This window comes from Cydia fagiglandana, chromosome 4, assembly GCF_963556715.1.
Source record: "Cydia fagiglandana chromosome 4, ilCydFagi1.1, whole genome shotgun sequence".
Taxonomy (NCBI): Eukaryota; Metazoa; Arthropoda; class Insecta; order Lepidoptera; family Tortricidae; genus Cydia; species Cydia fagiglandana.
This window is the reverse complement of record NC_085935.1, coordinates 4,231,667-4,303,755: the sequence shown is the minus strand read 5'-3', so window position 1 is coordinate 4,303,755 and position 72,089 is coordinate 4,231,667.

Genomic DNA, 72,089 nt, shown 5'->3' with positions numbered 1-72,089 from the left:
CTGTTTTTAGTATTTGTTGTTATAGCGGCAACAGAAATACATCATCTGTGAAAATTTTAACTGTCTAGCTATCACGGTTCGTGAGATACAGCCTGGTGACAGACAGACAGACAGACAGACAGAGGAACAGACAGACGGACAGTGAAGTTTTAGTAATAAGGTCCCGTTTTTACCCTACGGTTACAGTACAGAACTCTAAAAGCACCGCCATTTCAACTCGTACAAGCACAAACAATGTATGCAGTTTACGTTCCCTTTCACGCACAATTTCAGTCGAATGTCACTCTAAAATCCGTTGAACGTAATAAGTACAAGTTTATTTTAACACCCGTAACATGCTTCATTTTGACCTTTTACTTCTCCAAGCTCCTATCTTAACAAATAACGTAATAACAAAACAAACCGTAAAATGAACGTAATAAGTTTTAAATTCGCATGAGTGTTGAGCCGGCTTACGCCATTTCTCGCAGAGTTATGCCGCGAGCTTCAATTGAATGAATACGTTCCTTTTTACGTACATGGCATTCTTTGATGTACGGAATGTTACATGCCAGTATTTTGGAGTTTATTTTTACTTTCGCGGCATGTATGTGCGCTTTTGTAGGAATGGACCAATAAAAGTTGGGAAACAAATTCGTAAATGGAATAGAAATGACGCGGGGGAATGTAATGAGAATAATAAACGGATTTACGAGTCGTGCGTGAAACGTAATGGACATTACGATTTAACCCTTTTAAGCGAAAAATATTGCCACGTATATATTTCTTGCTGTCGGAACTTGAACAGATTAGTAGACTAATTCGGTTAAAAAAAAACGATTATCAGCCATCGGCTCAATGGGTGATATTCGGAAGATAGTGGGTCACTACTGGTGATTAACTCAGGACTAGCATGAGCGAATTGAGCGACTAAGAATTTGGATTAAAAATTAATACTTTTATTTCAAAATAAGACTCCTATTACCTCCTCTCCTCTCCCGCGAGCTGCGAAATTGCATGGACATCTTATGAATGGAATTGATTAATAAAGTCACCATACACTTTTACGTGGCTATCTCGCTGGTCTAGCGCTGGGCCATCGTGTACAGGAACCATAACAAATTTATTTTAGAATTTTATAGGTACAATTCTCAACGCGCTGACAACTTCGTCTCTCTGCATTGCTTTCGCTTTCTAATAACTAAGTATGCAATTAGTAGTATTCGTACATATTACGGGGCCCAAGTGATTAACAGTCCGCCGGACGGTATAGGCCTGTCAGTTGTCCGGAACTGTCCAAATTTTGTTCTAAAGGACAGGCCGATACCGTCCGGCGGACATATTATACCCAGTACAAGTAAAACATTTTACTGATTGGAATCGACGCAGCAAATGCGAGTGCGCCGTTTTTACGCCACGGCCGTAAACCGTTCGGGGCGTAAAAGGGGAACACGGGTCGTTAATCTACCTTCGGCTCTTCCACTGTCCAGCTGGTTTGTTGTATTACATATGACACGGTGGCCAAAAAGTAAATGCATTCCCGTTGCTAGGGAGGTTCTGGGATTATACTGAGCAACTTTTACAATGGAAAGAACCCCAAAATCGCAAAAAAATACCCTCCCATAGAAAATGGACCGGACAAAATGTATGAAACCAATTTTTTCGAGATTTCGGAGTTTGTCCCATAGTAAAAATTGCTCAGTAGTGATGAAAAATTGCCGTAACGTTACCATGGAGATCTGTACACAACGTTACCATGGGGATCTGTCCACAACGTGACACATTTCGTGCATGCTACCGGTGTCCATCGATTTATAAGACGTTATCACGTCAAAAAGTAGTGTATTCACAAGTTAAAATAATAAGGCCCTCCTATGCCTACAGTTTACAATGCCAACCGAACAGTTAAAATATAATCAGCAACGTAGCCCGTTCTCGGAAGATTGTTTTAGTTCGCAACTCGGAGCCCGTCGCACCGGGCCTTAATTAACTGAGCTGCTATTGTTTACGAACGTATTTGTTAGTTATTGTAGTTTTGTTTATTGATTAACTTATTACATGAAATAACAAAGAAAGGCTAAAAGTGGGCCTCAATGCGAGGCTTAGACATTTTGGGCCCGATTCGGATTTTGAAATAGATATCTATTAGATATCTTTTAGACATCACCAAGATACGATAACCATAATTATATTTAAGATCTAACCTGTCAAATTTGACATTTGCACGATTCTGGAGATACTCTTGAATGATTTCCATAGGATATGGCTTAGAGATCCAATTCACATCTAATAGATATCTTACTCTATCTAAAGTAAAAGTCACATTGGTTGCCCGAATTGCGCTGCAAAAGAGATCTAGTTGATATCTAAACTATAACGTATCTAGAATGGATCTAGCGCGTGTCCTCTCTTGTGAATATCTTGAAGTTCGAATACGGCAGTTAGACATTTTGCTTAGGCTTTTTACTTCGTGTATTTTTGATAATATGAGAGACGACGCAGGCTTTAGTGCTACACGATTATGAAATAAATTTCAAATTTACTATTAACCACCAGATCATAATCACAGAATAAGTAATAGTACTAACGTACAGAAAGGAAACTTCCTACAAAACCGAAGTTTGGCAGCGGTTCAGGGTCGAATCATGCTGTCCCTTTCAAATGTATGGCACTATACTTAGGGTTGTCAAAATTCAAGCTATTATCTTATCTGTGGTCGTGCACGCGAAGGGACGTAAAGTTGTGTCAACTCTAATAATTGCTCGGAGCAATGCTGAGCCGAACGGAGCCGAGTTTGCCGAGTCAGGAGTTTCGATCGCATCCCTGGCATAATTAATTGTAATTTTTTTTCCAGCGGCAATAATATATATCGTGTACACTCGTGAAAGTTGAGACGTCACGTCACTCGCGTCACTGAATGCGACGTTTTTAGTTAAAAGTTAAAACAAAGTAGTGATCATGCTGTATTATGTACATTTTTTTATAAAACATATGAAAGTGTGTTTTATTAGGATTGCGATATTCGGTTGTACCAAAAATACACCCTGTATAAAACCGGGCAAGTGCGAGTCGGACTCGCGCACGAATGGTTCCGTACCATAATGCAAAAAAAGGCAAAAAAAAAAAACGGTCACCCATCCAAGTACTGACCCCGCCCGACGTTGCTTAACTTCGGTCAAAAATACGTTTGTTGTATGGGAGCCCCACTTAATTCTTTATTTATTCTGTTTTTAGTATTTGTTGTTATAGCGGCAACAGAAATACATCATCTGTGAAAATTTCAACTGTCTGCTATCACGGTTCGTGAGATACAGCCTGGTGACAGACGGACGGACGGACGGACGGACGGACAGCAGAGTCTTAGTAATAGGGTCCCGTTTTACCCTTTGGGTACGGAACCCTAAAAACGGTTGATATCAGTATCATCGCGCACGAAAACCCGTATAATTCCGGTCCAAACATATACATATTATACACGTATAATATATTAATAACCCAGCGTAGCGATAAATTATTATTATACTCCAGACGTTTCATAAACGTGCCGAGATTTACGTCCGTAAACATTTACTTTGAGACGCCCTACAGGGCAATTCGAACGTACACCGATATCAGAATGATATTTGAATCATGTAATGGCTCTACACGATGGGCCAACGCCGGCCACTCCAAAGGACGCATTTATGCGTTAGAGGGAACAAGTGATATTGTTATCTCATTCTACCGTATGGCTGCGTCCCTTGGAGTGGCCGGCGTTGGCCCATCGTGTAGAGGAGCCATAATTATCGTGCGTCTCTCCCACGCCATGTACAGACTAGGTGTTATTTTGTTACTGTGTGTATGCACAGTAACAAAATGAAATGATTCAAATATCATTGTGATGTACCTAATTGTACGTATGTTCGAATTGGCCTGCTATTTATTACCCATATTTGTACCTGAAACATTCGCAAGTGATGTTAATTAGATGTTTGTTGGTGTGTGACGAAATATTGTTAATTACATTTACTTATTCGTCCAAACGAGTTGCTTTTGTGAGAGTTTTATGAGAACTTGCACAATTTTTTACTTATTTTTCAGCCATCAAGAAATTTTGGGTTTTATCTAGGTACTCAAATATTGCATAGGTACATTCAGCAGCAGAAGTTGCAAAGCGGGCAAGGTGTTCAAAATTACCTATATCAATAAACATACATTTTGCATAGGTCCTAATATGCAAAAACTTTTACATACGTTAAAAATTTGCTAAAGATACAACTTGGATCGGATATGTGAGTGTCAAAAGTTTTAACATTGACATACCCGATCCATATCGTATCTTTAGCAAATTTTTGACTTATCTTAAAGTTCGAATCAGGCCATAAGATTCTATAAGATCGTGAAATTACAAGAATCCCGTCGGCTTTTCTCCGTCTCCATAAAAAGGATAGTTAAGCGGACTCTTATAAATTTAATTCGTCCTTACCTTGTTTGGGCATTCCCGGCGGCTCGTTAATATTTGAATTCAAGACAATTATTATAATTGCCTACTGTTTTGTTCCGCTTAATTATGTTTTACATACGCAGATTCTTGAAATGTTTGAGTTGTGATAAAATAATCCGTTTAAATTACGATGTTACTTTCTTATGCTTTAATTGTTTATTTTTAATGTTTTTTTGTTTACATAACATAAATATGTACCTACATTTGTAAGTTGTAAGTATCGTTAAATCCTTACAGCTCAAATAGCTTGAGAAGCTTAACGCATGTGAATGAAGTCAATTTTTGACCGAGGGAAGCGAAATTATTTGGTTCAGCTAAGGCAAAAAATACTTTAGATTTTTACTCACAAAATTGTTGTGACATAGTGAGCAGGTTCGACAATTTTGTATATTTTTTGTCATTCCGTTTATCTTAAAGAAAAGTTTAGTAAATTGTCATTACCGTAAAACCACCCAGATAGCGTAGGTACTTCTATTTAATTACGTTTGACGTAAACTTTTTCGAGGAGAATTTGAAAGATAGTTCAATTAAGTTCAGTCGCAAACAAAGTGCTCTAAAATGCATTATTTCTAAAATTTTGGTTCGTGTATTCTTAACTCCCAAATCACTACTAGTCTCTCCGGCGTTAAACTGAATGCCAGCAGCGTTATTAACTCGATGCTCCGTAACGTCGTAAACGAAACATTGTCTGTAAGTAACAGCTAACAAACGTGCTAAATCTGACTGCAACCACATGCATTAACTGCAACAGTTAAGAGAGGGCTAAGCAAATTTATAGTTTTCCTAGCTTTTGCCCGCGACTTAGTCAGCGTGGAATTATTAATTTAAGTTAGCTATTATTTTATTCAATCTGCGTTTTGTTGATTCCCCATACAAACCTTCAACCCCCTTTTCAGCCCTTTAAAGGGTGATTTCTTTAATGAAAACCACCCTTTGTCCTTCCCCGGGACTCAAACTATCTCTAACCCTTTCAACTAAATCGTTCACACACGCGGGCGGTGACAACAAAATGACTTAGAAATAGGTAGCTAACATTACAAGAGGTCCCAATTAAGTCCTTAAAAAGCAGATTTGATTTAACCAGGAATATTCAATTCAAACATTACAAAGTGCGAAAACTTCCCTAGTAAACACTTAACAGTGATAAGGAGGCAGAAGACCCAAATCTCGACACAACACATTATAATTTTACACGCCACGTAACACCTTAAGGAAAAGGTGAAAGCGTCCACTAAAAACTGACCCTCCTCTGTTTACCTTCATTCTTCAATTCGGGTTAACCCCAAACTTTCCCGCGGCTCTCGTTACACTGGTCGATGTATTTTGTTGAATTTAGGTAATGAACTAATTTGTCTTGGCTATAATGGCTACCTAAATCTGGCGTCTACTGCCAAATGGGTCTGATGTTTGTGCGCCGCGAAGTATGGATTCTTGGATTAAAACGAGGCTATTTATAAGGTTTCTTTGCGACATAATAACTCTGTAACATCTTTGCTGTTTATAAAACTAGTAACATATACTAATGAAAGAACTATTTATGACTAAAATAGACTAAGCTAAGAGAACGTCATTCTAAGTATTCCATTGAAAACGCCTAGAATTTTTTTTTTCCTAGCCTATTTCAGTGTCCCACTGCTGGGCAAAGGCCTCTCCCCTTAATTTCCACGACTCCCGATTTGGTGCTTCCTCCGGCCAGTTGTTCAGGAAGCTGTCCAGGTCATCTCGCCATCTCCGTTTGGGCCTGCCGCGGCCACGTCCCTCTACCGGCATCCACTTGGTGGCTAAGCTAGCCCACCTCTCCGGATGCATGCGGTAGACGTGACCGGCCCAGTCCCATTTGAGCCTAGCGGTTTTCTCGCCTACGTCAGCAATGCGGGTTTTGAAGCGCAGCGTGGTGTTTCTTATGTGATCAGTTAGTATTAATAAATGAATAATAATAAATAATATTAATATTAATAAATGTTTGAATAGATTGTAATGAATACGACGTCGTAGTGAATAGAGTGCCTATACCTAAGAGGTATTAGAATTGCAAAGATTAGACATTTTGGGCCACTAGTATTTAAGAAATTCCCTTAAATGAAAGAAAAGAAAGATAAAGAAAGTAAGCCCATAATCTAGTTAAACAAGTTAGACGTTAATCTCAAAGCCATCAAAATTTCTTGAGCGTATTCTTATAGTTGGACTGTCTGGGACGTGTCCCGACTTAGTTTGCTTCCAGACAGAGTCATTAATTTCGGTAAATATATCTCAAGACGGCTTTATTGTCAAGGTCGTAAGGTTGTGTTGATATTTGCGACCTTAATTTGGCTTGAGATATGTTGGCGCTTTTAATAAAGTAAATACAACCGTATGGTTATGAAAGAAAGTACTTACCTAAAGTATAAAACAAGGCCGTACTGACAGTGATAATCAATAGAAGAATCTAACATACCTAACTCAAGACACCGGCGGGTGAGCACAATTCATAAATCTTATTTTTCTTAAACTTGCGCGGAGCATGCATGGGTCATAAGATCATAAGATGACAAACATCATTTTGTGGAAGCTTTGATGACACGGGCCAGCAAAGAATTCTCATACAACATTGCTTGCCTTGGCCGGCAAAATAGCAATTCACCGCAATAACGTGCCTTGCTATAAGCTGTCTGCTAAGCTTGGTCGTCTAAAAGTTCTTGGTCGGCAATCCTTTACTTCCCGGTATCTGTATAATATTGCTAAAAAGGCACTGATATTAAATTTGCGTTCATTAGAAAGACACAAAACATATCATCAGGGGCTAACTTTTATGAAGAAAGAGGTAGGTTTGTATAAAAAACATTTTATTTGCCTGCAACTCGACTGGGATGGCGCAGCGCCCTCATTAACCCGAGCAAGTGGCTCTAGAGATATTACGCAGACCTTTATTGTGGGCACTTTTTATTTTAAACGTAACCGAGAGCTACTAACATTCATGATTTCACTGTAAAATTATGAAAGACTTTTTATAGAAGTTAACAAGACTAGACTAGAACTATCTGTATGACATGTTTTTTTGCTTGTCCGGGCAAGTAACTCGTCGTAACACAAGATGTATTTTCCTTCCTCCTTCTCCTTCCTTCCTTTTATAGATGATATCGTTACTAGAATAATCAAGCAACCACTACTTAGGTCTATAAGTCGGCGGCCGATTCTGAGATCAGGCATATCATGAAACGTGACTGAAATCTTTGACTCGTTCTCTGAGTCGACGGAGACTCCTATTTCTGGGCAGTTTGCCCTTTCGGGCATCTGAAGTAAACTAACGAACCTATCACGCCTATATATTGGTTTAATGTGATTATCGTCAAAACATTACACAGGAACATTACGATCTGCCTGATCTAACGATCGGCCGCCGACATATATAAAAAAAAACATTTTATTCGCCTGCAAATCGACTGGGACGGCGCAGCGTCCTCATTAACCCGGGCAAGTGGCTCTTGAGATTAACGCAGACCTTTATTGTGGTAGTTTTCATTTTAGATGAAACTGCGAGAATTATGTTGCGAAGAGTAATGGTAACATTCCATTTCTAACCGCAGCTGCACTACCGGTACTGAACGCGTCGCTGTCATTGTCAATTTCCATAGTAAAATTGACAGTAGTGCAGCTGTCGTTCGAAATGGGATGTTACCCTAATTCATGATTTTTAGGTCTGAGCCTAAAGTGACGTTCGTTAGTCAATTGCACGTGCATTAGTGACTTTCGGATGTCATTGCAGCTGCATTAGGTACGGTTGCGGCGTCGGAGTCGTTATAGGCTATAGGTTCTCGCGGGCTTGGTTTCCGAAACACGACGTCATATTATTGCGCCTATTTTGCGTGGTGGGTTGTCGGCAATTTTCTTGCCAACCCAACTGTATCAAGAAGCCTAGCAGACCCTTGACGTTGCCGACGACTTCTGGGAGAGACTTCAGTGAGCCGAGGTGTTGTGCTCGGTATTCTGCCACCCCTGGGCATTCCACAATGACGTGGGCGGCGGCGTCGTTGTTGCCGCCGCTGTATCACAATTTCCCTGATAGAATGAGTGATGGAATGAACGTCATAATCGCGGCAGTAATGCGAACGTCACTCTTTTTGTCAAGTAAGTTGATAGATACAGCGGCAAGTTGACATCCGAACGTCACCTTTATAATAGTTAAGTACCACTTTTATAAATCCTCTGTTAATGTTTGTCTCTTTTAGCTCAATAGTGGGACCGGATTTTTGCACTATAAGTTTTGATAATTCTAAAGTTGAAAAAGTGATACTTATCTGATATGGGACATATTTTTAAGCATATTTGCAATATATGATGAAAAGTTAGAACGAGCGTTAGATATAAATTAGGTATTTATATATTTTTAGTAATGATTTTTTAATATTGAATTAAAGTGCAATGTTTAAGTTCCATTGTTTATAATATGTATGACGCTTTATAATGTAAAATTATTAGAAATTTTTTTAACGTGCTTCTTTGTCAAACTACAAATTAGCTTATTATTTTGTCGATATTGAATTAAAGTTTAATAAATCCACAACAACATATCTCATTTTTTAAGTTAATAGGCACGCTAAAAAGCTAGAAGAATAAGATATATGCTCTAGAATTAATATGCGTTTTTTGTCCTATAAGATCCAATATTGAATTAGAGTCTGTAAAAATAAGTCTATTACTATAAAATAATATACGCAGCCATATTATGGAAAGTAAGAAATTTCTGCGTGTAGCTTGCATTGTAATAGTAAAATCTAGTTATAAAGGCGCGAAATTCATACATACGCCGCGCTGGTTCGTCAGTCGCCGGCGCGGCGCTCGAGAGCCTATCATAGCCTACCTATACTTCGCCCCTCGCCCCACCTCCCGCTCAGTAACACTGTCTGTCTTTTCTTATCATTCATTTGTTTGTTTACCGTGCACATATATAAATTAAATGCGGACATTACGTGAAATTAAAATATCTTATTACGTAAAAATACCTACAGCTGGTCAATCAGATCTTGGCAGTAGAAAGAGGCGGCAAATTTGAAAAATGTAGGCGCGAAGGGATATCGTCCCATAGAAAATTTGTGTTTCGCGCCTTTTTTTTGTGACAAGATTTGCTTGACCAGCTATATTTCATTATCTTGACTAATATTGTAATAAAAATGTACAAAATATTCACAACTATTTTTTACTATACATAGTTTGTCAAAGGAATGTCTCATTTCAAACATAGACAGAGAGAATCATCATACTATCTTTGACTTACACTAGTACTAGCACCCAAAAGAAAAGGATGAATATAGTTTTTTTGTTTTTATTTACTGACAAATGGTTTCTTCTGGTTCCTATTGTCATGTCCTGTCCTATTCAAGGTCAATATCATAATATGTATATTATAAACCAACTGCTCAATATTACACGGTATACATCCTGAATATACAATAAGGTAAGTGAGGCCACTTACCTTATTGTATATTCCGTGTGGGCCGTATATGCCTATATAGATAGAGCCCACCTTAAATTAAAATGGTTTTTTTTAATAAACAGGATATGAAGTATGAAAAACTCACTCAAATAGGTTTCTCATTTATTTAAGTTTCTTCATTATACCAAAATAGTTATAAAAATATTACGATACTCTTGGAAAATATACCTTAAAAGTCCTATTATGGGCCTTATTGAACACTAGCAGTGTATTACTTAATCACGCAAAAAATAATCATTTCGACAGTAGGTAATAACAGATTTTATTGTTTTTAACTTAAGAGTTATACATATACAAATAACAATATTTGATACTTCATAACAGGAGGATTTATTTATAATAAGTGAAAATAATTATTTTGGGCCTTAATAACTAAAGATATAAAAATTGTCTAGTTTACGCGAAAATAGTAGGTAACTAAACATAAATCTTTATTACTTACAGTAGTATCATCTTTTAACATCTGGGGGCACGGCAGTGCCCCTGCCAAGACGAGCAAAGCATAAGGGCACTATCTACCTTTTCTCGAAGCGCTTCGTCGTGTTTTGGAACCCTCATAACTTGGGGTTGGATTATACCAGATAAACAAAGTTCTCGGACTTATTAAGCATATCAATTGCATAGCTCTTATACTTTAGATTTTATTCATATCTAAAAACTTCGATTTCGTCACTGACTCACTCACTTGATGATCATCAATACCGGGTACTTCCTGAAGTCCTCTAAGAAGCTGAAATTTGGTATGTAAGATAGTTTTAGTACACAAACAACAAATAAATTCAAAATCTTGAAATTAATTTTTTATCCCTAAGGGGATGAAGAGGGGGTTTAATTTTGTATGGGGAATCAATAATCGCTGAACCGATTTTGTTGAAATTTGGTATGTAGATAGGTATTGTTATGGGGAAGGATATAGAATAGATTTCAACCTCAAAGTTTACCCTTACGGGGTGAAGGCAGATTTCAACCCCAAAGTTTACCCTTATGGGGTGAAGGGTTTATATAGGGAATCAGTAAGAAGTACATTGTGTAACAGATGCCCCCAGATACTTATTTCAGGATTTTTAATAGTAAATCACCCCCAACCCTTTAAATTAGGGCATGGAAGATTGTCATAAGCATCTTACAAAAAGAAGTGAAATCCCACTAAAAACATTTTGATGTAAAATGTTGCCCAAACGAAACCACTGTCAAAAAGTTATCAGATCTCTTGCCAAGCTTCTAACTCTACAAGCCCTCTAACTTTACTAGCTCTACACCAAAAGTATGTGGCTTGGTCGTTTCGTTTCTACAAGAACTATTGTAAGTATAATACAAAAACCGCCCAAATGCGAGTCGGACTCGCGTTCCAAGGGTTCCGTACATTACACAATTTTAACAATATATTTTTTTTTAGAGAAAAGTGAGTAAAATGTCTTTAAAAAACCCGTAGGGATCGGAAAACTAGGTACTTAAGTCCGACTCACGCTTGACTGCACATTTCTAATAGGTTTTTCTGGCATCTATAGGAAAAGAGCTAATATGTGTATTTTTTTCATAATTTTAGACCCAGTAGTTTCGGAGATAAGGGGGGGGAATGGTCATTTTTTGCGTATTTTCTTAAATAACTTCTAAACTATTTATTTTAAAATTATTAAAAAACATATCTGAGGTTCTCACAATGAGCCCCTTAATTTGATATATAACAAGATATAGTGTTTTTTTCTTCTATTTATCATTCATCTCAAAAGTGACCCCTTTATTTGAATTTCTATTATTTACTTTACATGTATGTTCTTGGGTTATAGACTTACATGTGTATACCAAATTTCAACTTATTGGTGCAGTAGTTACGGAGCAAATAGGCTGTGACAGACGGACAGCCAGACACACGAGTGATCCTATAAGGGTTCAGTATTTTTCCTTTTGAGGTACGGAACCCTAAAAATAATGAATTTAATAAATTTTTCACCTTATGCCCATGTGGCGGTAGCGAAACAGCCAAGCCACATATTTTGACTAAGGTGTAGAGTTAGTGAAGTTAGGGCTTGTAGAGTTTGAAGCTTGGCTCGACAAGAGATCTGACAACTTTTTGACAGTGCGAGTCTTATGGTTTCGTCTTAGCAACAATTTACATGAAAATGTGTTTGGTGGGATAATTTTTTACAGTATAAATATTTATTCGTAACAAATAAGTATTATCTTTTAACATAATTTTGACAGTACATCTGGTGCTACATTACGACACCGGTGCTATAATAAGCACATTAAAACACTCCCTTTGGCCGTGTGTTAAAATTTGTCACTCGTTGCAAAATATCTATTTTTCGCACTTCTATCGTAAATACCTACCTATGTATTAACAAAAAAAGTCACTTGTAAATAGTTACTGCCTTTAAAAAGTATAAGTGCCTCAATGTTATTAGACTTTTTGATTCTATAAACGTCTTTAGGTCAATAAAGCAAGTGATAAATTATTAGAGTTAGACCAAGAAAAGTCTGCAGCAATTTTGACAGCCCACGCAGTGCAAGTGTTATTTATAAGTCATAATTTTATAGAAGTTTCTTCAAATCGACCTTATTAATAAGAGATTAAAAATATTCAAAATTATCTTAAAATATTTTAATCTAATATTTCATCTCATACGTTCAATAAGGCCCGGGACTGGACCTTTTTACCTGCACTGACAGTGGGCCTTCTTAGCAACAAGTACAAATTCAGAATAATTGGGAATAATAGGGAGCAACTGTTATTTTTGAATGCTGGGCCTTGTTACCCGCCGGGCCTCATATGCCTGCACTTCACCTACCTTATTTGTTTTACAAGGGGAAAAGTTGTTGATTAACCGCTCGTGCTAATATTGATACCCAAACAAGCGAAACATTTTTTTTTATTAAATAGAAGGCAAACGAGCAGACGGATCACCTGGTGGTTAGCGATTACCGCCGCCCATGGACACCCCCAACACCAGAAGGGTTGCAAGCGCGTTGCCGACGCGCGTTTAAGATGGGGGTCTTTTAAGGTTTGAAGGTCGTATCGGACAGTTCATTCCACTGTTTGGCTGTGCGAGGCAGGAAGTACATTCACAAATTCAAACATTCTAAAATTGAAGCACGAGCGTAGCGAGTGGTTCGTAAAATTGAACCTTGAGCGTAGTGAAGGTTTCGAGGGACGAAGGTTAAATAAAATTTTCATCACATCAGCTCGTAAAGGCCCTCTTGATTGTTCCAAACGGATAAGAAAAGTGGCATTTAATTTGATGCAAATTTTGAGTTGTTTCCGTAGGTAAATTGGATCAGTTGGTTGGTAATATTGACTTTAAAATGATAAATATCGTTAGTTTGAAATTGATTTTATGATAAAGTAAATATTATCGGAGATGATCGCTCTTAAAAAATATATGTCGCTAGTCATTTATAACCTAAAAGCGCCAAATTACGCAAAATTATATTGAAATGACACCTGTGTATTGAATTTGAAGAATACTTTAACAAGGGTAGTTATCTGTATGACAATGCACCTAAAATAATTTTCAAATGTATCTATTATTTCTATACTTAACACGATAACGAATTCTACGTAAACGAAACCGCGGGCAATCCCTAGTACATATAGAAATAAATAAGGAAAGGTAAGTTTCCATTAGTGTACTGTGTAAAATAACTGTTTACCATTGATAATAATTTTATAAACGCTTTGCGTATTTTTAAGGTCACCGCGCTAACCGCTAGCCCGCGACCGTCGATCGCTGCCTCCTGCCCCGGCGCACAGCGCGGCGCGCGAAAACGCCGCGCGTTTGAAATGTAACTTAATATAAGCTCGGAATGCATACTTACGTATCAGTATTTAGTGTCGCCGTGATTTTATATTTCTAATCTTTTGTGTGAGAAGTAAGATCTTTATTATGACCGTGTAGTATTAACTCTACAAACTTTAATTCAATATTGGCTATACTGCTTAACCAGAAATCAATATCTAGACAAGCACATTGTCTACATTTCTAACTTTTTACATGTATACTAAGTTGATAGGTAATATCGTAATTTTGCAATATCAGCTACTCTAATTCTGTATTTACATAATAATTCGTGTTTTTACGTTCACCAGAAAGCAGCTGTTCCAGATTTCTAAAAACCGAATATTGTGAATAAATTAAAGTGTTATTGAATATGTTAAAGTTTTTTGTAACTTTAATTTTATATTTACATAGTTATTTAGCAAAAATTGAAATATTTAAATATGGCCGAACGCTCCACCTAGAATTTTCTAACTTTTTACATGAATGTTATTTAACATGCTTACAATAACATATCAAAAAAGAAAAAACTTTAATGTTATCAAAACCCATTTTTGTTCCACCGCTGGTCTATTTATAAGTAACCAAATGTCTGACTGATTGACGGAGAGAAACGGTATACACCAGTTAGAGGATAACAGCAGGACACTTACACTTGGACAGCCATATTATTATGAAAGTATTATTGTCCAAGCTGAAACGGAAACCTTCGCTTCGCTTGGTCTGTAGAAGGTAAACAGGCAATAGAGAGTAGGTAGTCTCTCCAGGTGGGTGTTATACCTGAGGACCGAAGTCCACTGAGAGTTGGTCGAAAGTTATATATATAGCAACTGACATTTAAAACTCCGTAAGCGCGATGTAGGTTCCATACTAATTGCGTTCTAGCTCCCTAACGCCATCTGTTAGATTTTTATGGCACTACGTTGGCAGTGACAGCTAGAGGAGACGCCACAGGTCAATAATGTATCTAACGGCACCCGGGATGCGTGTGCGTAAACGTGCATGGGCGCTTTGTAATAATATAGATCCTTATGAGACACGGCACACCGTTTGCGTATGTGTACGGCTCCACCATTTTAACGCACGTACGTGTACTCTGGCCTTAAGGTACCCTGGGTTCCGTAAAAATAAGGGTTCCTTGGTCGACAAATTATATGTGAGAGGTGTCGGGAAAAACAGCCTCGTTAACTACAAGCGTTGAAGCGTGCTGGTTGGATGGGCACTAAAGAGGCGGTTTAAGGGACGAGCGGAAGCGAAGACGTTTATTACGAAGACTATTCAAATGTTCTCAATATATTTTGTAATTTTATTGTAACATTATTCGATGCATTTTGTCAGTGGCCAGAACAAAACCTTAAGAAAATCCAGTTTATACGTAAGATATCCGCAACGCAGGCTTCGCAAGGTGGCTACAAATGCAATTCAGCAATATGATTCACCCCAAACAAACCATTAACCAACGATGAAATCTGCAACAGGCTTTGTCATGTTTAAGTAATCTTATATTACAATATACTATAGGTTAGAAGAGCATTGCATTTAATAGGGTATATCTTAAATTTGCAAACATTGAAGTGTCATACCTAGTTTTAATTTATTTGCAAAATTAATTATGTTTGATTTTTCTTCAAAATTTAGCAACTATGAAACTTATAACTTACACCACAAACTAAAGGACCATTAGAAAAGGCCGAGTACAAAGGATATATGTTTTAATGAATCAAACGTGTTGGATGTGCTTTTCGTATGTTAAGGTTAGATTTAGTGGGTCCTCTATTCCTCTTGTTTACAAAATGACGAATCTTATACGAAAAGTGCGGTCGCATACGACGTTTTACATAAAAATCTCTTTAATGAGATTTTATTTTTGCATTACGTTGGTTTTTTACGCTGTATAAGACGGTTTGAGTAGGTAAAGGTATGTACTTACATAAGAAATGGTGCAGATTATTTACTTATCGTAAAATCACACAACTAAGATAGTCTAACTAAAGTGTCATTCTATAGAACTTGCTAACTATCTATGTAAACAAACCGCCATATTGAAACTGTCACTGAATAATGATTTCAGTATGGTGGTTTGTTTACATTCTTAGTTCCATGGAATAACACTTTACTACAAGTATGGGTCACAAGTTCAATATGTTACGAGTATAAATGATCAATACCAAAGTATTTTTTGGTATCGTATCAACATATAATCTATATATATAAATGCAAGTGTCCTGACTGACTGACTGACTGACTGACTGACTGATTCATCAACGCAGAGCCGAAACTACAAAAGCCAGAAAGTTGAAATTTGCACACCAGATTGCATTTATAAAGTGTACAAGAGATAAGAAGCGATTTTGAGAACTTCAACCCCTAAGGGGGTTAAAAAGGGGATGAAAGTTTGTATGGGGTTAAAGTTTTCTTTTAAGCTAGGAATTTGAAACTTCGTAAAAAGATATATTATTAAAATACAAGAAAACTAATTTCAGCGTTTTTGAAAATTCATCCCCTAAGGTGATGAAAAAGGGGTTGAAAGTTTGTATGGATATCAAAAAAATTTTCAAGTGGTGGACTTGAATCTTTGTATTTAGGGATATTATTAGAAGACAGGAAAAGTAATTTCAGCGTTTTGTAAAATTCATCCCCTAACAGGGTTAAAAAGGGGTTGAAAATTTTAATCCATTACAAATGCTTTGAAACTTCGTAGAAAGGCATAATAGCCGTTTACAAAAAAAGTGATTGCAACGTTTTTGGAAATTCAACCCCTAAGGGGGTTAAAAAGGGGATGATAGTTCGTCTTCGGGTGCAAATTTTATTTTAAGTTAGGAACTTGAAACTTTGTAAAAAAGTATCAAATTCAAATACAAGAAAACTAACTTCAGCGTTTTAGAAAATTCATCCCCCCAAGGTGGTGAAAAAGGGGTTGAAAGTTTGTATGGATATCAAAACATTTTTCGAGCGCGGGACTTGAATCTGTGTATTTGGGGATATTATTAGAAGACAGGAAAAGTAATTTCAGCGATTTGTAAAATTCATCCCCTAACAGGGTTAAAATGGGGTTCAAAGTTTGAATCCATTACAAATGCTTTGAAACTTCTTAGAAAGACATAATAGCCGATAACAAAAAAATGTAATTGCAACGTTTTTGGAAATTCAATCCCTAAGGGGGCTAAAAAGGGGATGTAAATTCGTCTTGGGATGTAAATTTAATTTTAAGTTAGGAACTTTAACTTTTTGGAAAAAAAGGTAATAAATTAAAAAACATGAAAACTAATTCAAGCATTTTTGAAAATCATCCCCCAAGGTGGTGAGAAAGGGGTTGAAAGTTTGTATGGAGATCAGATATTTTGTGAGTGCGGAATGCGGAACTTGAATCTATGTATAAGGGCATAGATGCATAGGTACCTATTATGAGAATACAAGAAAAGTAATTTCAGCAACCAACATCAAAATCCACTTGACTTAAAACTTCATACAACTTGCTAAAAAAGAAAAGTACTTAGGTACTTAATTTCAACATTGCTTGGATATGAAAATTATAGGTACTAAAGATGTAAAATGTTGAAGATAAGATTCCACGCGGACGAAGTCGCGGGCAACAGCTAGTACCTACATATATTCGACCGTAGAACTATACAACATTCGAAAAATAGTCGCACCTTAACGAGGATAATAAATAGGTATTTTCAACTTCTAAACCATAGCTGGAAGCTTTTGAACTTTGGGATATTTTAATGATTTATTCTAAAGACACACATTATCTTAAATTTACTTATTCTTTACCGAATTAACCCACTAACCTGAAGAGAACCTGAGAATTTGAAATAGACAGTTATACTGGAGTCAGTTATGTAACGCTGCCATACATGACCCAAAAATTTTTTATTAAGCTATGAGCTTCATCACATCTGATATTTGAGTTATTCTAAGCATTTCTAGCCTGAAGTGGGGGGGAGGGTGGGGTACAAAGACGGCCGCCATCCGTCATCTTTAAAAAAAATCTACTCTGATCCTGGTGGGTACTAGGGCAAGTTTGGTATCATTTTCGTATAAACCAAAGACGTAGAATTCATTGCTGATATTTGTTTTTTCAATTTCATAGTAATTTTACAAGAAAAACGTAAAAAGGTGAAAAATTTGGTTGGAGATTTTTGCTACGCGGAGCCGAAACTACAAAAGATAGAAAGTTGGAATTTGCACACTAGATTACATTTATAAAGTGTACAAGAGATAAGAAGCGATTTTGAGAAATTCAACCCCTAAGGGGGTTAAAAAGGGGATGAAAGTTTGTATGGGGTTCAAGTTTTATTTTAAGCTAGGAATTTGAAACTTCGTAAAACGATATATTATTAAAATACAAGAAAACTAATTTCAGCGTTTTTGAAAATTCATCCCCTAAGGTGGTGAAAAAGGAGTTGAAAGTTTGTATGGATATCAAAAAAATTTTCGAACGCGGGACTTGAATCTTTGTATTTGGGGATATTATTAAAAGACAGGAAAAGTAATTTCAGCGTTTTGTAAAATTCATCCCCTAACAGGGTTAAAAAGGGGTTGAAAGTTTGAATCCATTACAAATCCGAGTAGACACACATTTCTTATTGCCTCCCAGGCTTGAAATGCTTAGAATTACTCAAGGAACATATGTGATGAAGCTCATAGCTTAATAAAAAAATTTTGGGTCAACTTTATAACTGCTTCCGCTATTACTGTCATAGATAACTAAAACTGTTAGAACGCTATCTGACTTTGATAATCATTCTTTCACTGATATGTGTTAACGTGTAAAATATTAATATTAACGCCATCTACTCGAGAGTAGGCTGAAGGTTATGGCGCCATCGCTCGAAAAGATTGCACCATAGGTACCTTTTCGAGCGATGGCCTATTTATAGTGGAGTGGACGGCGTTAATATTAATATTTAATAAGTTAACACATATCAGTGAAAGAATAAGGATCAAAGTCAAATGGCGTTATAACAGTTTCATCATCTGTCGAAAGAAGGTAGTAAATTTACAGTGGCTACATAATTTACTTTGACAATCCGTCTTTATACACTCTCTTCTCTTTGCCACTAATATAACAAAACCAATTATCCCAAAGCATACCCATACCCAACCCTACCTAAGCAGATCGTTCAAGTATTGCTTTACAAAACCTAGAAGCAACCCTATTACCTCTTCAATGTGTCCACGTATCAAAAAGACGTTTACACGCTAAGTTTTGATGAGACATAAGACCTTTTGACGCCAGGGAGTAACAGGCGTATCGAGTACCATCGAATATAATATCGGGATCCGAACTTATACATACTTACATATCAATTACGATCATCCTTTCTTGGGTGAATAGCTTTTGAAGCATGAATATACGTTTTTAGGTCAGACATATTTTGTATAGATATGTATTTATGTACTATGGAAATTGACAATAACACCGCCGCATTCGTACTAGTACTGCAGCTGCGGTCAGAAATGGAATGTTACCCTAAACGATATAAAAAAACTACTACAACTTGTTTTATATTATCTATTATGCTCCGTATAGATAAGTACAAAAACTAAACTTCGATACCTTTTACAAGGGATTCCCCGCAAAAATTACAAATTCACTGACATGAATACAGATAACCATCTTCACCATGGCAGTCCTCAACTGTCCATTTCTCCAGAAGCTTCCTATCTCGCACAGCCAAACTGTGGAATGAACTGTCCTACGGTATTTCCGGGCCGATACGACCTTCAAACCTTCAAGAAAAGAGCGATCTCACGTCTTAAATGCCGGCAACGCACTTGCAACTCTTCTAGTGTTGGGTGTCCATGGGCGGCGGTAATCGCATACCATAAGGTGATCCGTCTGCTCGTTTGCCACCTATATCATAAAAAAAGTATTTCAAATGTGTTCCAATATACGTCAAAGGCTCTGAGAATTGAGTTCAGGAATGTTCGCATATAAAACATTACCCGGCACTCAACAATGAACAAGATCAAAAGGCGAAAAAAACCGGGCAAGTGCGAGTCGGACTCGCGCACGAAGGGTTCCGTACCACAATGCAAAAAAAAAAACAAAAAAAAAGCAAAAAAAACGGTCACCCATCCAAGTACTGACCACTCCCGACGTTGCTTGACTTTGGTCAAAAATCACGTTTGTTGTATGGGAGCCCCATTCAAATCTTTATTTTATTCTGTTTTTAGTATTTGTTGTTATAGCGGCAACAGAAATACATAATTTGTGAAAATTTCAACTATCTAGCTATCACGGTTCGTGAGATACAGCCTGGTGACAGATGGACGGACGGACGGACGGACAGACGGACGGACGGACAGCGAAGTCTTAGTAATAGGGTCCCGTTTTACCCTTTGGGTACGGAACCCTAAAAAGTAATTTCAAAATGCACCCATCTTTGAAAGGTATGCCAATATTGGCTTCGTGTTCTACAGGATGGAATGAATGAACGGAATCTGGATATAGAAGTGAATGGTTGGTGGTAAGTGAATGGGATTTGAAAGTACGATATTCGGTGTCTAATAAATTGTTATGTTTTGTAACGTGATAATCACGATTTATCAATAAATAAAAAGTTATGGCACTCTAGTTAATAATGTAAGTAATTTTCCTCCACTGTTATATTTGAATAGTTAGCTTATAATTGTGAAATTGAGAAAACCAATCTAATACTTACAAATATACACCGTGTTTTTTTTTATTTCCGTTAATTTCAAGGGTGCATTCCTGAGCTTAAATCATGTAACTTTCTCAAAGACACCGATGTTCTATTTAACTCCATTTCGGAGATAATCAATAATTTATTTTTTTCCTATAAGGCCTCTACAAGTATGTACACTTGCCTTAGGGCTGGTTTACATATTGATTAGTGTTTAGAATGAGTTCATACATTTGCTACTAAACTTCAGTACAACCTCGGTCGATCGCTGTTCGAAATGACATTGATATGTCACAGAATTCAATTGTTTGACTTAAATGTAATACCCGTGTTACAACAACGCTATGTGCTACATTTAATTACATTTTAAACTTAATTTTTTTTAAGAAAAAGCAAAATATATATTTTTTTTTAAATTAACTATGCCATTTAGTTACCTTAAACGTACTTAACCATACCCTGAAGTTAACGGAATTCAATAAAAACACGGTGTAGATATCAAGTATTTCAGAAGATTATCCCAGACAAACTATTATCGGGCTTACCTCCATAAACATTTGATGTAAATATATCCCTTAGAAATATATTGTAAATCTTAGAATGGCTCTATAAATATTTCACCTTCTGGCACTAATAACGTTATTAACTCCGATGGCATATTACATTACCTAGGACCAGATGGGAATACTAAAAATAATCTAGGAAATATCGGCAAACATGTCGGTTCTAATAATATTGGACTAGAAATCGTTCATGAAGATATGTTTTGACACGGATAGGACTTTTATTAGTTACTTGCGTAAGATAGGTATAGATTATTGAGAATGAGATATGACATAATATTGATTTCTTTTATCTTCATTGCAGAGGAAATATAGTACTAATAAAAAAACCGGGCAAGTGCGAGTCGGACTCGCGCACGAAGGGTTCCGTACCATAAAGCAAAAAAAAACGGAAAAAAATGCAAAAAGAAAACGGTCACCCAGTGACCCATCCAAGTACTGACCACGCCCGACGTTGCTTAACTTTGGTCAAAAATCACGTTTGCTGTATGGGAGCCCCACTTAAATCTTTATTTTATTCTGTTTTTAATAGTCGTTCGTCACGGTTCGTGAGATACAGCCTGGTGACAGACAGACGGACAGACGGACGGACGGACAGCGAAGTCTTAGTAATAGGGTCCCGTTTTACCCTTTGGGTACGGAACCCTAAAAAGAGGACTTAATGCCTTGTCATTAAGCATTGGCATTGCCTCTTAAATAAATCGCCACCCCCCTTAGTTTTACATAATAGTACATTACTACAGAGGCCGGGACGAAAGGGGTTGCCGGCCGAAGACATATAGACGGCCGAGCGAAGCGAGGCCGGATAGGTCTGAGCGCGGGCAACCCCATTTCCCGCCGAGGTATGTATAGTGCTTTTCTCAAACATGCAATGAAATAAATAAAATAAAAAATCCACGAAACCCAAGTTTTATTTAAAGAAAAAACTAAAAGTAAACTACACCCAAAATATAACCAACACGTACCTATATCATTATCACGCGTATGTTTTACACGAGTCGTGTATTTTTACTACCCGTATATTTTCATGTATCTTTGATTTTTTCGCCTTGAATTCGTCTGACTGTCGTTTGCGTCACATAAGTTTACATAGTCTTTCATATATCATGTTTCACATACATCGTTGCTTTATGCATGGAGTAAATAAGTATAATTTCCACAGTGTTGACGAATTTGTAGTTACTTTCATTTAAAATATGCCACAAAACTGTTTCTAATAAACTGAAGGCCATTTTTCTTAGTTTCTCAAATAATAAAATTGCCATAAGTAACCATATACATACTTCGTCTTTGACTTAGCGGCAGAGGCAGCAAGTTATTTAAAATCAATTCTGCTTACGCTGCCAATTCCAACACCTACGATTACAATTAATATTAATTTAATTATTTCGTCGGAACTCATATTAAAGTCAAAAAATCAACAACGCACCATAAATCCAATAAAACAGAATGAATATTTTTCAACTTTACCTCCATAACAATTTAAAAAATATAACTACGCGTGTTTGAGTAGACCTTTTTACCGCTAACGTTTAGATGAAATATTTTAAATGTTTTTATTTATGTAGTTAAATTTATAATTTAAAATTATAAAATTATAGAATGTATTATTTATTAAGTTCATGTTGATTTTATACAAATAAAACTGCAAATTATAGCAAACATTGTTTTTTGTTTTTTTTTTTTATAGGCGTAGTGGCAGAGTGTCATTACGAACCATAAAGCAAATACTGCCTCTAGTTTTTTTTAATGGATGAATGCCACGATGCTGTGTCACAAATACCTATCTGTGAAATGAAAATTAAAAAAGAGGACTTTGCCGGCCTAGGCCTGCAAGATGTGTATGAAATTCCATTAACGACCTTTTGTCCTAGCCGCACCTGAAACGTCATACTTCGCAGCCTATTATAAGGAACATAACATCAATATTTCATTGCATGTTTGAGAAAATAGTATTATGTATATGTGTATATGCTTTACTGTACATAGGAAAGAAACACGGGAAACACGGTTACACAGTTAATTAAATACAAAAAAGGCGAACTTGTCCCTGTACAGGTACTCTTTTAGTTAACCGTTGAGGAAATTAGTAGAAAAGAAGTAACGATGAATGACAAACAGGTATGCAAGTTTTAAATACACATTGTTACAAATCTAGGTACATAAATAGTTAAATACCTAGGTAAGTACTTTTTTACAATCCATTAATCTGCTCAACCGGTTTATATAAAATGGAGATAGTTAGTAGAGGCCCAAAGGACATACATCCGATGAATTCATACATAGGATGAATACATACATCCTATGTATTCATCAGTTTTCATCAATCATCAATCATCATCATCATCATCTCACGCTTGCGATTGCGAGCAGATAGTACTAAATAAAATCAATTTCATTTCAATGTAGGGCCGCGTCCCAGTAAAATAATGTGTCATTCGCAATTGTCAACTTGTATAAATAAAACGCATAAAGTAATCCCAACACCACTAGACGGGGCAATACCGACAGATCTAATTTCCCCAGCCATCCCTGCTAGTCTCATCCAGATCTTTATAGGAGCTCTCGACTTAAATTGAGATGTAACAGGGTGTTACAGAGTGCAGGCACAGTGGACTTTAAAAACAGTAGGGCTATGGGATCATAATTTAAACTAAAGATAAGATAAGATAAAAAATAGTTTATTCAAGTAGGCATATTACAATGCGCTTATAAACATCAAATAAACCTAAACCGGCTCCAATTGATTGCATAACTAATACTAGTAGTAGTAATACTAGATCTTTATAGGAGCTCTCGACTTAAATTGAGATGTAACAGGGTGTTACAGAGTGCAGGCACAGTGGAGACTTTAAAAACAGTAGGGCTATGGGATCATAATTTAAACTAAATTGATTGTAATTGCATACCTATAGTTCGTTTTTTTTAGCATTAGAAAGAACTTGAGAGAAGGTAAGCGATCTTGACAAGTCTTTTAATTGAAAATCGCTTTTTAAAAATCAGTAACTATTACTTATGAAAGCAGAAGAATATAAATGATCGTATTCGACTCATAATTGTTACATATTTGCAGTAACTTATTTTTAAAATGTGTATTTCAATAAAAAGACATATCAAGATTGTTTACCTTATTTCTAATGCTAAAAAAACGAACTTTAGTACTCGTAATATTTATCTACATACATATTATAAATATCCCTGTGGTATATTCGGAAACGATAAGCTAACGTTATATGTATATTAAGAAACCTGTATCTGTGGTCGCAATGGTGGTATCTTAAAGTTTACTTTTAAAGTATCGATAACCGATACTTTAATTACATTCAAATATCGAACGTCTCTGAAAAACAAAGCAATTTTATTTGACGTAAGTATGTCTAATTTCAGTCGAAATGACGTTTTGATCGAAATGATGAATTTTTCATGTTAGTCGATATGGAACGAAATACCTGCCTTTCATTATGTAGTAGCCACATAAACTAGTATTATTGAATACCTACTGATATCTGGGACACCGAACTTTGCTGTTTTCCCAGAGATAAGACTAGCTAGATCGATTTATCGCCCCCGAAAACCCCCATATAGCAAATTTCATCGAAATCTTTAGAGCCGTTTCAAAGATCCCCGAAATATATATGTATAAATAAATAAGAATTGCTCATTTAAAGGTATTAATAATATATTTATAAATAAATAAACATATAAATAAATAAACAAGAATTACCCGTTTAAAAGTTTTTTTTTTTTTTTTTTTATTATTTGGTTGCGTATTCTGTGTAGTGCGACAGAGGTGCATCGAGGTGAATTAATTCCAGTCGCTGTATTCTGTACAGCTACACGTTGTCGTATTAAGCGGGCGTCGCGACAAATTAAAATTGGACTTTTATTTTTACCAGCATATTTTAGCTACTTTAGCCAAATAGGTACAGCAAAATTTGCGAGCGGAAAATAGCTGTGTTTTTTTAGTGATAAGTACCTATTTAGGAAATTATAGAATACGGCAACTGGAAGTATGGAAGACGGTGAAGGAAAACATCGTGAGGAAACCGGACTAATCCCAATAAGGCCTAGTTTACCCTCTGGGTTGGAAGGTCAGATGGCAGTCGCTTTCGTAAAAACTAGTGCCTACGTCAAATCATGGGATTAGTTGTCAAGCGGACCCCAGGCTCTCATGAGCCGTGGCGAAATGCCGGGATAACGCGAGGAAGAAGACGGCAACTGGAAGTATGAAAACTTGAAAAGAGCACTTTTCGTTAAGAATGTAGGTTAGAATAGACTCACGAATCTCACAATACTCAGAATTTAGTAAATTAACATTGTCAAAATACAATAAAACACACATATTAGCATAATAGTTAATGTCTGACTTTCAGCGCTGCCAGATTTACTAAAATAACTTGGCTATTCTAACACCAGAAATATGGTTCACCTATATTTTACTGACAAAAGGCATTATATTAGGCTAGTATTAGATAATCGTAAATAGTTTCCGATATTATGTCTACGTCTGTGTAGTTTGAGCGCTAAACGCAGAGGCGTGTTCTGATTTGAAAAATATTTTTTTTGTTTTGATATTTTTCCATATATAGTAGTGGACCCTATAATGGACGTGGAACCAGTAATGGGACAAAAAAACATAATTCCTCTAAAATAAGTATCTAAAAGTAGTTTATAAACACTGGCTGTATATTATCATAAATAAGAGTCCTAGAGCTGTTTCCGTTTGAAGTTTTATTAAATTTGGTTGTTTTTTAATAAATTGGCGTCAACCTAAAAGTTGTCGTGTCACTGAAAAAAAAATACCACTACGAATTCTTAACAACTTCGCTAAGAGAGGTGAGTTCATTTATTAAATTTTAATTAATTAATACTTGATGAAAACTAGAATGAGTTTTGTTAATTGCATTTACCATGAGATAAGGTATACAACACACTATGTTGTGACTCCACAGATGTAAAAAAATAGTGGTATTTGGCCCAATCCCATTATAGGAGCTGTAAAACTGCGTACCTCCTATGATGGGACAAGATGACAGAATGATGCTTGCTATGCCATAATTTTATGTTTAAACAATACAGAAATAAAATGTAGTTAAGAAATATGTCAATCAGGAGGTATTCTCGGACTTCGGATAAATTAATATCGTTTTTCCAAACTTTTATTTAACTTGCCCTGTTAGTTAGTGTGGGTCCAATCTTGGTAGCTGAATTTGAGCCACTTTACGATTTCCGATTCAGTTGAAATTTTGTGTAAGTACGTAATTAAGTATGCAAATCGGATGATAATGCAATATTATGATAACATGGACCTGATCTGATGATGGAGACAGGAGGTGGCCATGGGAACTTTATCGCATTAAACCCTAACTAATTGTGTTAGGGTATATTAGAATTGTCTCGATGGATCTAATACAATAATAATTGGCTGTGGAAAGAAAAATACATTCAGCAATAAAAGCTTATACCAACAATTGATTTATTTTGCCATAATTTATTCCCCATTTCAATATTTTATACTGATAGAGCAATGCCCATCATAGGGGGCCCATTACTGGATCCACGTCCATTACCGGGGGCCCATTACTGGAACTTTGGTGTCCATGACTGGAGAAAAAAGCATAGTTTTAATTTGTTAAATATGTGGAAACTAATTGCAGTATCTTTGATACAACACGCCTAAAACATGAAAGACGGATAGGACTTTCATCTTTTAACACGCTAAGCGGTAGACCATTTACAAGTATAAGGGAAATATCATAAATACTCCAAATTTCCTCTTAAATGTCCCATGACTGGTGCTGTTACTATAATTATATTGCTTTTACACGAGTGTATTGGTACGAGTATGAGAGATACCTACCCAAAAAGATAATAATTGGTTATAATAAAAATACTACATATTATTTCTCGAATTTCATTGCACTATTCTAATTGACCTCATGACATTAACAAAGAGTCGTGAAAATAATGGTTTCAAAGAAACATTATATGTAAATATGATTCTAAAATCTCAATATAAACATTTGGAATATTAATATTTTAAATAAAATAAAAGGTATAGAGTTATTTTTGACTCTGAAATTAAATCAATCATCTTACTGTAATCAATGTAATCATCATGTAAGTACCAAGGAGTACATAATGATTATGTACCTACTCGTTCTTAAAATTGAATTCGTTGATGTTCATTAGGTAATATAATTCCCACATAAGGTTTATGAAAAATACTGATGAACCGTTCCATTACGCAACAGGTACAGTCGCCATCAGATATATCGGAGCGGCCAAGGTGTTCACAAATATCTGAACACGCCTCTATTGTCAAGGCATTAGAGTGCGCGTTCAGATATTGTGAACACCTTGGCCGCTCCGATATATCTGATGGCGACTGTACAGCAAAAGTCACTGAGGATATATGCTTCATTGAATTGGAATAAGGTGGAAGATTTTAACTTATCTTTGAATAGAGTATCTAGGAAAGAGGTACAGTTGACTTGCATTAGATTAGACTATATATCTACCTAATGTAAAACATCTCGGAGGCAAATGCTCTTAGATGTCGCACATAAGCAAAGTGACATTTTAATAGGTCACTTTTCAAGGGCTCATTTATTTGTAGTCAATAACATTAATATAATAAAAAAATGGTGTGTAAAATTTTCACTATTCGATTTTTTCCGTCAGTTGCAGAGAGACGAGACGGTAATATAAAAAATAAACTATTCCGAATAAAACACTTTATTTCTGATTGTCGCATCTTGTCTGTTTTCACTTTAAAATACCCTCTTATAGACAACTAAAATCCTCTTTCACCGACTTTATGTGCATACTTACTGCCATTTCAGTTTGTTCGGTACGGGAGACTGCGGCTCAAACCGTGCGTGGAACGGAACGCCAATTTTTAAATTGAAATGTGGAATTTTGGAACGCAATCGGCCGGAGTGCGAGTGTGAATTGTAACTGTCAGATGCATGCGTTGGTTGTTATTTGACGTTGTTTAGGTACTCGTTTGTTTTGGGTGATTTTTTAGAGACCAGGCCCCAATTTCACCTCGGTGACAGGTGCGACGAATTGTAAAATCACTGTTGCTGACGTCACAGGCATCCATGGGCTACGATTACCACTTACCATCGGGCGGGCCGTATTCCTGTTTGCCACCATCATTGTATTATTTAAAAAAACTTTATTATATCGGAAAAAAACAGATATTTCTCTTGCTAAGTTTATGACAATTGTCACAAGAAACACTACAATTGTCACGAAATTCCGACATATAACTCATTACCTGTCAAGAATTACCTACAATTCTTCTAAATCTTTGACAATTGTCAGAAACTTCGCAAGAGAAATATCTGTTTTATTCCGATATAATAAAGTTTTTTTAAATAATACAATGATGGTGGCAAACAGGAATACGGCCCGCCCGATGGTAAGTGGTAATCGTAGCCCTTGGATGCCTGTGACGTCAGCAACAGTGATTTTACAATTCGTCGCACCTGTCACCGATGTGAAATTGGGGCCAGCTGTTTGGTTTTAAACGTAGCTATATAAGTGTTTTTAGGGTTCCGTACCCAAAGGGTAAAACGGGACCCTATTACTAAGACTTCGCTGTCCGTCCGTCTGTCCGTCTATCTGTCACCAGGCTGTATCTCACGAACCGTGATAGCTAGACAGTTGAAATTTTCACAGATGATGTATTTCTGTTGCCGCTATAACAACAAATACTAAAAACAGAATAAAATAAAGATTTAAGTGAGGCTCCCACACAGCAAACGTGATTTTTGACCAAAGTTAAGCAACATCGGGCGTGGTCAGTACTTGGATCGGTGACCGTTTTCTTTTTGCATTTTTCCCGTTTTTTTTTTTGCTTTATGGTACGGAACCCTTCGTGCGCGAGTCCGACTCGCACTTGCCCGGTTTTTTAATTATTTTGTAAGTATTATCAGATTATCACATTGAAACCAGTATTCAATAAAACGGGGAAGTAATGATTCAGTAGAGTAGATGTTTAAATTGTGTAAGAAATTGAAGATTTCTTGCGGATAATCTTGCTTTGATTATTTCTAAGGTAAAGGCGAATGGAAATGTGGAATTTTGTATCTTAATTACATTGCTAGGTAAATGTTATTTTATTTTACTGTCCTGTAGAATTTTTGCCACTTATGGCACTTATAGATCTATGTACTTAATCATTTTTTTTCCTTTTTTTACAGGTAAGTGCTGCTTCGTCGTCATAAGAAACCCTTAAAAAATGGTAGGTATTAATAATTATTATCTCCCTGACATGCTTTTCTAGAGCATCAAAAAACTTAACTAAAGTTACTTAAACTTTATTAAGTTTTTTTTATATTTTATTTTTAACTAAACTTAAACTGGCGGCCTACCGCAAAAACCGATATTCGCAAATTGCGGTGATCTTTCTCTTTTACTCCAAAGGCGTAATTAGAGTGACAGAGAAAAATGCCCGCCATTTGCAAATTTCAATTTTCGCGGTTATAGGGCTATGTTTAGTATATTATCTTCTCTATGATGTTACTGTCATGTCCGATTACCGTTTACAATCTAGTTCCCATCAGGCTCAGGTGCCGAAACAATGAAAAGTCCTCACCCGTCACTAGTGATACAATCCGCAGCTGCCCCGGAACATAAACATAACAATGTCGGCTTCAATTAATTAATGAAGCTGTGTAATGTTCACTTAATCAGTTAAGTAAATGTGTTGTATCGGTTATACAAATAGGTATATTGTTAAAATTGTAACAGATTCATCATTTATTATTGTATATGAGTGCTGCCATCTGTTAGTGGCTAAGCATCAACTTGTATCTAGGTTAACGGTATTTATATTAAAAAATTAAATTAGTGTCTTTGAACAGTCAACACGAGTTTTATTAGGTAGGTATATTCGATGTATTCGCATATAAAAGCTGAATTAAAGTAGCCCATTTTATCGGCCAAAATAACATCGTTAAAGCAACACAAAAATTCAAATACTCAATACTATTGGAAATTACGTATACGTAGTTCCTTTATGTAGCACTGAAATCTAAAAGATAAACATGTATTTAAAGTTTATTAATAAAATGTTTACCTACAGTAGGGTATAGTTAGTAAAACTATGTTTATCAAACAATCGCACACTACCGTATATTCGCGCAAATCAAAACAGTACCAACCTCAAGTTGATACTATTACATGTCACTCAAAATGAATGTTGGATAACCACGGTGCATTCTGCGAAAATTATTACATTCGTTTGATTATTTGTCGGAATAAATATAACTTGTTTCATTTTGGTGGACGTCTGCTGAATGACGGTCTGATTTGAAATTTAATATACATACGTCAAATATTAGATCCACATACGATATGGATCGGATACGTCAGTCTCAAAAGTGACGTTTCTTCAAAGAAAAACGTACTAATTTTATATCACCGAAATGTTGTGTCAAAACACAATGTTTTGACGACCGGTCTGGCCTAGTAGGTAGTGACCCTGCCTGCGAAGCCGATGGTCCTGGGTTCGAATCCCAGTAAGGGCATTTATTTGTGTGATGAACACTAATATTTGTTCCTGAGTCATGGGTGTTATCTATGTATATGTATAAGTATGTATTTATCTATATAAGTATGTATATCGTCGCCTAGCACCCATAGTACAAGCTTTGCTTAGTTTGGGGCTAGGTTGATCTGTGTAAGATTTCCCCAATATTTATTTATTTATTATTTATTTATTTATAATGTAATTTCTTAATCTGGCATAACATTTTTTTCCTACAATCAAAACATTTCATTACATAAATGTTTGTAAATAATGTCCATCTTAAAACAGATTTATAATCAAAGCTCAAACTCAAATCGGAAATAAAACTTACTATAATAACAGCTAAACGCTTCATTCATTGCAATACTCAAAGAGTAACTCGGCAACAAAATAAATGAAAACCTCAACTGTACAAAACACACAGCAATTATAACTTGGAGCAATAAATTGCATTAAGTCCCAGCAATATGGCGGCATTCTGAGGCAATTATATCAGGATTACGGGTGCAAGCTCGATATAATTGTCTTAACGTGATGGATCAGACATTGAAACATTCGAATTTACTACAAAATCATACACTGACGATAAGGTTAAAAACGTTGGAAAAAACCGGAGTCTTTTAGTTAACGATTTGGATACAATTTCTTAGACTTTTATCATACAAATTTTAAGGAATAAAAGTGTTGACATGCTCTTAAGGATAAAGTACGAAAAATAGATTTTTAAGTCCGTTTTTTTATGATGTCCTCCTTAAAGACGACCTTAACTCACGCTATTTTTTTTAATTTAACTGATAATGATTTTTATCTGACCACGGGAAGGGTCTATTCACACAATAACTACTGCGACGATTTTGATGAATAATAAACATTTTGGGGACAATCTTATACAGTTCGACCGACCCCCAATCTGACCAAATTTATGTTGGTACTTAGATACCATTCATATAATACTTATTCATATAGTACTTATGTACGAAATATCATTTGATATTTACTAGTCGCTTTTCGGTGAAGGAAAACATTGTGAGGAAACGGGACTAATCCCAATAAGGCCTAGTTTCCCCTCTGGGGGTTGGAAGGTCAGACGGCAGTCGCTTTTGTAAAAACTAGTGCCTACCTACGTCAAATCATGGAAATGTTGTCAAGCGGACCCGAGGCTCCTATGTGAGCCGTGGCAAAATGCCGGGATAACGCGAGGAAGAAGAAGAAGAAGAAGACTTAGATACCATTCATAACTACCTTAACCACATAACAAACCTTATAATCTGAGATCTAAATTATGTCATTTACTTAAGTACCTATTATTCGCGCATACATATCGCTATTTTCGCACTTATTTGTCCGTACATGAATTAGCTCGATCGAATCGCACAGGTGAATAACATCATTTAGATTATCGTTTTGATATTATGTCAGAATATAAGTCTGAATTGGCCTCCGATACCACTACACCGCTTTACTCTGGTAGTTCGACTCTCAAAAGACAATTCCGCTAAACTATTTCAATTAAATTTTCGCCGGAAACTCTTTCCAAAGTGTCACGAGCAAGTTTTCTCGAGAGTTGGTCCAATTCAGGCAATGTTTTGAGAAAAAGGAACTAATTCGAAATAAACGCTAATCGACTAGTACAGTCGTCACCATTAGATATATCGGAGCAGCCAAGGTGCCCACAAATATCTGAACACGCGTCTATTATCAAGGCGTTAGAGTGCGTGTTCAGATATTTTTGGCCGCTCCCATGTATCTGATGATAACCCTATGGTCACTCGCGAAAAGTTAAGAATGTATTTATAATCAAAATCATCATTCGTGGTGTCATTCACTTGTGGTCGACGCAATATTTTCTTTTCCTATACCTCTTTGTCTGCCATCTAGTCATTAAAATGCTTTCTTTTCATATTAACATCTCTTCCATAGTCCAAACTTTGCCTTTCAAGCTAAAATTATAGGTATTATTTATCTAAAGTCCTTAAGAAGCATAAAATGTCAAGTCCGCCATTTGTACCTTCATGTATTGTGCAATAAAGATTAAATAAATAAATAAATAAATAAAATGCGACATTCTTTGAGCTTGAGTATCTCATGGTCTTTTCAGAATATCGCCGTAACACATTTGACTAAATATGTACAAGTTAAAAAAGGCTTACTTACCTATATTTGCCTACCTTGCAACAGAATCTCCTAAAATCTGATCTTGGTAAATCTAAAAGGATCTTTAAAAGGACATTCCAAAATGCAAAAATAAAAAGCATTCGCGCCCATTCTAACATGCCCCAAATCACTCGCAACGAATGAGAAAGTAACAAAACCTGATTTCATTATTATTAGGGATGAATAAATTTACAATGCCAAGCACGAGCATTTCAAAATGGCGGAATAGCTTTCCACAAAATGGCGTAACATGAATACTCGCGTCAATTAACACGACTTTGAACTTTAAGTCTGTGGAGTAAGATTTAAATTTATTTAGCATGTTTTTTTTAGACTATGAGAATCATGTCGGATATTTTCTTGCGTGAAAAGGGATGAATTTGTATGCGTTATTTGTCGTGTAGGTACTCGTACATTCCGTTTTCCGCTTATGTTGTAGAAGCGATCCGAGATTTTAAGGAATTCGCTGTAAGAATGTTGCTTTTAGGGTTCTTTTTGTAAATCCGTGTTTATTCTTATCGTGGTGTGATATGAAAAGTGTGTATTAAATATTATTTGGGATTAAAATAATCAATTGTCCTCTTAGCTACGTCGAAATTACAGACCATGACGTGAACACTTTTATGCTTGAGATTCTGTGAGGCGATGGATGCCAGGTGCTCAATTTTTCCAATATAACTTGTCTATGCTGATACTGTATGTGCTATTATTGTTGTTATAATTGTTGCTGTTATAAATATTGTTACTTATTGTTTTTAATCTAAGTTTCGTCACGCATTGGTTTAACTGTAATGTTATGTAAACATTTTATAAAAAATAACGGATTGCACTCCGGTAGTGCCGGCAGAAGTGAAAACTCAATGACATTGTAACAGTTTTTCGATCAGGTCACGTGTCCGTCTTACGAAGCGTCTTACGTCTTACGCTGTCGCGAGTTTAACATTTTTTCCCCATCACAAAAAGTGCACAGCGCCGTCAAAGAAGTTTTCACTTCAACAAATGTAAAATTTACATTGTGACGGCCATGTTAGGCTGCGTTACTCTCGTTGTGACATTCGGACGTCAACTGTCGCCGTAATTGGTACTTAATTTCCTTAATAAACTACTGCGGCGGCAACAACGGCGCAGCTATTATATAGTAATGCTGCAGTTGACATTCGAACGTCACCTTTAGTAGAATAGGAGAAGCCGATTTAAATGAAATTTGACTTAATGAATGGAGCTCCTTAAGTGATTATTAACCGCATTCAATATGTGTAGGCACCGCTTATGTATGGGTACTTCTTGTAATCAATTAATTAAGACACGCTTGTTACATGTCATATTGTGTTACAATCAGCTTAATTAATGTATTGAACACAGGCTTTGTCTATTATGTATTAGGTTTGTATGTGAATAGTTAGACTTACATTATGATATTAAAATAATACAATGGAATGGAACCTCGATAATAATACAGTGGAACCTCTATAGTACGAATCTCAAGGGAAATTTTGTCTTAGTGGAGGGTTTTATTTACAGGGGTCTTTATAGGTTTTTGTTCGTCTTAAGAGGTTTCGTGTTAAAGAGGTAAAACGAAAAAAATCGTGCTAGAGTCCCAAACCTAATAAGTACATCATCAGATATATCGGAGCTGCCGAGGTGGTCAAAATAGCTGAACACTCACTCTTACGCCTTGACAATAAAGGCGTGTTCAGATATTTGTGAGTGCCTTGGGCGCTCCGATGTATCTGATGGCGACTGTACACTCTTATTATTCTCTTCGTGTTATCTGTAACACGAAGAGAATAATAAGAGGGTTTGTCAGTCGAAAAATAGAGTTGATAAAACAATTATTGTTTTGTTTTATCGTATTATACGCCTGTTTTTTCGAGTTACAGAGGTATAATTTCATTTTTCGAATTAAGGAGGTAAAAGTTGTATAGGAATAGGATAACCAGGAATGGTTGGTTACTTCGTCATTAAGGTCAAAATTTTTTGTATTAATAGATTTAATCGTTAAACCTAATATCTATGGTAATTCTAATTACCAGTCCTTATCATTCAAGTGTCTGTTCCGTGATTACAACGTCGGCATACGATCGATCGTGCTGGCAATTGTTCTCATGCCCGATCAATAGGGATGTCACCGATGTCAATCTAATAGTTCAATCAGCATGGCCGCCGGCGATTGTCAGGCATCGATTACCGGCTGACGTCGAGTGACAACCCTGCAGTTTCGATTGATGATTTATTTTTTAAATGGCAATGTTGCTATGCCTGGTAAAATTTAAAAATGTTTTTGATATTTATGACATCGCGGTTTTTGTAACTGCCATATTATCGTTTTTAGGGTTCCGCACCCAAAGGGTAAAAACGCGACCCTTTTACTAAGACTCCGCTGTCCGTCTGTTCGTCTGTCCATCTGTCCGTATGTCCGTGTCCGTCTGTCCGTCTTGTCGGGCACCAGGCTGTAACGCATGAACAGTGATAGCGAGCTAGCCACCCGGCGGTGAACTCTTTTGCATAAGGTAATAAGGATGACGACATTTTGACTGGTGCCCATCATAGAACGAAATGAAGTTCATAGAAATACTCTAACGACCTAATTCTCAGCTATGTTGCTTTTTGGACCATTTTGACGCAAAGACCTTTATAGTGACAGCGCCCTAGTCAACGCCGCAGCAGAAATAATGTAGCTACAGTTGCCATCCGAATATAATCTTTATGGTAGTATTACGCTACTGTGTGCGCAATCGTCCTCATGCAATAGGGATGTCACCGATTGAACATAAATCTAACGGTTCAATCAGGATATCTGGCGCTATTGTCGCTGCTTCGATTAGCGGCTGACAGGTAGAGTGACATCCCTATAGTGCTGTTGCTGTCCAATTAAAAAAATAGTTTAGAACTGCGCTTTTGTTAAAGTACAGTAGAACCTCGATAGCACGAATTTTCATTTTATAGAGGGTATTGACTTTAGAGGTTGTTCTTGGGGTCTCATTAGCCTACAACAGGGAGCCCCACATAACCAAATAACCATCCCGGCCCGTCCCCGCGCCGGGTGATAAGCGTAAAGCATTTCTACAAAAAAAAACGTCGTTATCCAGTAAAATACAGTTTATATATATAGTTTGGTTTTTTTTATTTACTCAATAGGTATATTTCTCTCTCTGCACCAATTGTAGATATCTCTGTTTGGCCCTATGGTTGACTGGTAGAGAATGCCATTTGGCATTAAGTCCGCCATTTGTACATTGTTGTATATATTTTGTGCAATAAAGTTTAAATAAATAAATAAAATACCTATTTGACCTCTTTAACTCGAGAAAATAGACATCCTTATTGCTTTATCACCCCAATATCTCGGAATTGTTTACTAACAAACCTCTTTATAATATTGTCTTCGAAGAAAACAATAACCCCCTTATTCATAAATGTTTACTAAAGTTGACAAGGCCATGATAATCGTTTGTCCCTTTCCGACATATTAGTATGATGAAAAGGGACAAACTATTATTATCGGCTTGTCAACTTTAGTTAACTTTTATGAATAAAGGGGTAAGTCTTTACACGTTTGTAGAGTATCATAAGGTAATCTCTCTAACGAATTTTTCATTGGTTTAACCTCTGTAACGCGAAACCTCTTCAATTCGAACAAAAACTTGTAAGAACTACTCTAAGTCGATGCCCCCTTTAAGACGAATCCTCGTTAACTCGAAGTTTTCGGCGTTTCTCTAGAGTTTCGAGCTATATAGGGAGCGTAAATGAATTGTAGACGGCAGCACAGAATCAAGCATTATGTCACGTTTAAATTTTTAGATTTAAGCCGCTAGATGGCAGACCCTACTATGCGAAATAGAGTCATCGTTTAGTGTAGGGGGCAGCACCTTCTTAGAAACGTGAATTGTTTTCGCTTTCGATTCAGGTCACGAGATGGCAGACCCTCAAGGTTCCACTATATACCTAATCAAATGTAAACACCTTTTTATCCAATGCCGAGTATCAGAAGGCAAATATAGATGAAAACAGACACATTATTCCCGATATATGTTATACGGCTCCGCTTCCATTACCAATATTTCCCTGTACATTTAATGCACTCATAAAATTACACGAGAAACCGAAACAAATGTATGAAGAGGCTGTAAAAATAATTTATACCGGCGAATCCGCTTGATACCGGTTCTATACGCGGGGACCGGTACCATTGGTTTGTGTGTGAAATAAATATACCTACTAGTGGTTCTGTGAGATGTAGATCTCGCAAGCATTAACGTAAAACTGAATAAATGGTTCCGCCATTTGGAAAAATAATCAAAAATAGAGTCGACAATAACATCTATTTAACCATCGCTTACAAAGTTTCACGAGAATCGGTTGAGAATTGCGACCTGTAGAGAAGAACGAAAGCATTTTTGCCCAAGGCGAAAGGGAGACCTTCGCTAACGCTCGGTCAATAGTTTATAATATTATGATTAAATTCTACATCTTTCTCTGCTTCTGATAGCGACCATGACTTGCCTTTGTTTAGTGCGTTCATAACTTGCACACAATACATAATCATTTGACCTAAAATAATCAGATTTTCTACATCAATGTTATTCAAAACCTAATTTGTATATCTATCAGAAAAATAACTTCAGTAGATAAGTAAATATACTGCTGGTTTTAAATTGTACTCCTTGTCAGACATGGAATACAATCCCTTCCAATACGGAAACATGAAAGAAACCACGCAAAAACACCTTACGGCACAGTTTATAATCGCAACCTGACGACAGTTTAAAGTTCTATATCCTCATGAATAAATCGGGAACCCATAGTACCGCGGCCGCTGAATGGCGTGACGTCACACACAGCCGATCGGCATGATTTACGAGTTTTTAAAACGTTCGGGGCGACGTCAGCCGTGGAACGTGGATGGAACACGGACGCGTAGCGTGATGGTTAAAGTCCAGTAGTGTGACGTCAGAGGATACGTTGAATGGTTTTATTTGAGTCAGGAGTGTGTAGTTTTTGGAGCCTTGTCAAAAGTTCAAGCGTTTCTTGCTTGATTGGCAAGGAATGGTATTTCGTAGGTATGTACTTAATAACTACGAGTAGGTATATATAGTAGTCATCATCTTCCTCGCGTTGTCCCGGAATTTTGCCACGGCTCATGGTAGCCTGGGGTCCGCTTGGCAACAAGCGCTCATATATAGTAGCGTGCCAGCAAAAAGGCTCAAGCTCAGCATTTTTCTACAGCTCAGAGTCTGCAGGCTTTAGAGTCCTACGCCAAATTTTCGGTATGCTACTTACATGTCATGTGTACTCGTATGTGTATGCGTAATTTAAATTTTGTAAGACATTCATTATGATTTTCCTTATTGCAGAAACAGCCGTATGATTTTTTTCTGAATTCAATTTTTTTTTTCTAAGTGCGTAGATGAAAGTATTATGTACTCGTATAATTTTATATGGAGTCCTTGGATTATACTGTACGAGTATTTATTAGAAGAAATCCGCATAATAACGGAACAAACTTCCATGTAATATTTTAGCACGATGTAGCTATGAACTAAAAAGTTACTTTTTTCATATATTAAAAGCCCTTTATTTTTATTTTTAACATTTGTATCTGCCTTATAAATAAATAAAAATATAATTTAACATTAACAGTAGGTATAGGTATTAGTCAATTACACAAAATACAAAGCCCTTTAGGTACTCGTACTACATACAATTCCCTCGCAATAAATTTACTTTACCTTTTCACTTTCTTAACCCGTTTTTCATTCGTCCACCGCCTTTGCTTTTCAAAGGAATTTCAGAGTTCACGATTCACCTTTCAACTCTCCCTCGTGGTTTTGTGCATTAAGAGATTGGGTATGCACAGTGAGGTGACACGCGGTTGTCTCGTTGGTCTGACTGGTGCTTTGGTTGTGTCGACATGTGTCACGGATCAAAGTCGAAATAACTTGTCGAGCGAAACTGATACTTCAAAGTTGAGCTACAAATTTAAAATCAAAGAGCTACGGTTACAAGGGCTGTGGAGAGAGCATACTTGGGTCGACTGACTGGACGCCGTCCTGGAGACCGTCCTAAGTATCAGTGGGCGGATGGAGTGGAGGCAGATCTCCGGGAGCTCGGCGTCAGTAAAAACTGGCGTGACTCCGCACAGGACCGAGTAAAATGGCATGCTCTTGTGTTGGAGGCCAAGACTAATATTGAGTCACCGCATCAAACTTAACTAGTAAGTAAGTAAGGTTACAAGGAGTAAGAGAAACCCTAGGGCAAAACAAACTTTGTTTCTATTACACACGACCTTATACGAGTATACCCTTTGCAATGAAAATGAAAGAAGAAATTACAGATGTAGTGCATTATTATTTTCCATCGTATTTTCACGGAGACATACGAACGTGTCTTGCTATTACAGTCAGTTTCGGTACAAAAAATACTAAGTTTGACTGAAGTAGCATGACAAATACGAACGTTTCCGAGAAAATATGCAGTATATCTGTACACAAATGTTCATTCGTTAAAAAATTACAATGGTAGCTGCTCACTAACGTGACGTAATGCTCAGTGACGTTCGTGGTGGCACTATTGTCGCATTTAGGACGTTCAATCTGTCACATCGTTTTATCAAGGAAATTGACAGATACAGCGATGATATCAACGCCGCAGCAATAATGTAGGTAGAACAAATGTCACATTTATCATGTTGGCCGCTACATCCGACCGATTCGCCCTTAAACTGCCCTCTATTGTTAGACTGGCCTCACAACACCCTTATACACCGTTGACCTTTAGAATCTTTTACTTCGTCTCCGGGGAATGTTTGTGAAGTCAAATAAGCGTTGTCGGGTAGAAAAGTGGAAATGTAAAAGTAGATACTTCGTTTGATGTGTATCACCTTTCAACCGACCTGAAACGGGGTTGATCCCTTTTACCAATGTTTATATACCGATATTTGTGTGTTTTTAGTACATTTTAGTACATTCGGATGCCTTTAAATTGATGTTATTTTTTTTATCCATGTCCATACTCAATTGTTACAGTAGCGCTTAATAGGTATGTGTAGTGACCTCGATTGTCTTAAATACTCCTGCTCCGTCTAATAGTTGAGGTGATCTGTGGGTTAATTGAAACAAAAATAATTGATTGTAAGTAATAGAGAGGTAAAGTCTAACAAATAAACGTGCCCCTCAGTTTGACATCAATAACAGATGGCGCTGCACTGCACCATAATTATGTTTGGCGGTCACCGAATATCAAACGTCAACTTTTGACGATCAGAGTTACCGCAAAATGTAATGGATCTGTACAGCGCCATTTTGTTTACTTGTCAAATTTGAAGCACGACATTGTCTTAGATTTTACGCATCTTACTCAAACAATGCAAATGCAAAATAAAACAGACATTTTAGATACTATAAAGATAAGGAAACTGTAGTACTTTGGTCATGTATTACGAAATGACAAATACCACCTCCTCCAGCTGATAATACAGGCGAATATCCAGGGAAAACGAAAATGTGGAAGAAGACGTACCTCGTGGCTCAAAAACCTCAGGTTCAAGATGAGCACCAAATTGCTGTTTCGAGCTGCAGCGTCAAAAGTGAAAATAGCCCTAAATTAATGGTAGCCAACCTCCGGCAGGAGAAGGCACCGTAAGAAGAAGAAGACTCAAATGACTCAATCAGTCTTTGATTATAACCAGTATCAAATTGAAACGATTTATTTAGTAGCACACAATAAGTTTCCAAGTACCAGGCGATCAGAAGCAACATGGATGCTGTGCGGTATAAACAGCTGTCTGGCTATTCTAAAACGTTAGTTGTTTCTACTCTCATCCAGTTTAATTCGATCTCTAGATTATATTAGCTACAGAAATTTAAAAATTAAGTAAACATACAAAATTACTTAAACTTAAATAAACCTAAGAATAAGTATAACGAAATAACTAAACAAATACCATATTACCCCCCACTCTGATTATCTCCCGGACCGAATGTGCCAAAAAAAAATTCGTACTGGCAGCATTACCTCGCTGAATGGCCAGTGATATCTGTTGGACAAAGAAAGAACCAGATCGACGGTCGCAGTGCATTGTGATAAGCCTATATTGAAGCATAGAGAAAAAATTCATAGAGTGCTCAGTCCATACTTCATTTTTAGTACCAAAAAGACTATCATTTTCTTATCCGACATCTAGCATCGAGTAGCAAAATTGTCAGAAAGTACTGCTACTTGACAATAGATGTAGCACCGACCGAATAGTCTAATGCTCAACAATGTTCAGCTAATATTATAACCGGATTAACAGGAACTCTGTTTTCAACGACTTCTGCTTTTAATACTAGTTGTAAATTGTTGATCAATACAATTTTCGTGAGTCGCGCAATTAGAGAATTCTAGTATCGAGTAGCGGTACTGATAATTCCGCTACGCGATGCTAGATGTCGACTGCGAAAATAATAGTCGTTTTGGTACCAAAACTGATGTATGGAGTGAGCACTCTATTCTCACTATATTTATCTAAGATTGAAGACTAATATTGACTTTCCCGTATATTGAATCTTTATGAATAGCCCAGATTTAAGCGGCTGGGTACTGCGATAACACTAACTCCGAGTCTGGAAACTGTCTGAATCTGATTCACATATAAATAGCCTTAATGGCTTTGTGGTTTAGTGTGTCATAAGTTTCCGGGCTAATGTTATAAGGATTTATTAGGTTAAATAATTGCGTAATATTAACGATGGGCTATTCTTTGACGGGCTATTGTTATTTGCTAAAGGACGCGTAGAACAAGGAATTTCGTACATTGACCCGCGTGTTCATATCTCTCTATTGCACGCGCGTAATTATATTCCTGTCCCGCTCGCACATTGTTGAAGAGACTAGAAAGTGACCTATAGATGGACGGACTTAGTTTCAGAATGTCAAAAAAAATTCAGACGACTCTTACGCTTTCAGCAATGTACCCATTCAATGTTCATATTGGGATCAAGGACTGAAAAACCGCAAAAGACCGGTAACCTAAAATAAAGGTATCAATTGAGTAGGTATCCAACAGTAATGGTACCCGAATAAAACGGCAAAATACTAGTACCTAAAATAAAGGTATCAATGGAATAGGTATCCAATAGAAACGGTACCCGAATAAAACGGCTAAATAGCAGTACCTAAAATAAAGGTATCAATAGAATAGGTATCCAACAGTAACGGTACCCAAATAAAACGGCAAAATACCAGTATCTAATATAAAAGGTATCAATTGAAAAGGTATCAAATAGTAACGGTACCCGAATTAATAAAATTCAAACGGTACCGTTAAGGCTAACGGTCTTCAGTTGGTAAAGGACCTTATGCCTATTGTAATAAGGTCTTTTCGAAACCGGCACTCCCTAAAACCTATAAAACGACACCCATGATGACTTTTATGTCAAAGTGCACGTCAGACATCTTGGATTCCAAAATTGTCATCATTTTTGAATTCTGCACTCCCTTAAACCTATAAAACGACACCCCATGATGACTTTTATGTCAAAGTTCACGTCAGACATCTTGGATTCCAATTCTGACATCATTTTTGAATTCTGCACTCCCTGAAACCTATAAAACGACACCCATGATGACTTTTATGTCAAAGTGCACGTCAGACATCTTGGATGCCAAAACTGTCATCATTTTTTAATTCTGCACTCCCTGAAACTTATAAAACGACACCCATGATGATTTTTATGTCAATGATGATGATGATGATGACAATATAATTCATAAACAATCACATCGGGATCCGTGTACCTAGTGAAAAGTGAGAGGGAGACACGCGTTACCTCCCGCTCTCGCGAGTGACCGGTTTGAATTGAGGTATCAGATCATACGCTATTAGGTTTTTTTATTTAAGGGTACCGTTTGGACGGAAGCCTACATTTAACGGTACCGTTTGGGCTAAAGCTTATTTGGATACCTAAAGTATTGATATCAATATGGAATGCTAGTTTAACGGTCGGGTACCTATAAAAAAACCCCCAAAAGGTACTTTTATTTAACGGTACCGTTTGAACGGAAGCTTGTTTGGATACGGGTACCGCTTGATATTGGTACCGAAATGCTACTTTTAACGGTCGGGTACCTTTAAAAAGACCGGTCAAAACCGTTTTTAACGGTACCTTTTCAGTCCCTGATTGGGATACCCTCCTCCAGTTGAGGGTGGATTTAAATCTTCTCGGGGCAGAGGTATACGGTTGGAGCCGGTAAAGGTTTATTTGACGTTCATAAGCGCATTGTAATATGCCTACTTGAATAAACAATTTTTTATCTTTTTTATCTTTTTTATCTTTTTTATCTTTTTTTATCTTTTTTTATCTTTTTTATCTTTTTTTATCTTTTTTATCTTTTTTATCTTTTTTATCTTTTTTATCTTTTTTTATCTTTTTTATCTTTTTTTATCTTTTTTATCTTATCTTATCTTACCTATATCGACTTTACTTCGCCCTTGGTTCATCATATACTTAGTTCTACGTCGATCTTGAGGGCAACTCAGAGCGCAACTATGTTTTTATTTTCGACCATATTATGTTCTATTTTTGTAAGCACTTAGAGCTTTCCTCGCAATTAACACTAAAACGTAACTGAAGAAACACACTTGTCTCTATAAAATAGACTAAACAGCTTCTTTTACATCAATTACATTACGCACATAGACCGCACTAATAGCTCACTAGTACCAGACTACTAGACGAAGCAAATAAGAAAATCGACGTCACCACATAACCGCTCCTGTTCAAATTTACACGCGTATTCGGGAAACGAGATAATCACAAGATTTAGAAACGATATAGAGATCAACTAGATTTACATTAGATATCGACTAGATGTGACTTGGATATATAAGGCATAACTTGTCGAAATCGCTCAAGAGGACCTCCAGAATCGCGGAAACGTCAAATTTGACATATCTATCTTGTCGAAATCGTTCAAGAGGACCTCCAGAATCGCGGAAACGTCAAATTTTACATATCTATCTTACAAATATCTTTAAATTATCCATATCGTAACTTGCTGAGATCTAGTAGAGATCAATTACATTTTCAGAATCGAGCCGTTAGTATTTAATTTACGCCCACAATTACGACACGTACTCAATGTACTCATGTTTAAAAATATTAACAAACATTAAATTTATCTTTTCGTTACTTAAAAACCAACTGAGTCCTATTACATTTGGAGTATAAAATAATACGAAATACGAGTACTCGTATATGGTTATTTCGAAGTTTTTGCAAAACTGCTTCCGATCCCTGGTATTCATATTCATATTCTTTTATTCATAAAATTATATATTTAACATGTTAAAAGGGTAATTAATACATACGGTAACTGGGCTATTAAAGTATAAAATGTTGTAAAATAAAACTCGATTGTGCAGCTCAAATCGTAGAATTTTGCCCTCCGGCCGTTTTGGCAACCAAGTTTCGTAACCAGTTGTCAAAAAAGAATATATCATCGTGTTAGGCAACTAGTTGCCTAAAAAGAAATTCTATTCCTGTTTGACATCCAGTTGCCAACGAAGAATAGAGCTCAGACACTTAGAGAAAATGTGGCTAGTTTCCAAGGCTTCAAAAACAAATGTACATATAAAAGTACTTACATACAGTGTTGGGCATTCAAGAATAAAATCATTATTTGAATAAGAATTTGCAAGAATAAAATCACGGTGATTTTATTCTGGAATAATTTGTCCGGAATAATTTTGTCTGGAATAATTCGTAGATGAGAAAATTTAATGGGAATAAGTTATTCTTAGTCAAATAAAAATAATCATGATTTTTTAGCTAATTTAGCTAAAAATAGCTATATATCTGACTTTAATAATTAAAGCCAGATAAATAAGCTATTCTTGGTAAGCTATAAAGCTACCTAGGGGCTATTCATAAATTACATCATTTCAAATTAGGGCGGTGGGGTTTGGACATCGGATGATGGTAGCATGACGTAGGAGGAAACGGGGCCATTTGAAGAATCGATTTTAGGGGGGGGGGCTCAAAAATCGTCAAAAATCGATGACGTAATTTATGGACAGCCCCCTAGTTGAGTGGTAGTACAAATACCATGGCTGCGATTTACTAAATTTCACAAAAAATACAAAATAACGCGTACAGGTTCATATTTTATAAAAAATTATTTTAGTCCACAACATTGCTTAACATATTTGACACCACGGAATTCACCATCTCTAACGAGAACCTAAGCAGATCAGCAATATCCTGTGCGTGGCGGGCGTCGAAATTGGTGCGGTTGTTGGGGCATATAAATACTTGTGTCCACCCATTTTCCCCTACTCCGCAATGTTGACTGCAAACGCTCGTTCCAGGTGATTTTAGGATATTCTAGATGTCACGTAATGTCTAGCTGTGAAATGAGATATGAAAGTCTTATTTGGTAACCAGTTGTAAACAAAGACATTTAATTCCTTTCCGACAACTGGTTGCGAAACTCCACTGTCATCTACGGTAGTTGTGGATCAGGAATAGAATTTCTTTTTGGGCAACTAGTTGCGTAACAAGATTATTTCTTATTTTTCAACAACTGGTTGCGAAACTTGGTTGCCAAAACGGCCGGAGGGGAATTTTGCAAGTAAAATTACACGTGTGTGTGTTGACCTTGTGTTCTTTAATTGTAAACGCTTTGCGGTGTCTGATGAAATCTGTGATTTAGATTTCGTATAAAAGACTAGCTAGAGCCAGATAAAACTGATTTCTTTGGCAACAATTCAGGAATATTGTAGGTATTTCACAGAAAGCTTCGCAGTTTTTTTGTGAATTAGCCAATCGACACGTGTTTTGCACGTGCTAGTTGACAGGAATATGACTTTTCATTGACCCCGCCAACTGGGTAGGTACGTCAGAGAGTTGTACGTTTAGCTATCAAACTTTGAGACATATTGCGGTTTGTAATTTCGCGGTTTGTAAACTTTAATGCACAAATTTACACAAAAAGAGTACAAATGGCGGACTTAAAGCCTTGAGGCATTCTCTACCAGTCAACGATTGGGCTAAACAGAGACAGTTCGGAATGTGAGAATCATGAGGACTATAGATTAAAACAAAGAAAAAAAGTGTTTCCAGATTTTGAAACAGATTACGTGTCAATTTTGTGACCATTAATAAGTAGTAGTAGAGATCGCTTTTTAGCAATAAGACCGTCTGTTGTTTAACCTCTTCTTCCTGTATTGTTTTCTGTAATTATAGTAACAGCACCAGTCATGGGACATTTAAGAGGGAATTTGGAGTATTTGTGATATTTCCCTAATACATGTGAATGGTCTACCGCTTAGCGTATTGAAAGATGAAAGTCCTACCCGTCTTTCATGTTTCAGGCGTGTTGTATCAAAGATACTGCAATGAGTTTCCACATACTTAACAAATTAAAACTATGCTATTTTTCTCCAGTCATGGACACCAAAGCTCCAGTAATGGGCCCCCCAGTAATGGACACTGCTCTATCAGTATAAAATATTGAAATAGGTCATCAGATCTGGTCCATGTTATCATAATATTGCATTATCATCCGATTTGCATATTTAATGACGAATACAAAATTTCAACTCAATCGGAAAACGGGAAAGTGGCTCAAACTCGGCTACCAAGATTTGACCCACACTAAAAAACGATATTAATTTATCCGAAGTCCGAGCATACCTCCTGGTTGACATATTTCGTAACTACATTTTACTTCTGTATTGTTTAAACATGAAATGATGGCATGGCAAGCATCATTATGTAAATTTCCCATTATAGGAGGTATGCAGTTTTACAGCTCCTATAATGGGATTGGGCCAAATACCACTATTTTTTTACATCTGTGGACTCACAACATAGTATGTTGAATACCTTGTCTCATGGTAAATGCAATTAACAAAACACATTTTAGTTTTCATCAAGTATTAATTAATTAAAATTTAATAAATTAACTCAACTCTCTTAGCGAAGTTGTTAAGAATTCGTAGTGGTATTTTTTTTCAGTGACACGACAACTTTTGGGTTGACGCCAATTTCTTAAAAAACAACCAAATTTAATAAAAATTCAAACTGAAACAGCTCTAGGACTCTTATTTATGATAATATACAGGCAGTGTTTATAAACTACTTTTAGACACTTATTTTACAGGATTTGTGGTTTTTTGTCCCATTACTGGTTCCACGCCCATCATAGGGTACACTACTATAGGTGTGCAATAATGAGTATTTGTATTGTATTGTAGTCAGTTTTGTGATGATATTTGTTTTTTTTATTAATAAGCTGAAGCTGATTTTTATCCACAGCGATAAACGACAAAGGCGAGCAGTAAAAATTCTGCCCGCAAAGTAAGTAAATTTGCCACGTCAGCGCGGCCACTAGAAGAAAACTAGTTATAGCAAACAAGCGGCAAGCGGACCGTGCTGCCCTGCTTATTGTATGTGCAGTACTTGCATGAAAATCATCGTTTAAATAAAGAACTTATTCAATGAGAACAAGGTAGACAATTGAATAACTTTTCAACTGCGATTACTGCATATGTTGTTAGCACGGCAGCGTGTGGGATAAATCTCACAGAGAGCAAAAACGCAGGAGTTCATTCTGAAATAAAACGTCAAACTCTCGGGCCAATTCAACAATTTAAACATTCGACTTTTGGTCGAAAGGTGTCGTGTTTCGGAGGTTCCGGGGCAAACTGCCGAATCCGACACAAGAACAGCCGATGCAACGGAGCCACGCCGTTTTGCCGCCTAAATAGTGTTTGGTTTTAAGTTTAAAATACATAAAATGTATTCTGATTTGATGAATGAAAACTTCCATCTATTTTTACAAGATGTATGTTCGGGTCAAATCTAGCAAGTTTATACCCGTCCCATTATTCGATATAATCTATTGTTTCGATGAGTATTATTTGCCTGTTGAAAGAAATCAGTCAGCAATAAAAGCTTCTATCAAAATACAAATTGGACGAAAAAACTTATACAAACTTAAAAACTAAATCGAGAATAAGGTCTCGCCGAATGAAAGAAAAACGTTAGTGCGCAGTGGTTGGATTTTCCGCGCGCTCGGAATTTTTCCCACAAAAAACGGTTTTTTTTTGGTTAATCATTAGTGTCATGTCACTTTCCCGTGTTGTGCGAATGTTTTCAAAGGATTGTCATTAGTGCAGTATGTCTTTCACTCACGGAAAAATATACTAAATAATTATGCAAAGCGATGCAAAAACTAAATATACTAATTATCAAAGCCCGGTTTGACGGGAGCAAAGATGCACTTTCCCTAGTGCTTAGTTAAATATCGACTATTCTATCGACATCCATACGAATTGCAGAAGAAATTCATCAACACTATGAATTATTTTGATTTGCCCCGATTACTACAGTAGATTTACGGCGCGATCCGGGAAATTAATTAGAGATTCACTAGATATGAAATAGTAAAGGTATGTGACATTCTACGGCAAAAGGTACCTTATTGCTGCCGCAATAATATTGGAGCGGCGTTAATAATAGCGTAAGCGCCAACCGTTGGTAACGTTACTATTTCATATCTAGTGAATCTCTAATTCATTTCCCGAATCGCGGCGATATAATGGTCCTTTAGGTGGCTGAAATGGTTTTTTTGTCCAAGGCCAAGCAGTTTAAAATCGGAAAATTTAGAAAAAATATATAATTGTAGGTAAGTAGGGAGTAGTAGCTAAAACATATTAAAAAAATACAAACAGTTCATTTCAATTTTGTGTACAACTATAATATTTCTGAATTTCATAACGGTGGTACAGTACATCGTGCTTTTTTATCGACATCGACTTATAGAATATGTGTCCTCGCACTAATTGAGACGTCAACACATCATTTCTCCCGTCAAACCGGGCTTTGCTAATTATGTAAAGTAGGTACAGTCATCAGCAATAGTATCTTACACAACTAGGGCCGCAAAAATATATGACGCGCTCTTATTGCGCTCCAAATAAGAACGTGTCACATATTTTTGCGGCCCTAGTTGTGTAAGATACTATTGCTGATTGACTGTACTTAAAATGATTAGTACAGTCACTAATCATTTTAAGTTTTTCAGTGTTCATAATACAATCTTGTGTTAGCCGTGGTTCAGGCGGTATATTTTTGAACTGATTGGTAGTTAATTCAAATCTTGACAAATCCCAATGAGTTTCTCGAATATCGTCTGGATTACCTTTTCAAATTTACTACTAGGTTTTCGGTATTTAAACAAAAATATCGTGTGGAAACCGAAGTAATAAAAATATGCACTTAGCTTAACTTTGATTTGGAAGATCAGGCAAGCTACGGTGACCGCTTACCATCAGGCGGGCCGTATGCTTGTTTGCCGTCAACGTACTATAAAAAAGGTGGCGTAATAAAGATGACAATGTCTGTCCGTCTGTCCATCCGTCCATCCGTCCATCCGTCTGTCCGTCTGTCGGTCACCAGGCTGTATCTCATGAAACGTGATAGGCAGCTGAAATTTTCACAGGTGATGTATTTCTATTGCCGCTATAAAAACAAATACTAAAAACAGAATAAAATAAGAATTTAAGGGGACTCCCGTACAACAAACGTGATTTTTTGCCGTTTATTGCGTAATGGTACGGAACCTTTCGTGCGCGAGTCCAACTCGCACTTGGCCGGTTTTTTTCTTTTCATTTGCCATTTGTCGATGTACGGCAAAGTGCTAAAATAAGGAAAATAGTTTAGAATAAAGTCAGAACCTCACACAGACAAATGGAAAACGGAAAACTGCCATTGGATTCCTAAAAGGCATACTTTCGTTGTTGGTCTGAACTTAAGCAAACTGTCTTTGCGATTTTTTTAAGTTTTAATTGAATCCTGCTACCTGTGCTAGAACTTCTTTAATTACGTCTGCCGGATTATGTGTGGCGTTCGTTAGAGGAGATAGCGATTTGTCTAGTAGCATAAGCGTGCAACTTATGGGAGGTAGCGAGTTTGACCGGCTCGTGCCAATGAGCTTGGTGAAGCGTATGTTCGGAACACAGTAAGTATACCCACCTACCTACCTACCTACCTACCTACCTACCTACCTACCTACCTACCTACCTACCTACCTAGTACCTGGCGGCTGAAAAATAACTGTATTCCCGTTGCCAGGGAAGTTTTGGGATTATACTGAGCAACTTTTACTATGGAAATAACCCGGATATGGCGAAAAAAAATTCAGGTTGGTCCCATATAAAAGTTGCTCAGTATAATTCCAAAATCCCTGGCAACGGGAATGCATTAGCCACCCTGTATAAAAGTGACAACGACGCCAAATAGCCGCTTCCATATTTTTAAAACGATGTTCAACAATAACATGCCACAGCATCTTTGCAGATGATAGTTGCAGCGACTAAAGAAAGTATTTTGAGGAGGTAGTCTACAGTTTACATCGACTGCGATGACTGTATAGACCAATGGCCGATCGGCACTTCTTGCCGCATCGATCACAGACGTGTCTTGACTCCTGGGGTGGTCCAGCAGCTCTGCGATTTCAACAATAACATGAAAGTCATGACATTCACGTCAATAGATAGAATTATTTATTTTATTGGCACACCTCAGTAAAAAGATACAAAAGAATATAATATAAGTAAGTAAGTGAATATGTAAGTATTTGTAGTTATCGTTGCCAGAAATTATAATGCAAAGAAATAAGAGCGAGTAGAAGAAGTTACACATACATACCTATTTATTTATTGTTTGTTTTTGTAGTGCGAATTGTTTTTTTGCGGCTCGGATAGGGGGGGGGTCAATAGCTGATTTCGAAGCGGTTTTGCCCGGCTTGAGGTTGGTGGAGAGGTCATCGCTGTCGCTTCTTGGGGCGCCAATTTTTCCGGAAGGGGTTAGTCAGGTGGTCCAGGAGAAGACCGTGGCGCTTTCGGAGTCTGTGAAACACTTGCAGCATTTGTCGGCGCACGTGTCTCTGGTGTTGTTGCGTAACTGTTTGTCGATTCCACGCGTGACAAACACTTTGAGAACGGCGCCGACGTGGATGCATATGCAGGTTGTGTTGCAGTTCGATCAGGTCCTCCAAGGCGGGTTAGAGACCATCCTCAATGTCAGGTTTGAGGGATTTCAGTGGTGTCAGGCTGCTCTTCCCATTCGACATGGCGGTTTGGGAGTACGTCGCATGCAGGACGTGGGGGCTTGTAGCATTTCTTGCTTCCTCGCACGCGTCGCGGGGTCTGGTTGCGCGCATTTTGTCCATCAGTGAGGGGGATGTTCATATGCCTTTTCTGGGTGCTGCATTGGATGAGTGGTCCGTTCGCTGTTCTGACGACACGCGGCCTGACGACCTTAGGGCTCAAAGGTCTTGGGATGACGTTTTATGCCGTCAGATGTACGAACGGTTGCTGGAAGGCGCATCGGGGGTAGAGCTGGCTCGGTTAAAAGCGGTGGTTGCACCGGAGTCTGGGGCCTGGCTGCACGCCTTGCCGTCGTCGCACTTGGGGACGTTGTTGGATAACGACTCCCTAAGGATTGGTGCTGCTTTAAGGCTCGGATGTGCTGTGTGCGAGCCTCATTTGTGCGTCTGTGGGGTGATGGTGGAGGCAAACGGGCACCATGGATTGAGTTGTGCGCGGTGTGCTGGTAGGTTTCCTCGACATCATGCCATTAATGATATTGTGCGCAGAGCGATGGTGTCGGCTAACCTGCCGTGCGTGTTGGAACCTCAGGGTCTTAGTCGGACGGACGGGAAGAGGCCAGACGGTCTTACTCTTGTTCCATGGGCTAAAGGTCGGAGTCTGCTGTGGGATGCTACATGTGTGAGCACCTTTGCCGCATCGCATCTTGCACAGACAATACGTGCGGCTGGGGGGGCTGCGGAGAACGCTGCGAGACAGAAACATGCCAAGTACTCAAACTTGAAGCCGGTTTACGATTTTGTCCCTCTCGCTGTTGAGTCGGCTGGTCCTTGGTGTACCGAGGCGAAGGTTTTTGTGAGGGATCTGGGAAAACGCTTGCGGGATAGGGGTTGCGATCCTAGGTCTGGTTCGTACCTGGTCCAGCGTATATCGTTGGCTATTCAGCGCGGGAACGCCGCTGGTATTTTGGGGACGTTTGTGCCGGGTACTTACCGGATTAGGATATAGGTTTATGGCTTGTTATTGTGTTGTGTACCAATTTTCTTTTAAATTTGACGATGCGTGTTGCGGATGACATATGTGAAAGTATACATTTTATTTTGACGAAACCTGAGGTGGATGAGCTATCTGTATAGTGACGAAGCCTGCGCTGTGGATCTGAAGGTACTGCTATTATTATGTTTTTTTTGTGGGTCAATAAAAGTAAATTACTAGTTATAAATTTTATGTGACAAGCATAACATGACTTAAAGTAAATTAAGAGTAGGTAACAATAATTAGGAGTAATCAATTAAATATTTTTTTATTTATTTATTTATATGAGCCTGGAGTGTCCCACTGCTGGGCTAAGGCCTCCCTCCTCCCTTTCCACGTATCCCGGTCTGGACCGGTCTCCCACCAGTTCTTATCAAAGGCGTCGAAGTCATCTCGCCAATGCCGTCATGGTTTGCCGCGACCTCGGGTTACAAAAAATTATTCAAAAAAACATTAGAAACGCCACTTTTGCCACTGACAAATCTAATCCATATCGTATCTAGACGTAATATTTGACGTAGGTACCTATCTTAAAACTCGAATCGGGCCGATGTTACAACAGTTACAAGCGAACAAACTAATACCAATGTAACATAACATTATTTGTACTACTACTTATACTTTCATTTTTATTATGTTTACTTAACTAGCTTCAGCTTTCCCCTGAATGCTTACAATACAAAGTTAACGATGTCACCCTTTACTCAAGCCACTTGATTACACACCCTATTTGTATGGATAAAGAGTATAATTTGCATTACGCGCGCCCTGAATGGATTTCATGCGTATTTGCATCATTACGAATGAAAAGCTACTAATTTGTTTGATAACAAAAGATTATTCAGCGTAAGAAAATGTTGACAGACTTTTTAACGGCAGTATTTTTCTTGTAAAATATTACCTTTAGTTGAACTTTGACGAGACAAAATGTAAAAGTGAAGTAATAAAAGTGATATTTTCATTGAAATTTGACGTTCATGATTTTGAAGAATTAAAATGTCTAGTAAAAATAATGTGTAGTATATGCTTGTTTTTATTTTCTATCCTTTACGAATATTTTCAGCCCAAGCTTTTTGTTGACTAGTAGAAAATACCTTAGGGCATTAAGTCCCGGCACTTGACTGTTATAAGGACCATTAAAAAAACTATTGTATTTTATTTTGAAATGAAAATCTTTATTTCAAGCAACTCATGGCCCATACATACCTTAAGGTATATTTTTATAATATGTATGCTAGTTTTAAAACTAGCATACATATTATAAAAATATATTTTAAAACTAAACAGTACAAAACACATGGCTGCGATGCATTACGCAACCCCGGAGTGTCGGAACCGGCCGCGGAACCGCCGAAACTTGACACCCTTCGGCCGAAATTCCTCCTTGGTGAAGGTCGCTAGATGTACATGTACTTATGTATGGGATCCGGTCAGATCACCTTTACACCTTGTATGTATGTATGTATAAACTCTTTATTGTACAAAACACAAAACACAAATTTACACCTTTTTACAGGTATAATATTGAATGAGTAAGTAGGTGCATATAATATTATGTAAAATATGCTTCTACTTGGCCTACCTCTTTTGCACTTATACGTTAAAATCCTGTCAACCGTAAAAATTTGTAAAGAACTGCCCTTCAAAATAGAAAATAATAGAATATGTACAGAAATTAGCTTCAATTTTGAACATTAAATATCCAAATAATATTTGATTATCTATACAAAATCACAGAATCAGACTTTGTAAACCTTTTCTGTGAAGTTGTAGCGGCAAACAACTTAGATTTTATAAAACTACCTATAAAAACAAGTTTTGGACAGTGACAGTAATGACACCTTACATAAATCATTGTTGACCCCCTGCTTCTAAGGGCTGATTTAGACGGCGCGCGAGCTCGCATGCGATTTTAGCTACATTGCGGACTGTTGGTTACGTCCAATTCAACTCGCCAATCAAAAACCGCAATGTAATGAAACTCGCATGCGAGTTCGCACTCCGTCTAAATCAGCCATAGTCTCGAGGCGTTGGCCGTTGGGGTTGAACGGGATTGGCCGGTCGAAGTATTTAGCAGATGGCGCCAGCATAGCTTGCCTTGTCAATCCCTAGAATTGTGTGAAATACTTGATTTTTTAATAGAATTTTAAAACCCTGGATGCCAGCCCTTTAAGCAGAATCTCGTAGAACTTAACTAGAGAAAGGCGCAAGCTACGATAGCGCCATGTATGCAAACCAAAAAAAGACAGTTACCGGCCCCATTTTTGGAAACGTTACTTATTGAATGATACTATAAAAAACCATATTTCCTTCTGTCGAATCCTATCTGGAATGTAGTAAAGAAATTTTCATTCATCATTGAATGACCGGGATGTCACTTGGACTTGGAAGGTATAGTGTGTTTGTATGTGTGTGTGTGTGTGTGTGTAAAGTACTTCCCGATAATGCGATTCAGCTCGTGACGTCACGCGCTGTGTTTACACGTCGCCTGTCAACTTGGCTGACATTGTTTTACATTGCACATTATGCGGGCGCTAGCGTTGGTGCCGGTAGAACTGGGTTGGAAAGCTTGGTGAATCTGTTTATGAGAGCATAAGTAACTGGGATGAGGATATTTTAATCCTGGATATTTATTAGGTCATATTGAAAGATCCGTTTTGTCAAATTGAATTTCTGTTTACGGTTCCTTAGAGTTTGCTAAGCATTATGTGATTTATTCAAAATGAAGTTTATACAGCTTGCGCAGAATTTGTAAAGATTATGTATTATATAGTTCAGTATTACTAATTATTAGAGTCCCTTCACATTGCCCGATACGATATCGGATGTCGTGCAACCCTTAGAGGAAAATAACTGCTCTCAGAGTACCTTATCACATCAAGTCTCTTTTTGCATTTTCGTTTTTTTCTTGACCAATAATAATAATTATTAGAATAAATGTATTCTATGAATGAATATGAATTTTTACACCACACCGGCTCGGAAAGGCTTACTTTGCACTTCAAAAACTGATAGCAAAGTTGCATTTTATTCACATGTGAGGCAAAGTAATCAAATGCAAATTTTGAGTTGTTTTCTCATATTTGCTGGTAGAATTGACTTTTAAATGATGATTTTGGATGATAAATATTTAATAACATTCATTTGGATTTGATTTGGTTTGATTTTGTTTGATATTTTACATTTAATATTTGCTTCGGGTTGGTGTGGTGAAAAATTTTGTGTTTCACTCGGGGGCAAATTTTGTTTAACCCTCGTGCTTTGAAACCCTCGCAACGCTCAAGATTCCATTTTCCGAACCACTCGCTACGCTCGTGGTTCAATTTTGGAATCTTTCGCTTGCTCGGCTATCAATATTAGCACGAGCGGTTAAACAACAACTTTGCCCCCTTGTAAAACAAATAACTATTGTTCTTTTTACTTTTTTTAAGTCCTACCCGACATCGCATAATACAACGCGACAAAACCTTAAAACGCTCACTCACTACTCAAGCGGTTCACTCTAGTTTACAACCATTTGTGAGAACGCTTCCTATTTCCACACTTTAGACACAAAACATTAATTGTTTAAACTACAACATAAAGACGGTCATAATACTCAAAACACCGTAACACAATCTTTATGGCTGATAGCGGTTAATTTACTGCCTCGATAGCGATAAAAATTAACTCGCTGTTAATATCGATAATAAGGCCAAATAATAAATTTTGAGTAGTTTCGGTTATTCAGTCTGTAGGAAAGTTGAGTGTTTTGACTACTTACTTAACTTAACATAGTATACTGGGTGTGGCCTATAATATGAGCAAAAAATTAAACCGTAGGCTGTACTCCTCATATTGACCAAATGTTCAGCGACTTTTAAAAATTACTTGTGGTTTGATTTTTAATACATTTTAAAGTTAATTCTAAGACGCAATGTATTGCGAATTTTGATATATGTTTAAGGCGTGACAAGAAACGTCTGATAATGGCGTGGCGATGGCGTCCATTGAAGATAATATTTATTTTGTATGAAAAATAGGGAGTCTAAATACTTCATAATTTTTAAAAGTTGTTGAACAAAAGTGTCACCGTTTGAGGAGTACAATCTATGTTTTAATTACATGTTACAGGCCACACCCGGTATAAACCGAGGCCTTTAACTTTAAAAACTAGGCATTCAGTAGTTGACCATATTAACTGCATATCAGTTATATCGGCCGAGTTGTTGGACTTTATATTTTAATATTTGAAGCCAGTGGCAGCGAGCAAGCAAGACCTTCCTGGGCAGCCGACTTAGATATGGTTAGGTTAGAAGTTCAAGGTTTTTTATTCAACAACTTAAAAAAAGCGGCCAAGTGCGAGTCGGACTCGCCCATGAAGGGTTCCGTAGTAGCAAGTAACATAATAAAATTGCGGTTTACGATTTATGACGTAGATATGGTTAGGTTAGAAGTTCAAGATTTTTTATTCTACAACTTAAAAAAAGCGGCCAAGTGCGAGTCGGACTCGCCCATGAAGGGTTCCGTAGCAGCAAGTAGGTAACATAATAAAATTGCGGTTTACGATTTATGACGTAGATATGGTTAGGTTAGAAGTTCAAGATTTTTTATTCTACAACTTAAAAAAAGCGGCCAAGTGCGAGTTGGACTCGCCCATGAAGGGTTCCGTAGCAGCAAGTAGGTAACATAATAAAATTGCGGTTTACGATTTATGACGTTTAAAAAAAACTACCTACTTACTAGATCTTATTCAAACCAATTATCGGTGGAAGTTTGCATGGTAATGTACATCATATATTTTTTTTAGTTATATCATTTTATTTTAGAAGTTACAGGGGGGGGGGGCACATTTTACCACTTTGTAAGTGTCTCTCGCGCAAACTATTCAGTTTAGAAATAAATGATATGAGACCTCAATATCATTCTTGAAGATCTATCCATAGATACCCCACACGTATGTGTTTGATGAAAAAAAAAATTGAGTTTCAGTTCAGAGTATTGTGCTACTATTTTTGTGTGAAAATCTTAATGCGGTTCACAGAATACATCTACTTACCAAGTTTCAACAGTATAGTTCTTATAGTTTCGGAAAAAAGTGGCTGTGACATACGGACGGACAGACAGACAGACAGGCATGACGAATCCATAAGGGTTCCGTTTTTTGCCATTTGGCTACGGAACCCTAAAAACGTACTTACACAGCAACTTTCGGGTCAATATCCCAACTTTCTGGTCAAATATTTCGGCCATTTTTGATGCTTTTGAGGAATGCTTTTCTTACAAAAGATGCTTATTTTAGCGCTATGATTGAAATTTTTGTAAATCTTCTACGATTCTTTTATATTTTGCACTTTTAGTCAAAAAATTTCCTAGTCTTTTTTTTGCACCCTCTTTGCCTTTAGGCTGGCCCTCCTAAATCTACTAACTATAGAATATTCTCGACGTGCGACTGCGAATGCCGTAATCCGCGACCGCTGTAAACCCTGTGACACTGTGACGCCATTTAGTGACGTCACGGATTTGCATTAGCATAAAGTTAGGCCTTGTATTTGAGGTTAAGATTTTAAATCAATGGTTTTATAGGTTAAACCATATTACGAGAGTGAAATAAAAAACTTAGAAATACCTACATATACCTATTTAGGTAAATTTTCAAAGATTGTTTCTCTTTCGCTTCGGATTAAAAATTTCCTGAGAAGAAGCAAAGACCTCCTGAATTCGATACTTCCAATGACACTTTGACATCATTATACGTCATTATTTTCTTAGTAGTTTGACGTTTAAATAACACTTGCACTGCGTGGGCTATCAAAATCTCTGCAGACTTTCCTTGGTCTAACTCTAATAAACACAAGGTCGTTAGTTGCTCTCGTACTGGTTCACCTTATTCTATTAATCTATGTTTTTTTAGGGTTCCGTACCCAAAGGGTAAAAACGGGACCCTATTACTAACGAACTTTAAGATACGTCAGTTAATAGATCTAGAAAATATATGGATTAGATATGTCAATGTCAAATGTGACATTTCTTCAAACAAAAACGTCACTTTTGACACTGACACATGACGTATCTTAAAGTTAGAATAGGGCGGTAAGACTCCGCTGTCCGTCTATCTGTCACCAGGCTGTATCTCATGAACCGTGATAGCTAGGCAGTTGAAATTTTCACAAATGATGTATTTCTGTTGCCGCTATAACAACAAACACTAAAAACAGAATAAAATAAGTATTTAAGTAAGGGCTCCTATACAACAAACGTGATTTTGATGCCGTTTTTTGCGTAATGGTACGGAACCCTTCGTGCGCGAGTCTGACTCGCACTTGGCCGGTTTTATACTTTTAAACTAAACGGCAGAACGGCATAGATCCCGTGATCTTGATTGTGGATGATCCGTAATTACATGGCGGCCTTGCATTGTTTCAGTTAATCACGACGTTTCTAGGTTGCAATTAAATGTTCATAAAACTAATCATTATTTTACCTAGAAGAATGAATTATTTATAAAAGAACTAACATAATTGGTTAGCGCAATGACCTTAAATAAGTCTTGGCCTCCAACACCAGAGCGGCTACCGCGAGAACCGAAATTGGCAAATTGCGGGGATCTTTCTCTTTTACTCCAATGAAGGCGTAATTAGAGTGACAGAGAAAAATCCCCGCAATTTGCGAACTTCGATTTTCGCGGTTATAGCCCAGAGCACGCCACTTTGATCGGTCCCGAGCGGTGTCCCGCCAGCTTTCGCTGACGCCGAGCTCACGGAGATCTGCCTCCACTCTATCTGCCCAACGGTATTTAGGGTGACCAATCTTCACCCATTCTTTCTAGGTTTCATTATCTTGGGTGCATTGTCACGGATACACATACAAGGGAGGCCGAAAATGTTCATACAACTAATCATTATTTTTACCTAGAAGAATTAATTAGTTATAAAAGAACGATTAACAATAATTATACTGCGCCCATGACACGGATAAGGGCAGGATCCGCTCGGTGTACCCCTTACATAACATTAAAGTGCCAAAAGGGCCTCTACGTGTTGGCTTCGGCTCCGCGCACACCTCCCAAATGTCCGGAACAGAGTTGTTAAAATTATACTAGTAATTTTACAGCCTGAGTATCTTATGTATCTATACAGGCCGTGTAGCCAAGATGCCAATCGCTTACGCTCCGTAGCGATCGAAACGCAACTGTCACTGTCACACTAATACGGAAGAGTGATAAAGAGACATAATGCTTTTCGTTGTCGAAGCGATAGCGATTGTAACCTTGGCTAGGCCGGCAGATACACTACACGTATTGAAAATATTTTTAATTTTAAGGAACATATTAAGTACAGATTATAAAAGTACCTATTGAAGAAGAAAACATATAAAAAAGTCTACTTAAACCATGTAGAAAACGCAGGGTAAGTTTTACTTTTAACCTTTTAGGTAATCTATGATATGATAGGGGAGATCGGGGCTAGAAGTAACCGGGGTATGTTCCTACCTATAGATAAATACCATTACATTCGAAGTGAAATGTACCTACATTTATTTATATTCATTGTTTCAAACACATACATTACGAACATAATCACTTCGTCTCATTGGTACTTGAATATAATGAATATGTTTTTCATTAAAACTTACAACAATGCTAGGAAATCGCTACGGCCAATTATCGTTTCAATACAATATTCATTGTTATCTTATGACAGTTCATGGGAACTCTATCAAATTAAAAATATTAATTTACTATGATGATGAACGATGACTATGATGTCTATGATAGATGTATATGTGGAGCCATGGTTCAAGAGAACGCTCACTATGGTGACTATAACCTTACTGCTCGGCCACGATATTGCGCGACCTGCGACGGCAACGTGAATTACCACCTTTGCCCCGACCCGACCCATCTGACAAATTATTATCATAGTCAATAAAATATCAGTCATAAAATTCCTTTACTTTAATAATCCTAATATAAAGTATGAAAATGTTTAAAAAATGTTTTAGTATGCTGCTTTTATCGTGAAAGAAAATATGTACCTACATAAAAGCAATAACAAAATTTGTGCACTATGCCATGTAGGAAATTACCAGCAGTTCCTTTAATTATGGCCGTAATATCGTGCCAAGTTACTAATTGACAATGTAAATGGCCCGCTATCAGTCTTAGCTTGTCAAATAGTAATCCCATAAACAACAACGAAAATTTGTATTTGCATAACAATTAACTATGTTACTATTAGCACCCCCGTTTTTACGCACGCTATTCATTAAAAGGAACTTAATTAATAGACTCCACACTTTTTTGAGGCTTGTATGAAAAAACGTGTACACACACCGACCGCCCAGTGTCTAAAGTCCGCAATCTAACCGTTAAGAACATAGAGCGAAGTTATGTAAGTTATGGAAGTTACTTTAAGCACAATACAATTTATATTAAGTAGTTAACATGTTTCTCCGAACCTAAGTTCAGTTGCCCACAAAAAAAATCTAATTGAACCACTACATATTTCACGAACCCCCGCAACGCGGGGTGATTGACCTTAGGGAGATTACATGTATATAAGAAATGCATCAATAATTGAGTTTATCGGTATAAGAACTCCCTACCTGCCAATAATCATTTTCTCCAAACCTAAGAATATACTAGCCAACTTGGCACAGCCTATCTTAACGGAACCACTACCTATATCACGAGCCCCCGCAACGCGGGGTGACCTTGGAGAGGTTACTAAATAGTATATGGGAGATGTATCAATAATTGAGGTTATCGTATACGAAATCCCTAACTGTCATAAAATTTTCTCACATTCAAATTTTCAGTTTTTCCAAACTTATCTCAACTAAACCACTACATATATCACGAGCCCCCGCAACGCGGGGTGACCTTGGAGAGGTTACTAAATAGTATATGGGAGATGTATCAATAATTGAGGTTATCGTATACGAAATCCCTGTCATAAAATTTTCTCACATTCAAATTTTTAGTTTCTACAAACTTATCTCAACTGAACCACTACATATTTCACGAGCCCCCGCACCACACGGGGCGATTTTCCGCCACGGAGTGTTTCCGGTCGGTCGCGGCCGGCATTAGCATAATGTCCGCATTAATAATACTGAGGGGGTTATTCGGAAACTTTAATTCTGGATAATGTACCGGAAAATAATATTGACACATCAAGTTACTTTTTTTTAAATAGTAATAAATTATGTTGTCTTAAGTCGAAACGGTTTTTTTTTTTGTAAAGAAACGTAAATTAATCCATATCTTTATCCCGCGCATGTGGTTATAAATTTTGGAATTTTCATAGAAAACATTATTTTTAACTTACACTAAATTTTCAATCGAATAAGCAAGAGTGATAGAGAGCCAGAAACCAAATTTTGGATTTTCGTGTTTCGCGGTAGGCCCCGTGAGTATGCTAGTGACGCCCTCTGCGCAGAGTTTTGCGTACCTATTCCCTATTTTGTATACCTTTAAAGGGGCCCACTGATTAACAGACCGCCGGATGGTATCTGCCTGTCAGTTGTTCGGAACTGTCAACTTTTTGTTCTAACAGACAGGCCGATTCCGTCCGGCGGACTGTTAATCAGTGGGCCCCTTAACGCGCAGTCGCGAATGAGGCCTTCTGGCTCGGACACGGAGATTTTTCGCTACGTGTGGCTGACCATACATCATTTTGACGTGCTTTTATTGTAAAGGAAAATTCGGTTATAGTTTTGGGTGGATTAAAATTCTGGACCTGACTTCCAAGCCGTTTGTCTTCTGGTCAGGAGGTCGAGACAAATGACAGTCATTTATAGAAAACTCTTGTCGAAATTTAAACTCACGTGGCACGATGACGTCAGCTTTTCACAAGCTTTTAGGTATTCAATGTAGCTTTGGTAGCTAGGTATGTATCATGTATGTTCTGTTCAAATCTTGCAAGCAAAATTAAACTCACTTTCCGATATTCGATTGAGCTGAAACTTCACATATACGTGATATACGTACATATGTAAGTTGGGTTGGGGTTGGGTATGCATTATTATGGTAACATACAGCTGTACGGATATGATGGTCGTTCTTATCTACGTGACAGCGTGATAAAACGGTGTCCGTCACTTTCTATCCCACGGTGTTAAAAAGTGACAGATATTTTATCACGTGGATAAAGATGGATAAAGCTATCAATAATACGCCGGCTGATCTGATAACGGAGACAGGAGGATAACATGGAGGATGGAAGAGGAGGATGGGGATATTAGGAACAACGCAACCTAAGAGAATAAGTAAGTACATTTTTTCTTCGCAGGTTTTAATCCGACATATTTATACTTATACATCCTCTTCATTTATAACAAACTAATTCAGATATAATAATATAATAAACTCATGCTTGGTATATTTTTGTAACTGACTGCATAGTGTTACTAGGAACTTTCGTGACGCACTCTAACACTTGCGATTGAGCTAAACGATTCTATGTTTATATTATTTAGAAGCTATTTCAAATAAATTCAATTAACACTTTCGGTGCCGGGCGCCCCGTTTTTCAGTACAAAATGAACACACATACGTGTTCTTGTCAGTGAATGTGTTCAAAGGAGGCGTAAAGCAGGAAATCAGAAGGGAACAAAAGATATGGCGCGCCGCGCGAAAATTGCGACTCGGAAGAAATGGCTATCGCGCGGGTTTATAACCTTTTAGCTCAACTACAAAATGGTCAAAGTGTAAAATAGACAAAGACATCATTCGACCTCTACAGCTATCCTACTCACACTATTAATTATTTTGTCAAGTTTTGCCGCAATGTCGCTAATAGCCTGAAGTCTGCCAACATTTTCACCACGAAGACAATTTGCCAGACACATAATAAATTACATAGACAATTTTCTATAGGTATAGACATCGTTAGACTATTAAATGAGTAACTTTGCACTTCTCATCTTTCTGTCGCTTCCTATTGCAATTTGAACCTTGTTTTTAATATAATAAAGTTGAATTTGAGTTGTAAAGTGGAGGAAAGATACGCGCTTGTGAAAATAATAAGAAGTTCTCGACCTTGGATAGACAAAATTAATGGAATCGCAGAAACGGTAAAACAATGTATAGCCTTGGCCCGTTTCAAACAACTTTATATTAAGTTTAGTTTTGCTGCTGTCTAGGTTTTTAATTGCTAGTAATTATTGTCAAACTACATTGAGTTCTGAGGGCCGACCACGAATCATATTCGACGTACCTCCCTGTCACACTTATGTACGGATTTACAAGTGCGACAGAGAGGCAACACGTTGAACGTGCAATGGTTCGCGATAGACCCTCTGGTGGTACGACGCGACATTTTACTGCATTGTCACCCGACTTACATCAAATCGTTGCAGACTTTCCTTGGTCTAACTCTCCACAACTAAAGCCGCAAAAATATCTGACACGAACTTACTTGTGGAGCCTTAACAGCGTGTCACATATTTTTGCGGCCAGTTGTGTAACATATTATTGCAGGTGACTGTACTTATCTAGACACAACCACTAGAGATGCAACGGATAGTTGTTTGGCCGGATACCGGATACCGGATATTCGGCTTGACTATCGGCCGAATATCCGGTATCCGGCCACCGAATATTCGGCCAGCGGAACTATACCTACATTACGGTTTTTCAGGTGCGCATTCTGCAGGTTTGACCTGTTTCCTAGTAAACGTTCGCGCGGACTCATTTCTAGGTTCGAAATGTGTGCGCGTGCGAGTCAGTGAAACGAATAAATTGTTTTAAAATAATAAACAAGTACGATTATGACCGTGTCTGTTTCTTAAATCCAATTTGTTTACTCCGAAATCAAGCAATGTTACTATCCGGTATACGGCCGGATAGTAGGTCACTATCCCGTATCTGGCCGGATAGTAAAATAATGGCCTGATAGGCCGGATACCGGATAGTAACCGAATATCCGGTGCATCTCTAACAACCACATCACATGAAAATGACATTATTGCAGGTGACTGTACCTAGTGCAAATGGTTAAATGCTCATTTAGATGTGACTGTAATCCCAGACGTGAGCTCGCTAGAGCCGCAAGGCTCGTTAGGTCAGCAAACAATGGCGCTTTGAAGCGAAACAGTTGACAGTTTAAAAACAACATGTCAAACATTTTATGTCAATAAATAGATATTTATTACAACAATCATAAGTACTTAATACATAGGCAAAGGGTTAGGTAAGACAGGTAGGGTAGAAAAGGGGTCAAACGTATTAACAAAAATCAGTCAGTACTCAAAACTTCGAAAACAGTAAAACTTTTTCATTCCCTATTTATGACAGTCTTTCTTAGACCCAGAATCGTTAGTTTCGTATTTGAAATTGGAACCTTGAATTATTCAAAGTTAAAATTACGTTTTGGAATAGGTAAAGCTTTTATAAGGGCCTCTGCGACTCGAGAGGCTATCAATTTAGGTGATTGAAATAGAAAATAGACATAAAAATACATATTTTATATTCGTAAACACACGAACAGTCAATTAGACATGCATGTAAGAAAACATAGTGAGAATAAAGTGTCACGAAATGGCGTCATCTCAGCATGCGTCTAAAAAGAGTCAAATAGTTTAAAAGTCGACACCTTTCCACCTAATATTACTCAGTTACAATACAACAGGTTTTACACGTGCACTTCGGTATGGGGTTGAAAGACCCCATGCAATTCGAGTTACCTACACTAATTGCCACAGTGAAGGGGTTTACTAAATTAAAAGTTGTAACTGTCATTCGTCTTCCATTTTAATTACCTACTCGTATTTCAAAAATTTTTAATAACAAATGTTCCTAACTATCTAGTATGTCTCTGGAATATCTAGATTCAAAGTACATCTATCCAATGTTTAAGAGCTCATTTATCTGTGCCCTGTGCCCGTAAACTTTAATTAGGGTTGCCAGATGGTCGGGATTTGGCGGGATTCTCCCGATTTTTAGCATGTGTTCCCGATTCCCGACAAAATGTAAACTGTCCCGAAAAACGGCTTCACGTTATAAAACAATAATTTCTAGTTCCGAACTGTCGTCGAGCGAGCGAGCTGACGTAGTGCCAATAATGTAAAATATCGTAGTTTTTAATACAATTAGTACTTTAGTTTGAATGTATTTTTTTTCCCGACTTAAGTCCCAAAATCCCGAAAAATTGATATTGTTTTCCGATAACAGCGCCTTCCGATCTAGCAACCCTAACAATAGTCCGTACTGGTGTAGTGTTAAATATTTTCTCTCTCGTTCTCATTCATATCTTACTGTTATAATTCTGTGTACTGCGGCATTACGTCATTATCGACCATTCGTCTTCACAGTATTTATTCTCGGTTCAATTAATATAAGTGATTCAACTATTTATTACTATTCACGGATATTATCTAAATCTTTGCCGTGGCCTTGGACTTGCTCGTGTGTGATGGGTTCGATTTAGAATGAAAAACCGGACTATTCTTAAGAGGGTTCTGTATGTTCTGTACATTCATACGATACGAAAAAACTAACATACAAAAGGTTTTGTCTTTTATATTTCACCTGTATCTGTGTTTGTGTGTTCCTGATGAACAGACATAGGTTTCTATGGGGCAAAATTTATTGACAGCTAAGGAGTTCCTATATCGATAAACTCAATTATCGATGGTTCTCTCGTATACTAGTGATCGCTCCAAGTTTTGTTTGTAAAAATAAATTTTTATTCAAAGAATAACTAAATTCCCGTTTTCTTTATTTTGAAGGGATTTTTGAAACTTCACTTATCATCATATAAAATAGGCTTTGTGTAAACTTTATCATCGACCCCGAAATAATACTACAAATAATATACATTTACAAACGAAACTGGAGGCAGTCACTAGGGGTCATCCATTAATTACGTCACACGAATTTCTAGGTTTTTTGACCCCTCCCCCCTCCTTGTCACACTTGGTCACATTTGGCAAACCCCTCCCCCCTAGTGTGACGTCACATTTCTTCTACGAAATCGCCAAATCGAATTAAGTACCTAAGTATTATTAATATTTTATCAAAATATTTTTGACGATATAAATATCAGTAATTTTATAACCCAAAACTGCTTAGAAAAGAAAATTAAACGAATAAAACGATTATCGTTTTAAAAACTTGTTATTTAAATGTACAACGAATAAAATAATTTAAATACATTTTCGGTTACTGATGAAGTTTAATTGACGTCACAAAGTTTGTGTCTCCCCCCTCTCCCGTGTCACAATATGTCACATTTTCTTGACCCCCTCCCTCCCCCTAAACGTGTGATGTAATTAATGGATGACCCCCTAGTATTAGGGAAAAGTATCGATAATTGAGTTTATCGATATAGGAACTCTCTATCTGTCAATAAATTCTGCCCCATAAAATCCTGTCTGCTGATGAACAGTCGCCATCAGAAGTATGGGAGCGGCGAGCGGCCGGTTATAACCGTAACCGAAATTATAGGTTATAACCGATTATTTTGTTAAAAATTGATAACCGATTATTGGAAACTCGAATAACCGGTTACGGTTAATTTCAGTTATGACTCAAATTCTATGAATTGCCTAATTGACTAGAAAATCCTGTATTTTGTTGGCTGTGACGCCTGTGACTATATCTTTTGTCATTCGTGTACTTTAATAACGAAATACATGTAACAAATTTATGTGCCTATAATTGTAAATTTATCATTTTTTGTCGAAAATAACCGTAACCGATTATCCATTATTTTTCGGGCATTACCGTAACCGAAACCGGTTATGAAATTTGGTCGGTATTGCATTCCCTAACTTTAAGGCTTTGATAATAGAGGATTTGTTCAGATATTTGTGAACACCTCTATGTATATCTGATGGCGCTATACCTACGAAATGTACTGACGAATAATAATATTCAATTTACTTATTTTATTATTATTATATTTAAGACTTATAAGATTGCACTAAAAAGGTACTTCCTCCAACTTTTTGTTTAATACATAAATATAAAAATGCATATATAAAATGTTAAATAAATAAAGACATAATAAATACATACGACATATTGTTTACAGCTTACAGTCACGAGCGTGAAAAATCGTAACGTAGGTAACCAAAAGGGTCGCACTCATAAACTTGGCTTAAACATTCTTTTGTCACAAAAACTAAAGCACCCTTTGTACCTATCGGAGTCGAACCTTGTAAAAACTGCAATCATGCTGTAGCTATTCCATTTGCCCTATAGCAAATCGTCTCGAGACGTCCGACCGACGGCGATTAGCGTCTAGCGTGTTGCGATGACTAACATGCGTATTCTGATTTTTATAACAGGTTATGAATTAGATCTGGATTAGTTATGTAGATATCTAATCTGTCAGAGTCAAAAGTGACTTATCTTCTACCAAAAACGTAACGGTGGAGAAGATTTGGAGAGGCGTATGCCCAACAGTGGGTGCATACTCGCTGAGGAAGAAGAAAAAGAAGAAAAACGTAACTATTGTCAATGACAGATCAGGCCGCGTAGCCAAGATGCCGATCGCTTACGCTCCGTAGCGATCGAAACGCAACTGTCACTGTCGCACTAATATGGAAGTGTGATAGAGAGACATAATGGTTTTCGTTGTCGAAGCGATAGCGATTGTGACCTTGGCTAGGCCGGCTGGGCGCGTAGCCAGCGTAGCCAACGTGCCAAATTGCCAATCGTTAAGAGCGGTTTCGCACTACGTCCGATCCGAATCCGATCTGTACCCGTGGTACGGAACATATTTTTACAGCTTCGGATCGGATTCGGATCGGAGTACGAAACCGCTCTAACGCTCCGTAGCGTATTGTAGTCATCTCTCTCTATTACTCTTCCATACTTGTGTGACAGTTGCGTTTTGTTCGCTACGGAGCCTTAACGATTGCACGTTGGCTACGCACCCTGATCCATAACTAATCCGCATCTATAGTCTCTACCTTTAGGTAGGTACTTATTTAAATAAAAGTAAACAAACAATTTGTAAATTTTCGGGTAGTTATAACATTTATTTGGTTAACCAACCAAGTACAAAACCGTCAATGAATGACCTGACTTTAACTTACATTATTTGATCGTGTAATGTTTTCATCTACCCTCAACTGTGAACTGGCTTAAGGAGCCATTTGAGGGTAGATTTTGTTTACTCTTTTTTAAATACCTACCTACAGACTATAGTTATAGATTTGATCTGTCAGTATCAAAAGTAACATTTTTGGTCGAAGAAATGTTGACACTGACAAATCAGATCCATAACTAATCCGGATCTAACATAACTTGTTATTAAAATCAGAATACGCCTGTCAGTGTACGTTCGAATTTCAAGCCATGGTCTCACGATGTTCAAGGTCACATGTCGCCCGAGGCGCTAAGCTGAGTAACGACTGGAACCACGGCCCAGCACGGCAGTAACCGTAAAAATCACGAAAAGAGTTCCATTGTTATGGAACAATACAAAAAATACCAACGTCACTTTTCCTTCTGTAAAATGTCCTATTCATTCGCTCGACGCGCCCCATTCCTGAAGCTACCCCTCGCAACCACGTGTGTAAACCCCATCCTTGTCTACAAACTTGATATTTGCATAAAGCTGTCTCTCTCCTTCGTCATCAGCGCACGCATTGCAGGTGCCTAGTGAATTTCATATTTCGGTTTAGTCTCGCTCGAGCCACCGTGCGGGTAGGACGTGTATCGCTCTGGCTTGTTTCCCGCGAAAATTTACGTATTTCAAATCCGATTTGCAAATAATATCGGGTTTATCGTATATTGTTTGTGAGTTTTATGTTGTTGGAGTGTTGAGCCTGTTTGTGTAACGTGAACGATTTTGTTTATTATTTTTTTGAGGATTTTGGTTGCAATACCGGCTTTTTAAACGTGAGTATTGGATTTATATTTCGGATTGAGGTTTTTTGGGAAATAATAGATAAGTAGTTAAGCAAAAAAATGTTTTTTTTTTATTATTATGTAGGTACCTATGTATTTTACATATTCTAAGACTTACCTTTATTTAAGTATAGAAAATGTAAGTATGCAACTGTCTACCTAAATCAGCGATACAAATAACTACAAAGGCTATGTAATTGTAATTATCGATATTACATTTAAAAAAAAAACAAATTATCAAATAAAAAAAATTGTGAACATTTTAGACGGATTCTGAATATTTCAAAAACAGTCAAAATATTCAAAAAATAATTATATTTACAAATGAATTCAGGCGACAGACTAATAGAATTAACTTGCAGGTGTGAGGTTAATTATTTGTACATTATTTAGATACTTACTAAGTGCTAAGCAATTTTCACGTAAGTATTCTTATAAAACAAATAGCACTCAAAGGTTGTAGCTATCAATTCACAATTATATACTAATTAATTAAATAGCTAACAAAATTCACAAAAAAAGATGGTTCTTGCTTTTTGCGTAGATATAGAGATTGTAGAGCATGAAACGATATCTAGGTAGCTAGATCGCGATTTAATTTTTAGTTTTAGGGTTCCGTACCCAAAGGGTAAAACGGGACCCTATTTACTAAGACTCCGCTGTCCGTCCGTCTGTCCGTCTGTCACCAGAGGGGCTACCGCGAAAACCGAAATCCGCAAAATGCGGGGATCTTTCTCTTTTACTCCAATGAAGGCGTAATAAGCGTGACAGAGAAAAATGCCCGCAATTTGCGAACTTCGATTTTCGCGGTTATAGCCCAGGCTTTATCTCACGAACCGTGATAGCTAGACAGTCGAAATTTTCACAAATGATGTATTTCTGTTGCTATAACAACAAATCTCTTCTTCCTCGCGTTATCCCGGCATTCTGCCGCGGCTCATGGGAGCCTGGGGTCCGCTTGACAACTAATCCCATGATTTGACGTAGGCACTAGTTTTACGAAAGCGACTGCCATCTGACCTTCCAACCCAGAGGGTAAACTAGGCCTTATTGGGATTAGTCCGGTTTCCTCACGATGTTTTCCTTCACCGAAAAGCGACTGGCAAATATCAAATGATATTTCGTACATAAGTTCCGAAAAACTCATTGGTACGAGCCGGGGTTTGAACCCGCGACCTCCAGATTGCAAGTCGCACGCTCTTACCGCTAGGCCACCAGCGTTTTTTTGCAAAATGTAATTATCTTCAAAACATTCTCTTTTATTAGCTCTGATACACAAACGCCAACGTTTGTTAAAATATTATAAACAAAACGCCGCAGTAAAATATCAAGACATTTTTGGGCCAATCTTTGGATATGAATCTTCAAAAACCTATTTATTTAGGTACAAATATAGGCCTTTGTTATTTATTATACAATAGTAAGTACTTATCTTAGGATTCTAAACGTAAACCTATTAATTTACCCTTATCTAAAATATTTCTCATTTATTTTCACATAAAGGAGTCTGGCGAAAGTAACAACACAAGATAAAGAAATATCTTAGTCTTACTTTTGTATCAAGATAAAACTGTACAAAATGTATTTTTAATACAGTTGCTCAAAAAGTGCTACTTTACGTAGCTGTTTAGCGTGCGGAAAGTTGGTTATCTCGAACTAGTGCTTTTTACTTTTCCAATTTTTTTAAATTTATACTTGTTCCAATTCACGACTACTTATTGATGAGTGTTAATATTAGTTTCATTTAAACGTCGTAATCAGCATAAAAACCTACCGTTAATGTAAGAATACGAAAAATATTACATATTTCATATTTAATTACTTACCTCTTCATCATTATAACACGTTTATTTTTTATATTCAATATTGAAAACTCCGTTCTTAATAAGTTGACTGAATGGAACGGAATAGCTGCCAAACGCCCATAGATATAATATACTTAAAGACGACGTCTAACCGAGCTGTCACTGTTTACCACTTTTGTTTAGTGTACGATTAACAATGTTTTTCTTATTTTTTCGCAACTGTATTAAAAAACGTCGTTCGATACACGTGCGGAAATGTCATTCTTCACTCGTCCCGAGTCTTGCCACTCGCCTGCGGCTCGTGGCAAGATATCTCGGTACTCGTGAGGTAATGACATACCTTCCGCACTAGCATCGAAATGTACTATTCCCTTCCGATAAATTCTAATTAATTATATTACGCAAAGGTTTCGTTTAGAAATAAGGCTATTGTCTTTTCGTTGAATGCAAATTATCTCTCGTCCTTGGAATAATAATGGAAACGTCACTGAAAGATAATTAAAAACACGTTTTTAAAGGTGGGGTGAAAATATTTTTCTTTATTGTAAGGCAAAATTCATTATTCCGAAATAAGCTTAACGTTCTTAGTCTTACGGACTTTTATTTTGCTGTCGTTTTTTTTTTCGTTAGATTTGGATATCGTTTGGCAAGTTTGAAGGAATAAATACGAAATCCTAATAAAACATTATGTAATTGTATAATTATTATTATAGATATATGTTAACAACAAAATGAAATGTACTACAAAATACTTATCTGAAATAAAGGCTATTTCAATTTCAATTCAATAATAATTATTAAAGTAATTAAAATGTCTGTTACGTGAGATGAGACACACGGTATAATTAAACTTATTATACACCTAGGTACAGAATAGGAAACTCTTCTCTATCCACCGAATTTTATCGAAATCTGACAACGAATATCGGTCCATACCGGGTGTGACCTGTAATACGAGCAAAATATTTAACTGTAGACTGTAAGTACTCCTCATACTGACCAACATTGGTTCAGCAACTTTTAAAAATAACTTGTATTTTTAATACACTTTAAAGTTTATTCTAAGACGCAATGTATTGCGAATTTTGTTATGTTTAAGGCATGATAAGCAACGTCAATCACAATGATATGACGTGGCGATGGCGTCCATTGAAGATAATATTTATTTTGTATGAAAAATAGGAAGACTAAATACTTCAATTTTTAAAAGTTATTGAGCAATAATGTCACCGTTTGAGGAGTACAATCTATGTTTTAATTATTTGCTCGTGTTACAGGCCACACCCGGTATAGCTATGTAACTTGGGTTTAATACTATAATTCGTTTTTTTAGCATTAGAAAGAATTCCACAGAAGCAAGCGTGCAGTTTTTAGCAGGCTCTTTAATTGTTAAGATTAATGATTTATCTAATGTAGCATGGTCAATACATATAATTTAGTTCAAATTATTATCGCTAAAAGTGCCGGATTTGGAACCACAAGCTTACTTCTGCGAAGTTCTTTCTAATGCTAAAAAAAACGGACTGTAATAAGGTCAGCATTTCTTGGTAATGAAGTGTAAAAAAGACGTTCTTGTCACATAACTCACACGCGTAGTTTTAATAAGTGCACACGTGTTACACTTGAATGAAATGGGTCACCTTATTCCGCCATTTCGATATCACCTGTCATGTTAAATTTG